General features: G+C 37.2%; 4 protein-coding genes across 11 annotated transcripts; 2 read left to right on the forward strand and 2 right to left on the reverse strand.

The window, feature by feature from the left end:
* Positions 1-29203: 29203 nt before the first annotated feature.
* LOC140973440 (tyrosine decarboxylase 2) lies at positions 29204-47404 on the reverse strand. Of its 4 annotated transcripts, XM_073436224.1 has the most exons (13): positions 47241-47401; positions 47011-47131; positions 46771-46843; positions 45967-46197; positions 45298-45461; positions 44863-45003; positions 44085-44144; positions 32804-32968; positions 32255-32311; positions 31265-31329; positions 30428-30551; positions 29818-29955; positions 29204-29522 (listed from the first exon to the last, which is right to left on the reverse strand). In XM_073436224.1, coding segments are annotated over exons 1-13 (1464 nt in total). In that variant the 5' UTR covers positions 47243-47401; the 3' UTR covers positions 29204-29399. The 4 variants fall into 4 exon arrangements, 3 of the variants coding, with proteins under 3 accessions (XP_073292325.1, XP_073292326.1, XP_073292328.1); XR_012174629.1 differs by lacking the exon at positions 30428-30551 and having other exon boundaries at positions 47241-47403; XM_073436225.1 differs by lacking the exon at positions 29818-29955 and having other exon boundaries at positions 47241-47404.
* On the forward strand, positions 34304-37681 carry LOC140973439 (uncharacterized). Of its 3 annotated transcripts, none has more exons than XM_073436223.1 (3): positions 34304-34316; positions 36450-36988; positions 37065-37679. In XM_073436223.1, exons 1-3 carry the CDS (start codon positions 34310-34312, stop codon positions 37647-37649), a joined length of 1131 nt encoding a protein of 376 aa, XP_073292324.1. In that variant the 5' UTR covers positions 34304-34309; the 3' UTR covers positions 37650-37679. The 3 variants fall into 3 exon arrangements, with proteins under 3 accessions (XP_073292324.1, XP_073292323.1, XP_073292322.1); XM_073436222.1 differs by lacking the exon at positions 34304-34316 and adding an exon at positions 35384-36344 and having other exon boundaries at positions 37065-37681; XM_073436221.1 differs by lacking the exon at positions 34304-34316 and having other exon boundaries at positions 35384-36988; positions 37065-37681.
* A 1215-nt stretch (positions 47405-48619) lies between the features above and the next one.
* LOC140973441 (uncharacterized) lies at positions 48620-53730 on the forward strand. The gene is made up of 8 exons (XM_073436228.1): positions 48620-49382; positions 49552-49764; positions 49855-50055; positions 52064-52171; positions 52337-52474; positions 52619-52870; positions 52965-53285; positions 53361-53730. The coding sequence occupies exons 1-8, from the start codon at positions 48723-48725 to the stop codon at positions 53523-53525; spliced, it is 2058 nt and encodes a 685-aa protein (XP_073292329.1). The 5' UTR covers positions 48620-48722; the 3' UTR covers positions 53526-53730.
* Positions 53640-59147, reverse strand: LOC140973442 (WD repeat-containing protein WDS homolog). 3 transcript variants are annotated; one of them, XM_073436229.1, is made up of 6 exons: positions 58991-59147; positions 58041-58809; positions 57336-57437; positions 54773-55408; positions 54523-54651; positions 53640-53798 (listed from the first exon to the last, which is right to left on the reverse strand). In XM_073436229.1, exons 2-6 carry the CDS (start codon positions 58686-58688, stop codon positions 53640-53642), a joined length of 1674 nt encoding a protein of 557 aa, XP_073292330.1. In that variant the 5' UTR covers positions 58689-58809; positions 58991-59147. The 3 variants fall into 3 exon arrangements, 2 of the variants coding, with proteins under 2 accessions (XP_073292330.1, XP_073292331.1); XR_012174630.1 differs by lacking the exon at positions 53640-53798 and having other exon boundaries at positions 54773-54917; positions 55006-55408; XM_073436230.1 differs by lacking the exon at positions 53640-53798 and having other exon boundaries at positions 54175-54651.
* Between the last annotated feature and the right edge of the window lie 12942 nt (positions 59148-72089).

The raw sequence follows: 72089 nt of genomic DNA on the forward strand, positions 1-72089 counted from the left end.
TTTAAGCTTAAATAATTATTTTAGAATAATCCCATATCATTAAAAATGATGATTTTGATGATAATATGTATTTTTACGATTTATGGTAAAGCTGTTCAAATTTTACTGTTTAAAATGCTATTTTTTGAAAGCTATGTTATTTTATGATTTTAAAATAAAAAAAATATTTTGAGGGATGTGAATTGACTATGACAAAAGATATGATATAATGATATATGATTTTTGTGGAGATGACGTGAGGGCCAAGGCCCAGAGGGAACCCATATTCGAGCCAAGGCCTCAGAAGGACCCCGTTTACGGGCCAAGGCCCCAGAGGGACCCGTCTATGGGAAAAGGCCCCAGAGGGATCCCGATCGTATTTTCATGGTGGAGCCTAGTGCCCACCCCCATTGACCATGTGGAGCTAAGACTGCAGTCGACCAAATGATAAAAGCTAGTCACTTTCAAGGATCAAACTTCTCCCAAAATGATTTATGATTGAAAGCTTATGATTAAACTTTCCTCTTGTTTTTTGGTGTGTGCCGTGTGTTTGATTGAGAGAAAAGAGTTGTGTGTTGTGAGGGAAGTGGGGCGTGTATTAATAATTAATGGGGAGGGTATATGGGCTTAATTATTTGATAATAAAACATGTAAACAAGCCTAGGCCCATTAACATGGTTAGTTAGGCTCAATAAGATCATTAGTGCTTTTAAAAATTATTTTATTTAGAAAAGCTCATGAAATTATTAGCCGAGTTGCCAAAATGTTCGTATTTTTGTAGAAAATCGAATACCGATAAAAATTACGTCTCGGCGTATAAAATCACTTCAGAACTCCTTATTTTCAAAAATAATAATAAGCATCCTCCTTAATTTAAATAATTAAAAACAATTATTTAATAAAAACATTTTCCATTTTTCAGCTCTCGGTCTCCGTTCCTCGATCGCAACTGAATAACCTTTAAAAATACATTTTAATACATTCAAGTAGAAAACTACTTAAAAATCATATAAACATATCAACATGATCAATTTAGCAATTAAAATCAATTAATTAACTATTTTTCATTTACCCTAGATTTGCATGCAATTGGATTACGTCGTCTTATTTTTGGAACTTACAAGAAGAATTTGAGAATTATTTGTTGAGAAATACTTCGAGATGTTTCATCAACATGTATTCACAAGTTTAGCCCAAAGAAAACAGAGAGCCATTATATGCAGTATGGGGGAGATTTAATAATTTAGCACCAACACTTAGGAATCATGATTTTTCTAACTATGTTCTTATTTGACTTTTCCTTAAAAGTTTGGATGCAGTTGCACAAAGATAATTATTTAATGGGGCACTGACAACTTGTAGTCCACTACTTAATCGACATGAAGATTGTGTGATATATTTGTTGGATGATATGTCCGACTTTGACTACCATCAATATTAGGATCCTTAGCTACAGAGTTGAATCTACAAATACCACCCAGAAATTAGCCATCCTAATTTTACAGACCAACCTTCGAGCATAAAAAAGATAAGGGAGATAGTATTGAATTAATCATAAGTTGACTGAATTATATGATAAAAAAGCGTGTGGCATTGAATGAGGTAGCTATTGAGCCTCAGTTTTAAGAAGATTTGGAAGAAATAACAAACGAAAATGAGCCACCAACAAATTTGACAGATGAACAAGCTCTTCAGATCATCGATTTGAGCTCATCGATAGGATTATCATATACACATCTATGTGATCCTTGTCTTTCTCTATCTGATCTTAATAGATTTTATTCTTCAAGAACCAACACTGATCTCATACCTATTATTTAAAGTCATGTTTTGTTGAGGAGACAAGTTTACGTTGTATATAACAAGCCAAACATGAGGGCACATGGAACCAAGACCCATATGTGGTGTCATGACACTTACTTTGGACGTCAGCAGCACTCTTTGATGAATGCTTCTGAGGGTCAAGCTAGCGACTAAAAATCAAGCGTTTTTGGGAGGCAACCCAAATTTTTTCTTGTTTTCTTTTATTTTAATTGTGTTTTATTTAATTTTTTTTTTTTGGGATTAGATATAATTGTTGTCATGCTCTATGCAGAAGATAATTTCGATTAGGACGTGGGCATGCCTTGAAAGAAAACACATTATGAAATTGAAACAAGGCCCATGCAGTGACCAACAGTGCAATCCACAGCACAACCCACCAACGCAGCACAAAAAACCCGGAAAGATACTATCTGCACATCATCTTCCACCACCCTCACATCGTGTTGTCACCATTGCAGAACTAGAAGACATTTTTTCTACGATGCTCAACATTTTCAGGGGAGTTACCTAATTTTCTTGCGTTTTTATTGTTTCAGTTGAACATTTTCTTTTAGACCCACAATGTCAGATATAGGTGTGAGAGAGGGTATATAGCTTGAATTCTAGTCTTGAATTTTTTTTTTTTGGGTTTTTAGGTTCATCTAATGTTTATTTGTTACCTCTCTCTTTTGAATCCTGAATGTTTCTACCACAAGTCTACAAAAAAAAACAACCAATTTTGCATTCTTACTACTGTAATTATGGGTAATTTCTCTTGATGATGGGTTGAAATGACAAGTGTATGTGGTTTAGCACACATACCATTTTTCCTTAGTGAGCTTTGAGCCTATGAGCTATCATTATATAATGCTCTGTTTCTTTGATTGTGTGTTGGTCCTGCATTGCTATTTTTTCTAGAACCTGCATTGTTATACATGTCTTTGTTAACATCTTGTGGTGGATTAGAGACATAAAAAAAAATAAGGGCATTAGGTACAAACTATTTTCTTTCGCATTAACAGTATCGTTCTTTGAGCCTACACGGATTCATAGACCCCTAGTGAGCCAAGTTCGAGCCTGAGCTTTTCCTTAGAAAATAGTCACATTACAAGCCATGATAAATCCCTTTTTTTTGGTTACTCCTCTTTTTTGAGCCTTGATTAAAAGTCTGCTATTCGTTTTGCTTAAAAAGTACTAGAAATTTTTTTTTTTAAAAAAAACCTCTCATTCATTTCGGCCGAATATACCAATACACTTATAATATTTTTGACACATTTTTAAAATAAAACAATCAACTTGTATTTGAAAATAAAAAAATAGTCAAAACATGAAATCGTCAAATATTTTACCAAACCTGAAAAGCAATAATTTGAAATATATAGACCATACTAAAACCTCTCAAAAACCCCTCAAAGCATAAATAAATAAATAGTCGTAAAATCTTTTAACATAAATAATAAACTTAAAATCATAAGTGCGGAAAAGTAGAAGCGCTGGTCATCGGGTCAGGTGCACCTTCAGTCCAGTCAGGTCAACCATCAAGACCCTCATTACCATTATTATCATAATCATCTGCATCTATCACACCTAGTGAGTCTAAAGACTCAACACATCATATTCTTGATAACGAATAATACGTATACAATCACATGCCACAGTGAAATATACTTATACTTAAAATATCGTTTTCATGAAGATGCATAAACTTTAAACATGAGAATTTTCGTAAACATTTTCATGATGCATAAGCGTAAACATTTTTATAAACTTTTCATAAACATTTTCATATCCTCATAAACATATTCGTATTCATATTATCATCAACGTATTCATATTTATATTATCATCAACATATATGTATTCTTTTTTTTTTCCTTTCGTTGAATTCAGATCCTTAATTGTGACTTTCGTATCCGTCTACGTATTGAGCGATGGATCTATCTACATGGAACCGCAGGGACATCAGCGACATTCTCACCCATCAACTGAGCCTTGGCCTTACGTATTAACATATCATCGTATTCGTATCAATGAAAATACGATCGTCGGGCTCCCACTGGGACCTTCGCCCTCATGATATCTCCAACATATCATCGTATTAGTCACAATTACTTCACTTCCTTCAACGTTTTGTATTCTCATCACTTAATAAAAATTAAACATGCATATAACGTTTTTCTTGTAAACCAAGCATGCAACATATATTTTAACGTTATCGTTTCATCGTAAAATTCCATAAGCATTTAAAATAACCATTTTTAACATATTAAATCGTAAAAATCCATAAATATTTTAAAACAAAAGTTTTAACATATAAAAATCCTTAAACATTTAAATTAGAATTTTAACACATTAAATTATAAACAGTTAAAATAACATTTCGACATATTAAATCATAAGCATTTAAATAAACGTTTTAACATATTAAAAATCCATAAACATTTTAAATAAATATTTTAACATCATAAAAATCCATAAACATTTAACATAAACATATTATCATATAAAACAGCATGCAGGACACTGCCATGATGTTTAGTAATTTTCGGGTGTAAAATTACCGTTTTACCTATAATTAAAATTTCACGTTTTTGACATTTTCTTAATTTCATTGATTCAAACATTTCTCAAATAATTATTTAAGCTTACATGAAATTTCTCGTATTTTTATTTAGCTTAAATCGAGGACTTTTAAATTAATCTTTAAATATGACATATTAATACGTTTTAATCCCGAATTAAACCAAACCTTAATATAAATTCCCAAATTAAAAACTTCGAATTTTAATAATTATTTGAGCTTAAATATAATTTTCTATAATTTTATTAAGCTTAAATTTAGGCGTTTCAATTAATTCTTTAATTAACGTTTCGTGCGGCGATTAAATCTCGGATAAATCTAAAACTCATTATTTTGATCCCAAATTTTAAATATAACATTTTTATTATTTATTCTACCCTTGTGAGCCATGAACCACACCGTTGGACACGTGGTTCTAATTTTAGCCTTTTAATTTTTGTTTTTGACACCTTATCGAATCACCCGAGCCATCTCCTTATTTGTTCGAGCCACGGTCAAGCCAGCTCGAGCCAAGCCCGAGCCAACCCACCTAAGCACCCTCCTGACCAAGCCCAGCCCATAAAACCAGACCCTAGCTCGCTCAATCACTCCTGGAGAGAAGACCCAAAACCTGCGCACATGCATGACTCACGCTTATAGACTCCTAGCTAGCAAGGGCTCTTCCAGCCGAGCCCACCTAACCCTAAAAATCCCTGGACCACGCCCAGACCCTACCTAGACTAGCCTAGGCCTTTGAACCCGCGCGCGAACCACCTGAAAGCAAGAGCAAGCTGCGCGCCTCTCCTTGGTTACCTCACGTTTTCTCGAGCCAGCGGCCAACCCAGACGCACCAGCCCCTAGCCCAGCCTATTCCCATCTCCCTTGGACCCTGATGGATGTACCCTGAGCCACCCAGGCCCAGCAGCGAGCTTCCTTGGCCTCTGCTGCACTCCACAAGCGCGCGAGGAGTCCTTGCTCTAAAGGACTCCTCCTAGGCTGCAACCAAGGAGTCCTAGCCATGCTAGGACTCTTCCTGACCCTGACCCACGTCCAGCAAGAGCCCTCCTCGAGACCTGGTCGAGCCCCATGACCCCATGCATAAAAATCAAACCCATGATGTATGTGCAAGCCAACAAACTCACGGCCCCTTCTTTTCTTGTCCCACGGTTTCAGCTTGTTCTTCTACGTGTGTGGCTTAGTTTCATGTGTTCTAAGACTCTATAATTTGTGTAAAACATGACCTTTTTTATCCTATAACATGGCAGCCCCTTCATGTGCATAAAAATCATGTTTTTGGTTCAAAACAACATGCTTTAAAATTCATGTTTGTCTAAAAACGAAAATAATTAAAGGTGCAACTTTTTTTTCATGCAATTCACAAATAAATTCATATTATGGTGTGATGATGAGTAAAGGAAGAATATGACATGTCTTTGCGTATTAAACGCACGATTTTACGTTGAAAAATCGAAGAACGACGGCACGAAGACGATGGCTTGATTTTCCCTTGAAACTTTCGAATTTTCTCTTGATGAATATTAGGTGTGTGCTGTGTAGAATTGTTGAAAGAATGAGTTTGAATTGTAAAGAGGCGTGGGCATGGGTTTACAATGAATTTAATGGGGTAATTAGCTCTTTAAATAATAAATAAAACACTAACCATGGCGTGTGCTGTGTAGAATTGTTGAAAGAATGAGTTTGAATTGTAAAGAGGCGTGGGCGTAGGTTTACAATGAATTTAATGGGGTAATTAGCTCTTTAAATAATAAATAAAACACTAACCATGTCTTAGGCCCATTAGCAAAGTTAATTAGCCCAAATAGTCCATTAGTGATTAATTAAAATATTTTTTTAATAAAGTTCGTGAGTTTATTAGCCGGGTTGCCAAAACGTTCGCGTTTTTGTTGAAAAACTAACACCGATAAAATTTACGTCCCGACGTATAAAATCACCTCGAAAACCCTTATTTTCAAAAATATGAAAAAGCATCAACCATATTAAAAACAATTATTTAATAAAAATACTTTCTATTTTTCAGCCCTCGGTCTCCGTTCCTCGATCGCAACTCGAATAATCTTTAAAAATACATTTTAATACAACCATGAAGAAAACTATATTTTAAACATATTCATATGCATCACATAATTAATTTATGCAATTAAAACAATTAATTGAAATACACAAGGAATTTAATAACTTGTGTGCATGTGGTTCGCATAGAATTTTATCTTTTCAGGCAAGGGCGTAGCCAGAATTTCAAAATATGGGGGCTAGAAAATTAAAAAAAAAATTAATCTAGAAATCAATACAACATTTTCCACATGACATAAAGATTAAGTGCAATCCACAATTTTCACAATATAATCATCAAACCTGGATAAATATTTTCCAAAAGTTCAAACATTAATCATATGAAAGAGTACACATAATAAAAAAATACAACTTACGCCAAAAGAGAGTAACTTAAATAAACACTACATTAGTTGCAACCTTCGATTTTTCACCTATAAATAAAAAACCTATAAACGTCATTTTATTTCACCTAAAAGAATACTTTTCATTTCAATTAAAAGATGATAAAAAATATTTCTATCTTTTGAGTAACCAAACATCAAAGGCACTAAATAGATAATTCATGACGATATGATTCCATAAAAGCATACAATTAAATTATTGCAAGTTTTTAATCTTGAACCCAGAACAGACCAAACTCAGATTCAAAAACACTAGAAACTACAAGAATATTGGGGAAAACACAAACCAATGAACCCCAAGGAGAATAGTGCTTAATTAAAGAGATACGCGGCATCAGAAAATTGGCTTAATTACATAGTTTATCTTGCAGCGTGGCATACAACCCTCGTGTTAAGATATCACAACATCAAACTGAATATGAAAGAAAAGACTTAAAGTAGTTGGTCTGACTTTGATAATCTAGTTTTTGGAAATCCTAGAGGTGGCCTTCATGTCGTGAGTTTGCATGCAAGGGTTGAAATATACTATTTCTTTTCAAATTCATGCCACTGCGATTCGGATTTGTAACTTTTTTCTTAGAAACTACAAGAATCTAAACTCGAAACCCATCAAGAATCAAGAAGGATTATGCTTAAAAAAGATTAATTAAATAATTAGAGATATACCTGACAAATACATTGGGAAAAAGAAAGAACAAGGGCATAAGTGGGGTGTGGCGCAGGAAAGAGGGTTGAGAATTGAGATGGGAATTCCAATTTCCAGGCGCTCTTGAAACTGTGAGAGATGAGCATTTTTTTTTTCAATCGTCTTTTTACTTTCTCTCTTTTTTTTCTTTTCATTTTTTTTTTGTAATGGATGGGCTTAAGGAAAAAATTGGACTACACTATGTCTATATAAAAAAAATTGATAATCTTTGCTGGGCCCGGCCCATACTATTGCTACGCCCCTGTTTTCAGGGCGTTACAATCTTCTCCCCTTAAATTGAATTTCGTCCTCGAAATTCTCTTGTCCTTGATAATCAAAAGTTTAGACTTAGTTCTAGCATCTCAATAATCCACGCTTCCGCTGCGCTACTCTGATAAAACTTAAGTTCTAGAATATCCTTACGTCTCCTTGATCCCAATTAAATTTTCCTTCTAAATCTTCATTTGTGAATCGCAACTTAAAACGTCCCATGGTGACCTAGTTCCATTTTCATAACCTCAAATTTCAATTTTTCTTACAATTCTCAATATTAAAAGATGGATGACCATACTTATCGTATATTACTTTCCTTATTTTATACCCAAAATATTCATCAACTTATTATATTTCAATAATAAAATCTCAAACGCATCCGCTAACACTTAGATTTTCAAGTCTAATATTGATTCATCCTTAAGAAACCCTTGATTAACATTCCTTATAACATTATAACTCATATATCCCAAAGTTCCAAATATTCTTAAAAGTCTAAATCATCGAAAATTCTTATCATTTAACCCATTCAATTCTCACTTATTGGTACACTAGTCCCCAAATTCCTTAATAATTGCAAAATTAATTATTAATTTCTTCAAAAATTATCCGATTGGTCCTTAATTTCGAAATTCTTACAATTGACCCATAAGTTTTTGGCATTCTTAATTCCCTTCTACGGGTTTTCCATAACATAAATTTCGATAATTTTAAACTTATTTTCCCAAAAATCAATTCTCATAACCAATCTTACCTTTCTTCAAAACTTAAAATCCCAATTTATACATTTTCTTACTTCCAAAGATTATCGCAGTTTTTGAATCATTATTACTTATGTGTAATTCCCAAAAATTAACTCAACTAGTAACCAATAATCATCAGTATATTCTTAGAAAATCTACGTGTCTCAAAAACGTTCATAATATTCTCGATTAACTTATGGCCCAAAAAGTAGAACGTCAATACTAAAACCCAAAAATCAACAAAGTTCAATTCCACCACAAAACCAACATGCGTCGAAGTCATGTAATTTTTATTTCATATCGTATCACGTATAAAAATTCTAAAACATATAAACCATATATCCTCATAGCGCTATTAAACATGTGACGTAAACATGTAATTCATGTACTTATGCAGGTAACATCGTAAAATCATATAGAGCATGTAAACTTACAAGTTTGAGGCTTGAAGACTGAGCTTCCCGCACTGATGGTTGCACAACCCTTTACAGAACCATTGCTCCGATACCAACTGAAAAGTCTGCTATTCGTCTTGCTTAAAAAGTACTAGAAATTTTTTTTTAAGAAAAACCTCTCATTGATTTCGGCTGCATATACCAATACACTTATAATATTTTTGACACATTTTTAAAATAAAACAACCAACTAATATTTGAAAATCAAAATAAATAGTGAAAACATGAAATCGTCAAACGTTTTACCAAACCTAAAAAGAAATAATTTGAAATGTATAGCCCATACTAAAACCTCTCAACAAAGTTTAAATAAATAAATAGTCGTAAAATCTTTTAACATAAATCATAAGTGCGGAAAAGTAGAAGCGCTAGTTCTCAGCGGCGATTAAATCTCGGATAAATCCAAAACTCATTATTTTGATCCCAAATTTTAAACATAACATTTTTATTATTTATTCTATCCTTGTGAGCCATGAACCACACCCTTGGACCCATGGTTCTAATTTTAGCCTTTTAATTTTTGTTTTTGACACCTTATCGAACCATCCGAGTCATCTCCTTATTTGTTTGAGCCACCTCAAGCCAAACCCCAGCCAACCCACCCAGACACCCTCTTGGCTAAGCCCAGCCCATAGAACCAGACCCTAGCTCGCTCAATCACTCCTGGACAGAAGACCCAAAAACTGCGCACATGCTTGACTCATGCCTATAGACTCCTAGCTAGCAAGGGCTCTTCCAGCCGAGCCACCACTGAGCCCACCTAACCTAACCATCCCTGGACCATGCCAAGACCCTACCCTGACCAGCCCATGCCCTTGAACCCGCGCGCGAACCACCTGAAAGCAAGATCAAGTTGCGCGCCTCTCCCAGGTTACCTCACGTTTTCTCGAGTCAACGGCCACCGCAGCCGAACCAGCCCCTGGCCCGACCTATTCCCATCTCCCTTGGACCCTGATGGACCTACCCTGAACTACCCAGGCCCAGCAGCGAGCCCCCTTGGCCGCTGCTGCACTCCACAAGCGCGCGAGGAGTCCTTGCTCTAAAGGAATCCTCTTAGGCTGCAACCAAGGAGTCCTAGCCATGCTAGGACTCTTCCTGACCCTGACCCACGTCCAACAAGAGCCCCCCTTGAGACCTGGTCGAGCTCCACGACCCCATGCAGAAAAACCGAACCCATGATGTATGTGCAAGCCAACAAACTCACGGCCCCTTCTTTTCTTGTCCCACGGTTCCAGCTTGTTCTTCTACGTGTGTGGCTTAGTTTCATGTGTTCTAGGAATCTATAATTCGTGTAAAACATGACCTTTTTTATCCAATAACATGGCAGCCCCTTCATGTGCATAAAAATCATGTTTTTGGTTCAAAACAACATGCTTTAAAATTCATGTTTGCCTAAAAACGAAAATAATTAAAGGTGCAACTTTTTTCATGCAATTCACAAATAAATTCATATTATGGTGTAATGATGAGTAAAGGAAGAATATGGCGTGCCTTTGCGTATTAAACGCACGATTTTACGTTGAAAAATCGAAGAACGATGACTTGATTTTCCCTTGAAACTTTCGAATTTTCTCTTGATGAATATTAGGTGTGTGCCGTGTAGAATTGTTGAAAGAAAGAGTTTGAATTGTAAAGAGGTGTGGGCGTGGGTTTACAATGAATTTAATGTGGTGATTAGCTCTTTAAATAATAAATAAAACACTAACCATGGCTTAGGCCCATTAACAAAGTTAATTAGACCCAAATAGCCCATTAGTACTTAATTAAAATATTTTGTTTAATAAATTTCGTGAGTTTATTAGCCGGGTTGTCAAAACGTTCGCGTTTTTGTTGAAAAACTAACACCGATAAAATTTACGTCCCGACGTATAAAATCACCTCGAAAACCCTTATTTTCAAAAATATGAAAAGCATCAACCATATTAAAAACAATTATTTAATAAAAACATTTTCTATTTTTCAGCCCTCGGTCTTCGTTCCTCGATCGCAACTCGAATAACATTTAAAAATACATTTTAATGCAACCATGAAAAAAAGTATATTTTAAACATGTTTATATGCACCACATATTTAATTTATGCAATTAAAACAATTAATTAAAATACACAAGGAATTTAATAACTTGCGTGTATGTGGTTCACGTGGACTTTTAAATTTTCGGGACGTTACACTTGAATTGGAGATTCATGTAAAATTTTAGCATTTAACATCACTTTGAGCTAAGAAAGTGCAAATTGTTGAGATTGAGTGATTCGAGCTAGAAGTCATTGTCTCAAAAACGTATTATGCATGAAAAAAAAAAGAAGAAAGTAAACAAAAAAAAATTGAGAAAAGAAAAAAATGGTATTATCGCATTATTTAATGTTATGATGAGATTGAAGAGGTTACTGTTACCTATATGCAATTGTTTTTGTGAAAAGTGTGTATAATTTTTTCAGTTCCATAAATGATGGAATGGTCCGGGCACCTTCGAAGGTGCTTCAAACATAATATTCTCTATGTGCTTCAATAGGTCGTGTTCTGCGTATGTATACACCGATGAATTAGATCGAGTTTGGTTTTAGACCAAGCCAAAAATACCCGACATAATTCTTCGTTAAGAAAGCCGACTAATTTGAAAACCTTTTAAATTGTGTTAACTGAATAACATTAATTAAGGAGGATCAGTTGAAGCTTGTATCAGTTCAGTTATGGAAAGAACTGAACTGATCAAATCAGTTTTAAAACAATAGTTAAATAGTTAGTAACACAAAATATATTTATGGATGTTCGGAGACTTCAACTGCTCCTACGTCACCCCTTCTACCACCACGGGTAGGATATACTAGAATACATTGATTTATACAAACCCTTGTACAAACACACTAAGCTTAGGACTTACACTACTGCCTAACTGAACTCCTAGGCTAGACTGATGGAAACACCTTCCAGCCAACACTTGTTTAACTTCTATGTGTCAAAGACTACATAAAGACTACATACACAAGTTTTACGTCTTTGTGAAAGACTCACTCAACTATTCAATAAGCTTAACTCTCTGTATATGTGAGTGATTGTGTGTGCATTTGTGTGAGAACTGATATGTGAAATCAGTTTTAAAACAATAGTTAAACAGTCAGGAACACAAGATATGTTTATGGATGTTCGGAGACTTCAACTGCTCCTACGTCACCCCTTCTACTACCACGTGTAGGATCTAATATAAGACTTTGATTTAAACAAACCATTGTACAAACCGACTCGGTTTAGGGCTTACATTACTGCCTAAGTGAACTCCTAGTCTAGACTTAAGGAAACATCTTCCAGGCAACACTTGTTTAACGTCTATGTGCCAAAGACTACATACACAAGTTTTACGTCTTTGTTCAAGACTCACTCAACAATTCAATAAGCTTAACTCTCTGTATATTTGAGTGATTGTGTGTGCATGTGTGTGAGAACTTATATATGAATTCACCACGAAAGTGTTCTCACACACTGAGAAAATAAATGCTCCTAAACTGAATTGATAACACTTTGAAGTGTTCTCTCAAATCTGGGCTGATTGCTTCTTGTAAGCCTTCTTCTTCTCTCTTGTTTTTCCACACACTTGTTTTTTTATGTTGATGATATTGGTCTGTTATTTATAGAAGCTATGTGACCGTACACCAAGACTCATCAAATATGTTCGTTACAAATTGAATTCGTTCCTCAAAATGTGTATGTACTTTCCGACAGTCATTCTGAAACGTTTAGCTTCAAGCTCTGCTGCAACATCTATTATTGTCCTTTGATTGGACGAAATCTTTTCTTAAATGCGCACAGCTGGTTCCATTGAATAAGCTTCTCGTGTTCTGCGAACTGATTGATTCCTAACTGATGTTCTGAACCGGTCAATTGAATTGATCTTGAACTGGTTTGGTGAAATCAGTTGGCTCGTCAGTTGAAGTAATTTCACTGCTTCAGTTGGACTGGTCACCTGGGCTCTTCATCAGTTGAGCTCTTCATCAGCTGGTCAGACTTCTAGAGATCTTCTGCTGAACTTCCTATCAGCTGGTCAATCAGTTGAACTGATTCAGTTTGAGCAATCAGTTGACATTTTCAGTTTGCGTCTTGATAGCTTTAGTTTTGACTTGATAACCGATCATTTCGAATCCTGATCAGTTCCAGTTTCTGCGCACTTAGGTAAATTCATTAGAAACAAAAACAAAAGTTTTGTTAACATCAAAATCAAGATTGCGAACATTAAATATTCCAACAATAAACTCATTGTTACCTTTTTCCTATCTTACCTCTAGCCATAAAACAACCTATTTACAGCCATTGTTTATGCATTTTAATCCATTCATTTGGTGGAAGATGTGATATATTTGCAAGCTTATGGTAAATATCTTCAGTGTTTTGACATGAGATTTTATTTGATACATATCCAGATACTTATGAGTGAAACAAGTTAATCTTGTGAGGAGTGTTTGGATCCCATGCATTTTAATTTTTATATATTTTGATGGATGCGATTGTTCATGATATTGGTATGTTAGATGCTCAACAATCAAATTGTTTCGATGCATTAAAATTTTTACGGACAAGCAAAAGAAGCAGAAAGAGGATAAAGAAGTGAGATAACGAATTGAACTCTTTTATGCTTGAGGACAAGTCACTACAAGAAAAATGATTTTCCGCAGCACGTCATCAACAGCGTGCATTAAAAGCACGCTGCGAATATTACTTTTAACGGCGTGCATCCATATTATTGCACTTGACAGTATTAACAGCGTGCATTAAAAGCACGCTGCGGATAGTAATATCCGCAGCGTGCAGTTATATGTGAGCTGTTAATAACTTATGCAATTTTCGCAGCACACAATAAAGGCACGCTGTTAATAATATTATTAACGACGTGCATGTTTATGTGCGCTGTTAATAGTAAATCATTTTTTAAAAAAAAATTTTTTTTTTTAACGGCGTGCATATATAAGCACGCCGTGGAAAATGGGTGCGCCATCATTTAGCGACGGTTTATTTAACCGTCGCCGATTTAAATTTAGCGACAGTAGTTTTATACCGTCGCTATTAGCGACGGTTTTAAATAAACCGTCGCCGATTTAAAACTAGCAACGGTTTAAAATAACCGTCGCCAAATTTAGCGACAATTAAGCATTAATCGTCGCTATATTTAGTGACGGTTTTCTTATACCCGTCGCAAATTTTTACATCGGCGACGGTTTATTATAACACCGTCGCTAGTAGCGACGGTTTAAATACAAACGTCGCTAATAGTCTATAAATATCCGCATTTCCTTCACATTTCTTCACAACACTCAGAATTTTTCTCACGATTTTAAGATTTTAGTTTCGATTTTAGGATAATAAGATTAACAGCGCGCACATGTACGCCGCGGATAATCTTGAACTTTAAACAGCTTTGAACTTTGCAGCGTGCAATGTGCGCTGCGGAAAACGAATTTGCGCGCTGCGAAAAGCCATTTTTGTTGTAGTGAGTGCTACTACTTAAATTATAATTCACCCAAGTGTAAGTATTCTGCAAGTAATATATTTCGTAAGTATGAGATCGATCCACAGAGAGGTTATTTTAAGTTTAAATTTATTAATTTATAAATTACTAAATGCATGAATGAAGTTTACAAATTATAAATTTTGTCAAGGCTCAAGGATTTATTCTTGGTTTATGTAATATTGTTTAACTAAAAGAATCACCATAATTAATGGTTCCAAGAAAAAGAAAATTAAAAATTTAAACACATACTTAATATAATATAGTTCCCACTATAACAAATACCGAATTAATCGATATTTTATATATGGTACCTATGATTATATATATAGCTGTATAAATATAAAATTGCATAAAATAAATGTTAAATTAAATCATTATATTTCATTTAGAACAATCGACAGAGCCACGCTATTGTCAAAATGAAATATATGATTTAATAAGTTAGTTGAGATAAAGTAAAAGTTATATGCGGGAAAGTAAAAGTTAGTTGCGGAAAGTAAAAGTTAGAATCGGAAAAGTAAAAGTTAGTTGCGAAAAGTAAAAATTAGTTGCAATAAAGTAAATGTTATATTGTTAGATGTTAATATTAAATCATTATAATAACAATAATAATAATTGATGAAATATTTATTGTATTAAAATTAAACAATAAATCTAGATAACCACTTCAATTGTATCAAACATTTGACGTAAATTGATAACAACAAATAATTCATTTTTATACCTACAATAAAAAGAAGTTAGCTAAATGGAAAAAAATATAGAAAGAATATATAAAAAATAAACAATCTTACTTCACCAAGAATTCATCCTCTTCACCTTGACATATTAGATTTAGCTTACCATGAGCTTACTTTTGATCAACACTAAAATCATCACTCATAGTTAGGAAAGAAAATATATTCGAACTTAAAACTTTTATACACACAAAATATACTTTACAATGGGATAGGATGCTCCTCAAGTTAACACAAGACATCTATTTATAGACCAAATGAGAGGAAATGCCAAAAATTTCATTATTACCATGTAGTTGTAATCGTAGTTTTTGTCTCCTCCAACTTCAACTTCATGTCCCTTCTTTGAATGCTATGATCCACGACTTTAATCTCCGAATTTGACTTTTCTCAAAACAACAAACATATGGCATTGTCTGTAGATGAATTTGGCCTTTCGGTTAACCTCATTTGGATAAATATTGAAATAGTTATGATTTTTTTTTACTATAAGCTGGTCATTGTAAAAGTAAATATGACATCCTTTTGATATTTGCACAATTTGATCATCTTAATAAATTTTTTAGGCATTCATGTCTTCTGCAAAGTTACAGATACATCTTCAAGGATTCCAAACATGTTTGAATCACCTCAATTTGAATTTCGTAGCTTGAGTTATCATTATTTTACCAACATGTACAAAATCTGAAAATTAAACATATTTAACAAGACATTTAAATATAAAAAAATAATACTAAAATATCATAATTTTAATGAAACTTAAATTTTAAAATACAGGTTTTAACATATAATAAATTATTAATTTTAAGTTTCATCACACCCCCCACACTATCTTATTACTAGTTCTTTAGTAATAAAATTTATCAGAAAATCACAAGTTAGATTCTTTATTTATTTTATATATTCAAATATACAAATGAATATATATATATATATATATATATTTTAAATTTATAAATTTTTTATAATAATATAGCCAAAAAGATAATTCACACCACCCACCATAACATGTATAATATCAAGAATATTATTGTAAAAGACTCAACTCTATATTCCTTCAAATCAAAATATTTAATGAATAGCTGATTTTCACTCATGAAGTTGGAATAAATATTAACTCTCATTGAAAAAGACTAATTATTAAAGCAGACAATTAAATAAACTAATATTGAAAACAAAATAGGAAAATTTACAAAGAATAAAATTCTTTTTTTTTCTTTTTTTCTTCTCTGCTACAAGTGAAAGTGAACTTATTGATTTATTGTAGAATGTTCCACAACATCATCAAGAAACGCTAACAGTTTATCATAATATTTATTAACATTTAACAAACCAATTGGCTTATTGTGGATATTTAATTGTGCCCAACAAACAGAATGAAATATTTATTCCACATTACCGAAACCTCCTAGCAAAGCAATGAAGGCATCTGAATGTTTAATCATTTGAGTAATTCGTTCATACACGTTGTCCACTTTCTTTTCTTCTCCTATTTTTGGTCCTGTAAGATTGGCTAAATTAATCGGAATAATGCCTAAGACTTCACTTCCACATGTATGCGCAACTTTTGCAACTTTTCCCATGAGACCAACTTCACCACCACCATATAATAAATGAATATTTTTTATCAAGTATTATCCCAAGCTTTTCTGTTACTTCTTCATAAATTGAATCTTTTCCTGCACTAGATCTTCAAAATACACAAATATTTTTTATTTTACTTATCGTGGATGTTGACATGTTGGGAAATATGTTTTCTGTAATTGTTAGATCTCAGCATATGAATTTATAAGCGTAACATGCTAAAAGTCAATATTTGAACAGAAAATTATTATTATTAAAAGAAAATAAAAATAACATAAATTAAAACACATATATACAACGTAGTTATGATTGTGGCTTACATCTTCCTCTGATTTTACGTTCAGTAACGGCTTCAACGCCTTCTATGAGTCGAGGATTTGCTTCCCATCCAACTTTCTTATAAATTGGCAAACAGGGTCTTTTAACGTCAGATTTCCGAGACGAAATTGNTATATATACTTATCTAAACAGATATGCGTAACTACAGTAGGATCTTTGTAAGGCTGATTCCATTGTCCATATTGATATTCTTCATGTTGAAATTGCCACCATATTTTAAGAAGTTCATTTTGCACGTACCCACTAGAATGCGTATCAAGTACCTCTAGAAAATTATCCAAAGGCTCTTTACTCAAACCATTCTTAATGAATAAAATTTTATCTTCTCTATTCATTGATGTCATTCCAACATTTTTGCATTTTCCCATACAATTCACCTTGCACATTTATGACATCTACCTATACGTTTAGCTCTTCGCGTTCTGGCATATGTGCTTTTACCGAATCTTGGCATATATATTATTATTATTTCACTTGCTTCCCCAACCAATCGAACTTTTGCTTCAATTATCAAACGGATATCATTCAGTATGCCATATGAATTTATCAACCTTAGTCGCTCACGTCTAGCTTTATAAATTTTTTTCAACGTATTATCAGGTAAACAAGCAAAATATTTACGAAGATTCACAATACAAGTATCCATATTATTATTATTATTATTTATATTTCAATTATTTTGGGGAAACTAAAGAAACCGACTTAAACAGTCACGGAGTACCGTTATCCGCCACTTAATCAGGAAATGAACTAGAATCTGCAAAAACAAAATGAAAATATCAAACAACTATTGTGGTCATATAAAGGCATAAACTCATCATTAAGAATTTCATTTCTATAAAAGTCTTAAGTCTTTGCCCATTAACTTTAAACACATCATTATTTTTAGGATTTTCAATATCAACAGCACCATGAGGATAAACAAATTTAACTATAAATGGTCCTGGCCATCTCGATCTTAGTTTTCCTGGAAATAAATGCAAACGAGAATTATAAAGTAAATTTTTTTGTCCAATTTCAAATGACTTTCTAATAATATTTTTATCATGAAAGGCTTTAGTCTTTTCTTTATAAATCTTTGAATTTCCATATGCATCATTTCTTAATTCTTCAAGTTCATTTAATTAATTTTCTTAAGTTAGATGCATCATCTAAATTAATATTAAATACTTTAATTGCCCAATAAGCTTTATGTTCAAGTTCAACCGGTAAATGACAATGCTTACCAAAAACTAACATATATGGTGACATCCCTAATGATGTTTTAAATGCAGTTCTATATGCCCATAATGCATCAGTTAATCTTAAAGACCAATCTTTTCGATTTGGATTAACTGTTTTTTCTAAAATTTGTTTTATTTCTCTGTTTGCAAGTTCAACTTGACCATTATTTTGAGGATGATATGGGGTAGAAACTTCATGTGTAATGTCATATTTTCTTAACAAAGAAGAAAATGATTTATTTATAAAATGACTTGCATCATCACTAATGATTGCTCTAGGCATTCCAAATTGGCTAAAAATATTTTTTTTAAAAAATTTTACAACAACTTTATGATCATTAGTTCTACATGCAATTGTTTCAATCCATTTTGAAACATAATTAACAGCGACTAAAATGTACGTAAATTCAAAAGATAATGGAAATGGACTCATAAATCTATCCCCCAACTATCAAATATTTCAATAATTATGATTGAATTTAAAGGAATCATGTTTCGTTTTGAAATTGATCTCATCTTATTACAGTTTTCACAAGATTTGCAAAATAAATTCGTATCTTTGAATAAAGACGGCCAATAAAATCCACATTGTAAGATTTTTATAGCTGTTTTATTGGATGAAAAATGACCTCCACATGCTTCAGGATGACAAAATTTAATGACATTACCTACTTCATTGTTGGGAATACATCGTCGAAAAATTTGGTCAGGACAATACTTATTTTTATCATGTGAATTCCAATGAGAAGGCATTTTATTTGTCACAAGAAAATTTACAATATTAACAAACCATGACATAATAGTAGCATAAAACAACTAATCATCTGGAAAATTTTCATTGATTGGTTTTTCATTATGAGATGATTCAGTCATTATTCTAGATAAATAATCGGCTACGACATTTTCTGTAGCGCCCTTACCCGAGCCACTACTAAACAAACTAATAAGCATGCAACATTAAAAATTAATACAATTAAACAGCGGAAACCATGTACTTAATCATCTTACAACCCAAACGAAAACAGAACAAATAACAGCAGTCTTAAACATTTATACAACCATATCGAAAACATAATTCTAAACGAGAAAACAATAAACCACATAAAACTTCCATTGGATCACTTGAACCGTCCAACCTAAGACCTATCCCGTGGAATGGGGTGCCCAAGATGAAAACAAGGACGTGAACGACAATCGCCCAATACGAGAATGTACGAGTATACAAACTGATATGATGCATGCGAAAATGCAATATGCTCGGAAATCAAGGATCAAGTCATGAATCTCATGTTCAGTCTAGAAACGCCTGAGTGTGTAGTCTCTAATCTGCTCTATGCATATTTTGGCTCCCACACTCATCATCAAGATCTGGACCTACAATGTCCAAGTCATCAGAGCAAGCGGGTCCTGTCAGACACTGTAGCTCTCGATGCCCCATCGTCCACAATACAGAATAGGGCTGAGCGGCTCCAACAAACGAGGTATATCTCAAAAGATATCATGCTCAACATGATATGTCATGCATAATATGTCAAAGCAGTAAAACATGTATCATGTAACAGGTAAATATGCAGCATATAAGTGTGTATACTACGCTTGGATATCTCAATCAGTACATCACGTACCTCACTAAAACAATCTGACAGAAAGCTCTGAACCTAGACAATACCAACAATATGAAATCACTATCAAATCAAATCCTGTATTACCAAACATGCTACAAAGTTCTTCCTAAAGGCTTTAGGATTATATTTGCATTTTTCGTCAGTCCGTTGATGATGTCTCGATCTCAGTTCACCGACCCCCCTCGAGTCGACACTAGCTCCGAAACTTCCCGACACCAAAGTGCCCTAGAAACTGGCTAGAAAACCTAAGGTATATGGCTAGAACTCTCTCTAAAGAACGCGGTGCAGGAAACAAAAGAAATCAACTTCCATTTATAGGCTATATTTGGACTATTTCAGAAAATCCGAATCAATCTTATCTATCACGTGTCGGAATCTCATTCGTCTAGTTTGATTTCTCGAGATAATGTAATCTGAAGTAGATCGAGTTATCCATTTAAAATTCGGTGCATCCCAACAGCTTGATCGCGAATTATCAATTACTTAATAATACTTAATTAACAACTCTTTAATTATCTCTTAATTTGTACTTCATTCAAAATAAAGATTCGGGTCATTACATCTTCCCCTCCTCACAAAGATTTTATCCTCGAAATCAAAACTTAAGTACAATACAACTGAATAAAATATAACTCATTATTACAAAGATACAACTCAAAACAAATATGGATACTCTGAGCGCATACGACTCTCTAACTCCCAAGTCGCCTCTGCAGTACCTCGGCATTGCCATTGCACTAGAACAAGTGGAATAGTCTTGTTTCTGAGCTTTTTCTCTTTCCTACCCATGATTAAAAGCGGCTGCTCGACATAAGTCAAGTCTTCTTCAAGTTGAACATCTGTTGGACCAATAACGTGCGATTCATCTGCTACATACCGTCATAGCAACGATACATGAAAGACATTATGAATGCTGGACAGATACGACGGCAAAGCCAATCGATATGCCAAATTTCCAACACATTCCAAGATCTCAAAAGGTCCGATGAATTTGGGTCTAATTTTCCTTCGAGTCCAAATAACATCACACTGCGGAATGGTGAAACTTTAAGGAAAACTCTTTCCCCTGACTGAAATTGTAGAGGTCTACTCTTGGTATTCGCGTAACTCGATTGACAATATTACGTATTTTTAATTCTCTTCTTAATCAATTCCACTTGTTCAATCGCTTGTTGCACTAATTCAGGTCCTTGCACTTGTCGTTCTCCTACTGCATCCCAAAACAATGGAGTGCGACAATGTCTACCATATAATGCTTCGAACGGAGCCATATCAATGCTGTTGTGGTAGCTATTGTTATATGCAAACTCCACAAGCGACAGATGATCATGCCATGCTGGTCCAAAATCCAAAGCACAAGCACGCAACATGTCCTCGAATGTTTGAATAGTCTTCTCAGACTGACAATCGGTCTCTAGATGATAGGCAGTATTCAGACTCAATGTCGTTCTCAATGCTTTTTGAAAACTTCCCCAGAACGTTGAGGTAAAGCGTGGATCTCTGTCACTTACTATACTTGTTGGCACACCATGATATTTAAGAATCTCTTGGATGTATAGTCTTGCCATGTGATTGAAACTATATTCCCGACTATACAGAATGAAATGTGTTGACTTAGTCAGTCGGTCTACAACAACCCAAATTTCATCACAATTCTTAGAAGACAACGGCAAGTGGGTAACAAAATCCATCGTCACATGCTCCTACTTCCACTCAGGGATATGAAGCTTTTGAAGTAATCCTCTTGGTCGTCGATGTTCAGCTTTCACTTGCTGACAAACCAAACACTTGGCTACAAACTGGTAAACACTTTTCTTCATACCTTTCTACCAAAACCTGGTCTTCAAATCATTATACATTTTCACGCTTCCAGGGTGGATACTCAGCTTACTCCTGTGGGCTTGAGATAAAATCTCGTCTCTTATTCAGAATCTTCTGGAACTACGATTCTTCTTGACAAACACAAGATTCCATCTGTTTGGAACGCAAATCCAGATGTGTTGTCTTTGTTAGCTAACCTTGCTAACTTTTCAACTTTTGGGTCAGAAAACTGAGCTTCTCTGATTTTGGCATACAACTTCGGTTCAGATAAAATAATCGTTACTCGAATGAGTTTCATTCCTTTATTATGACGGAAGTGAAATCTCATAGAACAACAATCTTGGATTACACTTGATATGAAACTTGTCTGAAGTGCAGATAATCTCACCTTGCGACTAAGAGCATCTGCTGTAAGATTCGCTGATCCTGGATGATACTTGATTTCGCAATCATAATCCTTTAACAAATCCATTTTCTTTGGCGCATATTCAACTCTGCTTGAGTGAAGATATACTTCAAACTCTTGTGATCTGTAAAAATCTCAAATCTCTCTCCGTAGAGATAATGTCGCCAAATCTTCAAAGAAACACAATCGATGCTAATTCCAGATCATGAACTGGATAATTCTCTTCACTCTTCTTCAACTGTTTGGATGAATATGCAATCACATGACCATTCTGGGTTAAAAAACACCCAAGTCCTTGAAGTAATACATCAGTGTACACAATGTACCCTCCTGATCCAGATGGAAGAGCTAAAACTGGTGCAGTTGTCAAACGTTGACGCAATTCATTGAAATTATTTTCACAATCATGTGTCCATTCGAACTGCACATTCTTACACATCAGATGTGTCAATGGTTTGGCAATCTGAGAAAATCCTTAGATGAATCTCCTGTAATATCCTGCCAAACCTAGAAAACTTCTTATCTCTTGAGCTGATTCCGGTCGTGCCCAACTCAACAGTGCTTCGATCTTGCTAGGATCCACTGATATCCCATCTTTGGATATAAAATGTCCCAAGAAGACAACTCTGTCGAGCCAAAACTCACACTTGTTCAACTTAGCATACAATTGGTGATTCCCTAAGGTTAGCAACACAACCCTTAAATGTTTTGCATGCTCTTCAAGACTACGAGAGTATACCAATATGTCATCAATAAAGACAATGACAAACTTGTCAAGATACTCCTGGAATACTCGCTTCATCAAATCCATAAATACTACATGAGCATTCGTCAAACCAAATAGGATCACTAGAAACTCGTAATGCCCATACCTTGTTTGAAATGCAGTCTTAGGGATATCACGTTGATGAACTCGAAGTTGATGATACCCAGACTGTAAATCGATCTTCGAGTACACTGAAGTCCCTTGCAGTTGATCAAACAAATCATCGATCCGTGGTAAAGAATATTTATTCTTGACTGTTACTCGGTTCAACTGTCGATAATCTATGCAAAATCGCATAGACCCATCCTTCATTTTAACGAACAACACTGGTGCTTCCCAAAGAGACACACTGGGTCTAATGTACCCCTTGTTAAGAAGATCTTGTAACTGTTGTTTCAACTTTTTCATCTCCGTTTGTGCCAATCTATAAGGCGCTCTGGAGATAGGTGCGGTTCCTGGTACCAACTCTAGCTCCGCTTCCACTTCCCTCTCCGGAGGAAATCCAGGAATTTCATCGGGGAAAATATCAGGAAATTCATCGACAACTGGAATGTTCTTCACGTCGATTACATCATGTGATACGTCAACAGCATAAATGAGGTATCCTTCTCCTCCTTTCGCTAAAGCCCGTTGTGCCCTTACAGCAGACACTACTGGCATTGGAGGTCGAGCTCCCTCACCGAAGAAGAACCAATTCTCGTCTCCTTCTGGATGAAACTGAACGAGATGTTGATAACAATCTACCATCGTTCTATAATTAGTCAATAGGTCGATTTTCATAATACAATCGAAATCTTCCATAGCTAGTATCATCAAATTGGCAGACAAGTATTTTTCCTCAAACTCTAACAAACAGTCTACTACAAGTCGCTTAGCTAAAACATCTTGTCCAATTGGTGTAGACACAGACATCAAAACATCTAATGACACGTAGGGTAGTTTATGCTTCTTAACAAACATTGATGCTATGAATGAATGTGATACCGCAGTGTCAATTAATACATATGCAGGAATACCACATAAAAGAAAATTACCTGCAATGACTCTCTCATTTTGCTCCTCGGCTTGTTCTTGGTTTAGGGCAAACACTTGCCCTTGAACTCGTAGACGTTGCTGAGATCCTTGTGATATTCCACCACGATGAGAACCTTGAGCAGGAAAACCTTTCTGTTGCACAGTGGCCTCAGACTGTTTTCCACTGTAATACCCTGCCATAGAACCTCCGCCTCCACTCTGGTTCTCCAAATTAGGACAATCCCTCTTCATGTGATTAAAACCACAACAATTGAAACAAGCACCTGTTAGTTTTCGACAATTCTCCGTTTGGTGATTGCCTCCGAGCAGTACTCATCCAAGCATTGAACATGGGATAGAGAAAGAATCTAATGTTAAGTCTATATATAATTTGCGGGGTCTACTCTAATGCTCCATGGTATATGTGAACGACGGTGAAACATATTTTTACTCAAAGCTACTGGACACTTTTAAAATTTATCATTGTATTATGCCCATGGCCTTAGAGGATTGTTTGATTTGTTTGGTTTCTACCAAGAAATCTTTTATCTTTGGCAACAATTCTGCAGCTGTCTCTGTTAAAATTTCTGAGCGAAGATGTTTGTCAGTTTTCCATAGATATGTGTCATGTTATAACCCAAACACAAATGCACAAGCATCTTCATTCATTTATCGTCCTCTTCATTTAGCCAAGGTTGCCATGTAAAGCACTTGTGCATTTGACGAATCTCGAGAAATATGTGCATGGTTTTCTTTTACCATGGCTATGGATGCAATCATGCTTTCTAAATGGCATGGAAGTTGAAATCTTCAAAAATTTGTCATCAGTTATTATTTCATTTCTTTGTAATGTTGTTTCTACAATTGGAAATATTTTATACAAGTATATTGAATTCTTGAGGCATTACACCTATATCACAGAAGGTGGCAAAGATCTATCTTTTGTAAATCTTTTCATTATTTGTGTTTTGGAGAAGTGCATAACGTTGGTTAGCTCTGAGTATGTGGCTTTCACATTACTTGAGAAGTTACACATATCTCTATACGTTTGCAACACAATCAAATATTTATTGTATCTTATCTGAGAAACTTGAGAGTTTAAGAAGCACAGTGAATGTCTTGGAACTAGATGAATGTCCATGTGAGTTGTGGCCACTGAAGACGTTGTTATGCTTTTCACATAATATGTTGCATCAACAATATTACAGAGTGGTTAAAATGTTGTGTAAGGTATTCAATCCAATTTTTATTTTATGGATACTCTTAGTAAAATTAAAAGAATTTTGAGAGACGAACATGATAGTGGCATCGTTGGATTGGCCATGGGATTTCATCTTCATTGATATATATAAGGCGAATTGAGATGCTGCAGAATTTTTCACTAACTTAGGTATCTCAAGAAACTTATGAAAGGTCCCGTTCTCGGTTTTGGTATTAGTATTTTTCTTGAAACAAGATAACTTATGGATTTATTTAACCTAAGGCCTGATATGTTTATTAATGGTGTGCAAAATGTTATTCATGGTAGAGAAAAGGAGGAAGAGATGATTGGTATTATTGAACTCGATTCAATGGAAGCTACTTCTTTGGCATTTTCTTTTTACATGGAAACAAATTCCTTTCTGTGTGTTATTTTAAGCAATTTTACAAAGCATCAGCTTTCACTTGTTTGAATCATCAGCTCTACAAAAGTTTCTTTTGGCTAAATTGACTGAGATGCCACCAGATCATTTTATATCGTCATTATAAAATATACTCTTTTGGATTAATAACACGCGCTCACACCATAAAGTCGAAACTTTTGATGGACTTGAGATGCAATATGAGATTTGATTCATACTTGTAGAACACTTGCTGAGACAGTTATTGGTTCAAATTTTAGACATTGTTACTCTTACTCATATTAGTAGGTGTCAGCCACTTCATTATTCTATCAAAGTGGCAGAAATTATCTTAAATCATCATGTCATGACAGAATACTGAATTTTCTTGCGTCTGATAAAGAGTTTTCCGAATCAATTTTAAGGGAAATTTGGAAATGCTTCTTGAATTAGCTTAACAAGGAATTCGGAAAATGGATCATCATGCCTTGAGTCTATTAAGTACATCTATCAGATATTTTTTAATATATGTCATGATCAAATATCTGAAAAAGTTCTAAATGTCAGTTAGAGAATTATAAGAGCTTTTAAATTTCTTAAAATAAAAAGTGTTTCTTGTGTTAAAAAAATGATTTTGATGGATGTATCATGTTGATTGACTTTAAGGCTCTTGTCTCTATGTTTTACCCCTTACACACTTTGATTTGCTTCATATCTCTATTTGAGCTGTTTGAATTGGTCAACAAGTTGTTTTCCAAAGTTGATTTTCGTGATACTTCCTGGCTTCTATTTGCAAAAGAAGATGATCTTTGTGTTGGTTTGCACTTAGCTAGTTGCGCTTTTGATTTTCTACTAGGCAATATGTTGCATCGATACTCAAAAATTAAAGACAATAGGTTTTTGGGTGCAATAGAGGAGATGCATCTTAATCTCTCTCTTTTGGAACAAATCTTTGTTCAAGTATTTGATATGCTCAGTATTTTTAATCTTGATGATGCTGATAAATGTTAGCTTAAAGCTATCAATGTTGTGAAAATGCAAAAAGGATGAATATAACCAAAGTTGAACTGTTGTTGATTTGAGCCCCTTACTGTAGGCAAAAAAATTGTATATCCTCTTTTTCTGATGAAGAATTATTGATTTTTTTGCCCACAGTTTTCCTCTATGTGAATTAGGTCAATTCCAAATTTGGGGGTCAACTCCTAAAGCCCTTTGATTGTTTAAGTTTTATGTATAACAAGATATTTTTGGATGGGTTTTCTAACTGACAGACTTTTGTCTTAGGTAATATTTTTGAGATGGGACTTGGTGAATCTATACCTTCCTCCTTCCAAGAGTTCTTAATTATTTTTTTGAACATTATTCTTGGAAAAACAATCCATGGACTTAGAGACCACCAGGCGACAAGTGGGGAGTCATGAATATTGAAATGAGGTTGAATCTGTTTGGTTATGTTTTCTCATATGCTAGTGTTGCATGTGATTATTTATTTGATTGTTATTGTGATGAGAGTAGATTGACTGCACTAGCACAGTCTTTAGACTATGTGAACATAGTGGTTGCTAGCTACTGCTTCTAGATTATAATCAATTTCAGAAGCCAGATAATGGAAAGGAAAAGGTTACTTTAGAAGTTTACTCTGCTATAGAGAAGTCACGAATCCGGTTCTTAAAGATATTGATCAATTCCTGGACAACTACTGATTACCATGAAAATATCAAGTTCCTGAATATTTGTTCCAGAGTGGCATGATCATCTATTCATGTTGAGTTCTCTTCCCTTCGTATAAAAACTTGTAAATTCATTTCTTCTTTATAAGTTTGAGTATCCAATAATAGTGAAGATGGTCCGAAGTGTTCTTACTTCCTTAACTCGGGGAAAATTTTCATCTAATTCCTTAATTCAGCTGTTGGTTGCTCATTCGCAATTTGCAAATTTGATTAATCCATCTTACAAATAACCTAGTTCAACTCAGTTAGGCCCAACAAACATATAAGCACAACAGCTCGGCACACAAAGCCCAACTATGCTTGGAAAATGAATAAGCTCAACCAGCTTGGCACACAAAGCCTAACTCTGCATGGAAAATACATAAGTAGTACCAACTCGACATACAAAGCCCAACTCGGCTTGGCAAATATATAAGCCCGACCAACTCGACACACAAAGTCCAACTCTAGTTGGCAAACAAATAAGCACGACCATCCCGACACACAAATCCCAAATTTTCTTGGCAAACAAATAAGCTCAACCAACTTGACACACAAAGCCCAACTGTGATTGGCACACATGAATAAGCCAGACCAACTCTGCACACAAAACCCAACTCTCATTGGCAAATACATAAGTTCGACCAGCTCAACACACAAAGTCCAACTCTGCTTGGCAAACAAATAAGCCTAACTAGGCCCCTCAATAAGTCAACTCTACTTGGAAAATACATAAATCCGACCAACTCGACACACAAAGCTCAACTCGGCTTGGAAAATGCATAAGCCCGACCATCTCGTCAGCTAATAAGCCCGACCTCGTGCTCAGAACCTAATAAGCCCAACCTCGCGGTCGGTTTGATTTTTTTCTATTGCTCTTTATTCGAGCTCGGAGTTCAATGGTTATTTTATATAGCTTTGTTTTCAGCATGATGTTTTATAATGCTATTTATTTAAGCTTAATCTTCAATGGTTGTTTCTACTGCTCTTTATTTGAGCTCGGTTTCAACATGTTATTCTCTATAACTCTTTATTTGACCTTGGCTTTCAACAGATCTTCATATATAGCTCTTTACTTGAGATTGGTTTTCAAATAGCTCGGATCATAATTATATCAAACAATATTTTTGTCTCGACTCTTAATCATATATGGTCTTCTCAGACACATATTATTATTTTGAATCTTAAGGATTTCTTACCATATTAAATTGTCTTGGACTTAGTATTCTACTCGGTCTTAAGTTGTTCTCGAAATCTTGACCGGTCCTCTTACTAGGGCAATATAGCCATTTTCGGATCAGCGTGAAAGATCATTTGATTATCAACTCATTATCAGACGATTATATTGGCCATATAATTTGACCCACCTCAAAAGCTCACTTCACAACAAACGCTCAAAAGACATTATTGTCGTCAACTAAAATATTGTCTTTACATACTCTAAAATATAATTTCACTCATCAAACGTTCCTCCATCATTTCTAGCGTTGTTATTTTTTTCTCGGGAGTACTATTGACGATATGATAAAAATCCTATCAAATTTCTAATTATATTTTATAGATATTACAAAATATTATGTTGATAAGCATTAATCTAGTTATCATATATTACAAAATTTCATATTCATTGGAATTCTTCGCCAATGAATAAAGGGCTCATAACCCTTTTTAAGTTATGCGATTATCTATACCTTTCTTATGCAATTATTTTTATTTTCTCTCAAATTCTATGCTGACTTGAGTCTCATAGTGTCTTTGTCTTAGGAGAAGTCATCTCATCATTTTTCTTTGATACACACTTATATTTTGGGGTGGGGTGGTCCGGTTTGGTTTCATTGAAGAAATTGAATCGTGATTATCGGTTCGATATATTTTATTGGGTGTGAATTTTTTATCGCAACATATAGCATACTAGAGAAATGCGTATGATAACAATAACATAGTCCAATTTACTTGTTAGAGAAGAGTACAAAGGCTTTTATTGTAACAATCAAAATAGCATCAAGATATATAAATAGAACAAACAATAAAGGATTCCCAATCAACAGGACATAGCATTCCCTAAACTCATCAACGATGAATAGATCTCAGAAAACAACCTTCTTCTACAAACGTTTCAGTAGAGCATAAGCCTTTTCTTGTAACATCTCCCAAGCAGCAAAGACGTGCCTCTCTTCGGTCAACGGAGCTCCCACTGCAAACCGGAGTATGTACTTGTTCGACAGGACCTAAACACGGGAACATAAAAGTTGAGATTAATTCTCACTCTGAGGACAAGGTAACAAAATCACTTGCCTTTCATTTGTGACTGGGGTGGGGTTTGTTTTATACCACTCGCTTTTTATGTATGAATTAGAGACTGGAGATATATAGCCAAAATCAGTATCCCACATGTACACATGCATGTGGTGTGTGACGGGGATTGTGTAGGTTTGAACTTGTGCACTGTTCCAATGTACTCATGTAAAGTGACCCACCAATAATATTAATGCTTAATACAGTTATCATAATAGCATTGAATACCGTGTGAGAGATGAATAATTTTCCAGTTGAGTTAACTGCATCTAGTAGCTCACGGTTCAATTTGTTTCCCAGCTCTTCATTGTTATGTGGAGGAACCAAGCGAAAGCATACTAGAGAAAAAAGTCGAGTGGCTGAAATCTGCATATTTGTGTAGCACATAATCAATATTGCTTGGGTTTTCCACATCTAAACCAAACTAAATTCAAGTTGTTAGTTTCCAGATTATATATGATGTGAAGAAAAGGTTTTAAGCCACTCAAAACTGCAGAAAGATTCCTTCATAAACCAAAGATGCCTAGAAGATTGCTCTATCCGATGCCCCTATTAGGCTTCTGGGAACAGTTTAACTTTTCATTGAGGGTAAGAAGTTTGCTTGGAAGAATATAGAAAGTCGTGTATCTATTGGCTCTCATTATTCATCAGTATGCAGCAGTTGCGGAGTCAAAAACCTTTCCAAGGGGGTAAATAATTAAAATACTACCAAGTTTGGAACGACTGACATATATTTTTACTGTACTGTCCCCCTCTCTATCCGCTACCGGTATTCTCAGCGCTGATATCAACAAGGACCTCTGGACATAAAAAATAAATCCCCTTGCAGTATCATTACCTCAAATCTTGCGTCGTTTTTAACAAGATCTTCAAACTTCCTAGCCAGTTCAATACGATTTCTTATATAAACTTGCAAGTTTTCCAACCCATAAAGTCTGAACACCATCCATAGCTTCAGAGATCTGTGACAAATATTTAATATTAGGTACATGGCGACCATAGATTTGCGCCAAAGCATTAGAGGAGGACCACAAAACAACTGCTTATACAGCAGCATAGTGTCATTTCTTATGTAATGGATGTGATGAATCTGAACAAGCAACATACGATTAAGATTTCAGGCCTACATAAAGGATGAAATCATGAATTATAACACATGATCATAACAGAATCATGTAACATCGTTCATCAACTATTGAAAAAACTTAATTATGCCTTTTCTGCGGCTTATTAATATTAATACTTCATATTCTTTTTAATAGGAAAATTTCTTAGACTTGGTTTACCCTTACATGGAATTAACATAAGTGAGAATAAGCATTCCTGCCTCTTGTGACAGAAAAAATCACATACTTACACAGGAGCTTATTGGGCAGAGGGCTTGTTTCAGTTATTTGACTATTGATTGGAATTCTTGCTCTACTTGTACGGACAATTTACATCTAGTATTAGTTCAACTGTTAAACTGACATCAAAATGAGGTCTTTTGTGTCTTCAAATGACCTCTCTATGTTTTCCGGAGTAGGACTTTTAACGAGCAAAACCCTCAACAATAAATATATATCGATATACCAACGATTCAAATGTTCTTCACCTATGAATTATGAAAACTAAATAATTTGTTTAGATCATCTTAGGCAATTGACAGTAGTTAAAATGAATTTGCAACAAATACCTGAATCTGCGTCCCAAAGGAATTTGCCAATCTTTGTAATCCACGACCATGTTTTCTTGAGAAGCCTGAAAATCAGTCAGATAAATTACAATGCATACTTGACAAGAATCAATGCAACATGATACATCACAAAGTGTGAGATAATAGCTCTCAACATGTAAAAATCACTCTCCCAAGCAAAATTAATTGAAACAAATTACATTAAATGCATATTTAAGATGCACCCACATAATCCTAATGAAGTAACAAATGAGAACAACATCTTACACTATTACAAAGGAATCCAATTTCTTTCGAACTTCTAGCAAATTTCCACCATCATCCAGAAAATAAACATGAAGAAACACGATATATTGCGGTTCAAACTAACACTTGAACAAGGGAGGATGTCCATCCAGATGATGAATTTCTGTTCTATGCTTTACAGCATGAACATTAATTTTCTGTATAAAAAAAAGGTAAAGACAACAGTAAACGAAAAATTGAGGTTATGTTTCGTTTTGACTTTTGTTTAAAGTGTTTCTGGAGTTTTGTTTTGAGAAAATGGGTTTTTGAAAACTGCATTGAAGAATGAAGTGTAATTTGGATATGTTTTTAGAAAATTCAAAATTTACTTTAGCGGTCATTTTTTTTACTAGCATATAAAAATTTTAAAATATATTGTATTGTGTTAATTTACATATTAGGAAGGGTGAAAATTTTGAATTAAATCAATGATCAACGTTGGCAGATGTGAAAATAATTTTTTTTTCCTGTTTTTACGTATTAGAACACGTTTCTTTGAAAAACAAAGCTAAACATACCCTGAACTTTCCAAATAGTTTTTACCTCTTAGGAATCTGACAGCCAGGCCATTCCAGGTATTGCTATATCAACAATTCACCTTAACAAGGCTACCAAATGTTGAAGAGCATAACAAAGACATTCATATTGCAACAGAATATCACTACAAATTACAAAAATATAATGGCAGTATGTTAAAGTACTCACTTTGTTCTCTAGGTACTCTGCCTTTGTTGAGAGTGAGTGGATGAGTGCATTTCTTTCCTGTTAACATTTAATTAGTCATAATGCAGTTCAGTCCCAGCAATAGAAGAGAATTGATAGCTCATGAAGCACTAAACTTCAGGTATTCGCGACCGAGTATTGATGGTTTTGCAATGATAAAGAGTTTATTTAAAGAATCGGTTGATTCCGAAGCAGCGTGTATGTAAATATCAGAACACTAGCACTCTGTTGCATAACAAATATATTTGATATGAAAAATAATGAGCTAGTTTAGAATGTTTTAGCATCATAGACTAATAAAAATCCGGGACAATAAAGAAAAGGATATAACTGATCAGCACCTCCTAAGAAATTTCATAGAGGAGAAATTAGCATATATGTAGATACCGATATCGGTTAATATAATTTATGTCTCCGTAGTTGCTTTCCACACCTCGTCTCAAACCAAAAAATGGAATTATTTTTCATGCCACAGTGTGAGAAATGGCTGGAATTACAAATAATTCAAGAATAATAAATTGGAAAGTATACCTTCACCCAAAGAGCCGAGCAATCAAAATTGGTCAAAAAAAACTTGTGCGCATTCATGTTAAAAGAGTCAGCTTCCTCAACTCCATCTAAGTAGGGACGAAACTCTGGGCAGATACAAGCACTTCCAGCATAAGCAGCATCCACGTGAAACCATAGCCCATTACTCTGTATGTTGTCATGCATGCAATAGAAGTGCTTTTATCCTTTTTGTAATGATAAGATTTAAGATGACCCATCTTTATGAGTAATAATGAAATCTATCAGAACGGGACAGATTCTTACCATGTAGTAAGAGTTTTTGTAACTTTTTCTAGTCGACCACTTTCAGACTTTTAACTCAAGCAATTTGCTATCTAAACTAACCTCACCAACAAAATGAACTAAATCAAAGTGAAGCCTGCTTGACTTAGTACACCAAATTCTGTCTCCACGGGTGATGCCTTTTCCGTTTCTCAATGATATAGATTGATATTAAAACTATGGGTGCTTTAACAGGTTGAATAATACCACAAACTTGAGAAATTATTAACAGATAGGAATACTGAAGAATTTAGTGGAGGGGCTATCTCTGAACTTGAGAGACATGCTAGAGTGATTAAAACAAGATTTAATATTTCAAAAGGAATGGATCCCAGTATTTTGAAAATCAGCATTTTAATCTCAAGCCGGGAATTTTACAAAGGGTTACTTGCTAGATTACTGTTGAGTTCGATAAAAACATGGGAATTAGTAGATCGTTAGGGGAGAAGTTTATGAGCATATGAGACCTCTTGCTTCAAAGTGTTCCAAAAAATTGAGCCTGTATGAATAACAGCCTCTCTCATGATGCTGCCACTTGAACGGATAACATAACTGATGCTGCACGAAATTCGGGAGATCAATCAGTCAGGGTGAACACGTTATTATGAGAAAATATCCGCTATTTTTGCGTCTACACCAGTAAATCTCGGGGTCGCCACCTATGTCACGAAATGATGTTAGAGGTGTCGGGAGATACCCGGAGAAAAATCCTCCAACACTTAAGTTAGCAAACACCTCTAGATATGTACTCACAAAAGCTAGAGACTTTTGGAGCATAAAATGAGATAATGTCCATCCCCCATAAAATAGAGAGATAGCTCCTATTTATAGACTTCCATGATGGGTCAAAGGCTTGAATATCATGGGCTCTCTATTGAGCCTATTTTCCTTAAATAATGGCCCATACCAATCTTTACAACCTTAATCAATTTTTAATTATGTCAAACTAATATTCATAAAAAAATTTCTAGACTAATACCCATCATAAGCCCCCCACTCTCGAACACTTACACTTTACTGAAGGTGATCGAGAGCATTAATTTAACCGAAGAAAAAGTTTTCTCCCATGCCCCAAATAAAATAAAATATAATAAATTAACAGCAAATTCGTTTTATTCTTCATTTTAATTCTGCCACTAGGTGAAACCCTACCTCCCTACACAAGGGTCCCACACGTCTCATTCCTCTCCATACTTCCCCGCCGCCATGTCAGGTATTACCTTTTGCTCTGTTTTCTTTCTTTATGAGTCATTATTCTTGCTTTTCTTTTATTTTTTGAATGTGTGCTTCATGAAACAATCGTCTCTCTTCTCCCTTCTATTTGGTTTACTTTTGTAATTTTGTGAGCCACCATGAAACTCTTCGACCACGACGCCTTGTTCTGACCTTGGTGGAGAAATGACTGAAAGCTCCGGCGATACCATCCTCTTCATGGTGCTCTTCTCTTCTGCAAACCGATCGGAATCATAAGTGCCTTGTGACCTGTAAATCGCTCAAGTTTTCCAAAAATGGTGGCTTGCTTTGCACACTTCCTTGTTTTCTGTTGGTGTTCACATAAAGGAAATAGCTGCTATTTGAGGAATGACACTTGTGCGATGGTTCTTGGTTGGGCTGGGGATGTCTTTGCTGTTTGATTTTGGAGAAACTGCTATTTTCTTGGTTTAGTTTGGTTCAGGGATGCCACATTCTGATGTGCTCCCCGTGTTTATGGTTCAACCGAGGATTTATTTGAATTTTTTATTCTCCTTAACATATTTGTTCACATTTTTTAAATGAATTTTTCTAAAATTAATATTTTTCCTCCTCCCTGCTATTCACTTGCTTGTGCTTGAAAATAGTATTTTTGGTTTTAATGGGACCTTTCGGCATGGTAAATGTGAGGGTGCAGCTTGGGTTTGGGCTGGGGTGACTTGTTCCAAGAGTTGGGTTGGGTAGTTTTGTGCAATGGGATTGGGTTGGGGTGGTTTGGGCCAGGGATTGGGTTGGGATTATTTGTGGAATGGATTTGGGTTGGGGTGATTTGGGCTAGGGATTGGGTTGGGTTGATTTGTGGAATGGATTTGGGTTGGGGTGATTTGGGCTAGGGATTGTTTGTGGGATGGATTTGGGTTGGGGTTATTTGGGCTAGGGATTGGGCTGGGTTGATTTGTGGAATGGATTTGGGTTGGGTTGAATTGGGCTAGGGATTGTTTGTGGAATGGATTTGGGTTGGGGTGATTTGGGCTAAGGATTGGGCTGGGTTGATTTGTGTTGGGGTAATGAATAATATTTGCAAAATAATATGGGTTGTGTGCCTGACGCTACTTCTCTCGGGGTAGCTGATAAATTTTAAAACTTCTTGCAGGGTGTGCGCTTCGTGGTAAGGAGTACTCCTTATTAATGTCTAGTCGCATACACAAATCTCCCCTTTCGAGTGATTTCAGCTGGGACGAGGCTTCAGATACTTACTCCTACCACTCTGACACTCCGTCCCTCTTGAGCGATTTGGGTTCTTTGGGTGATCTGACCCTTCTTGGTGACTTGGGTTCTTTGGGTGATGATGATTTAATAGATGAACTTGAAAGTTGTTCCACTTCCATCCCCCAAGTGTCTTTACCTCGCCTTCATGGTCCCTCGTTTGGCGATAATCCTGAACGAGAAGTTATTCCTGGGGACCTAGATCGGAGCCTTCTGACTCCTCGGGATGTGGAGTGCTTGAGTGGTAAACTGGAAATTTCATCTGACTATACGTTTAAGGCTCCTGGACTGGGGGATTCTTATCACAACCCACCCGCAGAGTATTTCACCGTGACCCTAGCCCATTTTAATAGTGGTTTTTCTATCCCTCCTCATTCCTTACTAGTCGAGGTGACTCGTACCTTAGGTGTAAGCTTCAGTCAATTGTCCCCAAACTCAATTACTTATTTTCTGGGATTCTGTCATCGAGCAAACGAGTTTCAAATTCAGGCTACTACTTCTCTGTTCCATTCTCTTTTCTCAGTGCGATGCCTTAGGCCTGACTACTCCGTTTATTTTCAACCTCGTGCTGGTTGCAAGTTTATGGTCAGACTACGCTCGACTCGAGGGAATTGGCGGTCCCATTTTCTTTTTGTAAAGGATAGTGGGTGGGACATACCTTCAACTTGGAGCTCTAGTTGTAGTATTGTGAAAATGAGAATGATTCATCGACACTTGCAAGTTCAGTGTCAAACCATGGGGTTTTTTGATGATTTATTTGATCCTAAGAGTTTGTTGGCCCGCGGTATCCTTTTTCTTGCTCTAATTGTCTTCTTGCAAATCGTTGATGTTCGCTTTACGTTTGATTTATGGACTTTTGATGCCTCATTGCCCCCTACTTTTCTTGTAGGGTTGCGCTTGAACTTGGCCATCCTTCAAGCTCGCGAAGACACTATGAGGAGGCCTCCTTCTACCGGAGAGAAGAAAAGAGTTGATGACCGGCGCTACACTCCCGCTCCTCGATCTTCTATTCCTACCTCGGGGTCGCACCCCCAGTCTGGTCGTGGAGGAGGGTCTAGTTCTCAAGGCCGCCAGGGGCCTCATCCTATGTCGACTGACAGCCATGCTCCCGGAGCTGGTGTCGATCAAAGAAAGGACCAGTGTACTAGAGGACACGACGATGGCAAGAGGAAGGGTGAAGTGGCCACCCCGCCAAACTTTAAGAAAGGTCGCGGAGATCCGGTAAAGTCTTCTCGAGTCCCTCGGAAGAACTCTCTATTCTTGGAAGGAGTTAATGCTAAAGAGAGAGTGGGGTCCTTTTGGGATATAGACGATCCTGATATGGGATGGAGAAAGGGGAGGGAGATGCTATGTGACTATGACATTGCCCATCTGGTACCTCAAACACCTGCTGCTCTATCCCACTCTCTGGCCTTGATAGGTTGCCAGGTGCTTTCCTCGTCCCTCAGTGCCTTGTCTGCAGGGATTGTTTATGTGATGTAACCAATTGTTTCTTGCTTCTCAGGTTGTGTCTCTGGCCTGTGATTACCAGGCTCGAGAGGAGAGAGGTCGAGCTGAGGAGGCTCGATTTCGTCGAGAGCTTTCCCATTTAAAGGAAGAAAATGAACGCCTTAGATCAGAGAACATGAAGTTCCAAGATGATCTTTCTTGCTTGACAAAGAAATGTGAAGAAAAGACCAGAGATGACGAGGAACTGCGTAAAGAGCTTGGTTCCCTCTATGATAAGCACCATACCGAGGTGAAGACTGGCGGGATGTTCTTGGCTTCTAAGACGGGGAAGTCTTTTGTGACCGGTGTTGAGGAGAAAGCACTAGCAGCCTTTCGTGCTTCTCCGGCCTATGCTGATGAGGTTTATAGTCACGCTTTTGGTCTCCATGATGAGGTGGTGCGAGACTGTCGTCGCCAGCTCCGTTTGACAGGCTTGGTTCCTGAGGAGGTGGTTATGAAGATTTCACCTCATGTGCCAGAGTTGGATGACACCGCTCAAATTGACCCTCTGCCAGAGTTTCCCCCAGCGGGGGACGCTGACTGCGAGGTCATTGGTGCGCTGCACTTGCTCCCGGCTGACGAAGCTATCGAGGATGGATGATTTTTGCCTTTTCGTGAGCTAGGTTATTTCTTTTTTTTTTTATGAGTAGTACGAGTTGTTGCTTTGCCACTAGACTTGGCTGACCTTTATTCTGAGATCTCTTTTTCGCGCAACTATTTTATTCAGTCGTGGTTTATTTTGATTACTATGTCATCTGGACATTATTTTATGTTCTCTATCGATCGTACTTTATGCTTGTTGCTTAGTTGAATATGAATTTAGGCATAATTAAGCCTTTATGGTCTCGACGGGAAGTCCTTACCCTAGCGATGAGGTGTAGGTATCCCGGGACTCTATTTTGGTGACCCCTTACAATGTCTGAGCACTTTCCCACTGGGCTGGCCAAGCCTCTTATGCTTGGGTGGCTCTCTGTGACATCTTGGGTCTTGTGATGACTTTTGCATGTATTACATTTTTTTTTACATGGGTCTTTAATTAAATAAAACGATAAGATGATAAATGCAAGGAAAAACTTTTAAATTTATTGATAAAGGTAACTGCGGAAACAACATCTTGCCACTGATGGTTCTTTAAGTAAAAACAAATAGAAACACGCAATCTATACGTAGAATTTCTTTAAGTTCGCAATGTTCCATGTTCTTGGTAAGTTCTTCCCTTCTGGTTGCTGAAGACGATATGCTCCTCCTTTGATTATCTCGATCACTTTGTACGGGCCTTCCCATTTCGGATCAAGTTTACCTACTGGTCGCAAGATTTCTGTCCTCCTCAAGACTAAGTCCCCTACTTGAAATGATCAATGCTTAACCTTGTTATTGTATGCTCTGGCCATTTGCGCTCTACATCTTTCTGCACGGAGTGATGCCTCTTCCCTAAGCTCGTCCACGAGATCCAAAGATAACCTCATTGCTTTTTCATTATCCGCTAGAGTATAATTCTGGACTCTCATGGAAGGTTCTCCTATTTCTGCGGGAGCCACTGCCTCTGCCCCATAAACCAAGTTGAAGGGTGATTCTCCGGTAGAGGTGCGTGACGTAGTCCTATAAGCCCAGAGGGCACTCGGCAGTTCATCCACCCATTTGCCTTTGGCTGCACCTAATAGGGTTTTGAGGTGCTGCAAGATAGTACGATTTGTCACTTCAGTTTGTCCATTTGCTTGGGGGTTTCCTACGGAAGTGAAGAATTGCTTGATGGAAAACCCCTTACACCACTTTCTTAACTTAAAACCTGAGAATTGTGCTCCATTATCCGAGACGAAGGCTTGTGGTATTCCAAACCTACAGATTATATTCTTCCACGCAAAGTTTATTATGTCTCTTTCAGCTATCTTAGCTAAAGGTTCAACTTCTACCCACTTCGTGAAGTAATCGACGGCAACGAGAAGGAACTTTCTCTGCCCAGAAGCTATTGGAAATGGTCCCACGATATCCATTCCCCATTGCACGAAAGGCAAGGGGCTCTCCAAGGGTTGTAAGAGCGTAGCTGGCTGATGATTGATATTTGCGTGTTCTTGGCATGCATGACAATGTCTTACCAACTTTTCTGCGTCACGCCTCATTGTAGGCCAGAAATATCCTTGTCACAGAGCTTTTCCGGCCAATGCCCTTCCTCCTAAATGATTCCCACAAACTCCTTCGTGAATCTCTCGAAGTACGTAATTAGCATTACTGGGAGCAAGACACTTCAAGTACGGTAAGGAGTAGCATCTCTTGTACAACTCATTATCTATTATTGTAAATCGAGCAGCTCTTATCCGAAGCTTTCGGGCTGTAGAGGGATCTTGTGGCAGGCGTCCTTGCATCAAGAAACTGATGATTTAATCTTTCCAGCTTGGTTCACCCTCTTCAGCGCACAGAATGTCAAGAGTTGGTCCCTCCGCATCTTCCTTAGTAATTGCTAGAAAGGTGACCCTTCTACTGTCAATATTTGCCATAAAACTCGCCATCTTGGCTAGCCTATCTGCTACTTCATTCTGGGCCCTGGGTACCTGCTTTACCTTATAGTTTTCTAGACGTGAGAGCAACTCATTAACCCGGAGCACATATTTGGCCATCTTCTCCTCCTTAGCCACGTAAGTCCCTTGAAGTTGGTTAACAACAAGCTGGGAGTCACTGTGCGCTATCAACCTTCTCGCTCCTGCGGCTAAAGCTAGCTTTAATCTTGCTATAATAGCCTCGTATTCTTCTTCGTTATTTGTTGTCGAAAATTGAAGCCTTATGGAATACTGAAACTTGTCATCCTGAGGATTTTCTAATAATATCCCAGCTCCACTTCCTGATGCGGTGGAAGATCCATCAACAAAAAGTGTCCAAGCGGGGCTGGAACATTCTGCCCCCATTATCTCCATTTCCACTATGAAATCTACCAGAACCTGGGCCTTGACTGCTGGGCGCGGTTGGTACTCCAAGCTGTACTAGCTCAACTCCACCGCCCATTTGACCATCCTACCGGATGCCTCAGGGCTGGAGAGTACCTTCTTCAAGGGATGGTTGGTCAACACAACTACCTGATGTGATTGGAGGTAAGGACGTAGTTTCCTTCATGCAGTGACTAGCGCCAGGGCCAGTTTTTCGATATTGGTGTATCGAAGTTCTGCTCCCTGCAATGTTTTGCTCACATAATATACTGGCTTATGCTCGCGCCCTTCCTCTAATGTTAGCACTGCACTGACTGCTTCGGCTGAGACTGCTAGATAAAGAAACAACGTATCTCCTCCACATGGTTTTACAAGTAAGGGTGGTGTGGTCAAGTACTTTTTCAAGCTGTTGAAGGCTTGCTGACACTCGTCTGTCCATTTGAATCTACTTCTTTGTCTAAGCACTTTGAAGAATGGTAGGCCTTTATCTACCGACCGAGAGATGAATCGATTAAGAGCGGCGATCCGTCCTGTTAACTCTTGTATCCCTTTCAATGTCTTCGGAGGGGACATGTTCAAAACTGCATTGATCTTCTCGGGATTAGCTTCTATCCCTCTAACTGAGACCATATAACCTAGGAATTTCCCCCCTCCGACCCCAAATGTGCACTTTTCGGGGTTTAACTTCATTTTATACTTTCTCAGAATGCCAAAGCATTCTTTGAGATCTTCGGTGTGGGTCGAAGCCCGTATGCTCTTGACAAGCATGTCGTCTATATACACTTCCATCTTGCGCCCGATTGTTTTTTCAAACATCTTGTTTACCAACCGTTGGTAAGTTGCCCCTGCGTTCTTTAATCCGAACGGCATCACCTCGAAGCAGTAAATCCCTCGATCTATTACAAAGCTTGTTTTTTCCTGATCTTCAAGTGCTAGCCGAATCTGATTGTAGCCTTGATATGCATCCAAGAAGCTGAGCATTTCGCATCCGGCGGTGGAGTCGACCAATGAATCAATCCTTGGCAACGGGAAAGGATCCTTAGGGCATGCTTTATTCAGATCAGTGAAATCTATGCACAAACGCCACTTGTTGCCCAGCTTCGGAACGAGCACGACATTTGACAACCACTCCGGGTACATGACTGGGCGGATATACTTGGCTGTTAATAGCTTCTCTACTTCTTCACTGATATGTTTGCTCTTCTCCAGACTGAACGTTCTTTTCTTTTGCTTAACTGGTTTTATCTTTGGATCTGCGTTGAGATTGTGAAGCGCATAATCCTGGGGTATTCCGAGCAATGCTTCATCCTTCCAGGCAAACACATCTGCGTTACTTCTCAGAAGAGCTGTCATGGCTTCTTCTAAATCAGATGGTAAACCCGTTCCAACCTTGACCTTGCTCCCGGAATTTCCTGGTATCACTTCTATACTCTTTAGTATTTCTGCGGCTTTAAGTCTCTCGTCTCTTCCTAATTCGCTTTCAACAACATGAACCTCGCTGTTGTCCGGATGATGCTCCAACTTCTTCTTACTTCTGTGTGATGAGTCCTTTGGGGCAACCAGCCTCTTTCGGTGACTTGTTGTCCCCTGTAAGGTGATGGCATGACATTCTCTTGCCAATCGGCTATCACCAGTGGCCTCCCCTATTCCTTCGGGTGTGGGGAACTTAAGTTTCATGTGATACGTAGAGCCTATCGCCTGAAACAAATTTAAGCTAGGTCGTCCCAAAATAATGTTGTATGCTGACGGAGACTTCACTACGAGAAACCTTACCATCTTTGTGGCCCTTAGTGGGTAAGACCCCAAGGAAAGGGGAAGGGTAACCTCTCCCAATGCCTCAACTACCTCCCGCAAATCCAACCAGAGGGGTGTTTACCGGGGCTAATAGGGCATTGTCAATTCCTAGTTTTACAAAGGCGCTATAAAAAATGATGTCTGCAGAACTTCCTGAATCCACTAGTATCTTTTTCACCCAGAAATTGGAAATGGTGGCGGAGATGACTAGGGCGTCATTGTGTTCACTGCGAGGGAACTCCAGGTCACTGTCACCGAACACCATATCTTCATTTGACTGGACTATCTTAAGCACGGTGTGTGACTAATCGCAGATGGAAGTTCTTGCAATGCTGCGCGAATCAAGGTTTTTCTCGCCCTGTTTGAATCCCCACATGCCGGGCCTCCAGAAATTACTGCGATGATTCCTCCCGTAGCAGGTTCTCCTCTATCCTTTCGGGTAGTTTCCCTTGGTCTTCGTGTCCTTTCAGAGGGTTGGGCTTGCGCTGGAACTCCGGGCGCTTATTGTCCTGCTGATTTCGTGACTTATCCACGAAATTGCTCAAGTATCCTCGCTTGATGAGTTTCTCTATTTCTGCTCGCAGGATAAAACTGTCTTCTGTGGCGTGACCTTTGTTCTTGTGAAAATGACAGTATTTGTCAGATTGCTGTCTTTTCGAGTTCTCTTTCATAGGGCGAGGAGGTTGCAAAAGACCTTGCTTCTCGGCTACCACTAATATGTCCGTCAAGCGTGAGTTCAGCGGGATATGCTGGAGACAAGGGCTTTGAGTTACTCGTCTTTCTTCTTTCTTGATTCCGAATTTTTCATCATCTCTCTTTCTTTTCATAAGATAACGAGGTTCTACAGCCTCTTCGATGCGAATGTACTTTTCTGCTCTTTCAAGTAATTCTTCCAAAGTATTCGGCGGTTTTCCCGCTATTGACTCTTTGAATCTCCGATGACGGAGGTTCTGCTGCATGATTCCTGCCAGTAAATCGTGATTGACATGCGGGACCTCATGAACGGCCTGAGTGAATCGCTGTACGAACTCTCTCAGGCTCTCTCCCTCTCTTTGGACTATGGTGAACAAATAAGATGCTGTTTTGGGATACTTTCTATTAATGGAGAATTGTTGAAGAAAACGTCTGGTGAGTTCCTCCAGGCTGCCTACTGTCCCCGGGGGTAGCTTGTTGAACCCAGTGAGGGCCTGTCCTGATAGGGTAGTTCGAAAGATTTTACAGTAAACAACGTCGCTGATGTCATAAAGGTCCGCCTTTGCATAAAATTTGTCGAGGTGATCTTGTGGATCCCCTTCTCCTTTATACTCAGGTAGGTTTGCTATCTTTAATCCAACCGGCAGCATTTCCGCTAGTATGGCTGTGGTGAAAGGGCTACGTCGTGAAGGTAAAATTGCCAATGCACCCTCATCTCCTTTCTTGGCGTGGAGTTCTTGACGGGAAGGAGGTGCATGGCTATGAGCCTCGTCATCTTGAAGTGCAGTCCCCTTCTTTAGGTTTGTCGGTGGCACGTCGTTGGTCCCGACTACCTCTTTTTCTCGCACGATTCTCTCTGAATGATGTGAATGGGCTCCTTCGCCGTGCGCTCCCCTGTTCTCTCTGTCCTGCTGCCGATTCGCGAGGTATTGCGCCACGGCTTCGGCTGCAGCCCGAGATGCTGCTTACTCCATCAATGCCTTCAGAACCTCGGACGTGATCAGGAACTCCTCATGCTGCGGGCGAGCTGGAGGAGGGCGTCCATGCTCCTCTTGGGCATCATGAGTCGTACGCGACCGTGTTTGCATTCTCAGTGATCAGGTGGCAGGGTTCCCACAGACGGCGCCAAACTGATGCTGCACGAAATTCGGGAGATCAATCAGTCAGGGTGAACACGTTATTATGAGAAAATATCCGCTATTTTTGCGTCTACACCAGTAAATCTCGGGGTCGCCACCTATGTCACGAAATGATGTTAGAGGTGTCGGGAGATACCCGGAGAAAAATCCTCCAACACTTAAGTTAGCAAACACCTCTAGATATGTACTCACAAAAGCTAGAGACTTTTGGAGCATAAAATGAGATAATGTACATCCCCCATAAAATAGAGAGATAGCTCCTATTTATAGATTTCCATGATGGGTCAAAGGCTTGAATATCATAGACTCTCTATTGAGCCTATTTTCCTTAAATAATGGCCCATACCAATCTTTACAACCTTAATCAATTTTTAATTAGGTCAAACTAATATTCATAAAAAATTTTCTAGACTAATACCCATCAATAACTACCGGAATATATGTTTTCCAGGAGCATAAAAAAGTAAATATGTCTCAGTACTGTGCAAAACTCACCTTTGCAATCTTCCCCAATGCAAGCAGAGGATCTACAGCTGCTGATGATGTAGTACCAATCTGCCAATGAAAAGATAAGATGTTTCTTTCGCAATAAACTCTTAGTATTCTTTAAAAAAAATTGAGTGTGGCATTCATTTTCATAGATGGTGATCAAGAATAACCTTTTCGTTCTAGACTAGATAGTTGTTTCTTGAGTAATTAAGCAAACTATATGTCAAAGCTCTCGTGAAGTCGACTTACTAATTATCAACTTTACATGATGCTGAACAGGTACACACCTAAACCTTACAAAACTCACACAAGAATTTCTTTGATATCAAAACTTACAATTATGAGAAAACTTTACACTTCTCGTATAACCAACATCAGTCAACTGTCATGAGTTCAAATACCTTAAAATCACTTAGCAGAAGCAACACCACAGCCGATCATAAGTGAGGAGATAACATAACAGGCTGTGATCTTTGAATACAGGAATTAGATCTGCCCCAAAATTGTGAAGAATAAAGCGCATACCACTTAAAAAAACTGTAGTAGCCAATACTTTAAGAGACAGTGCTTTAAGACATTTCACTTCGTATTTTACACAACAAAATCACAAATTAGAGTTTAAGGATTTGCTTTAGTTAAATTATAAATAGTCATAACAGAGTCCTCACTCAATGCAAAAACTACTGCTCTAAAATAAATTGAAGAACAAGTTGAGCAAGTGGAGAAAACAGTAAATATATAACATAAGAAGTTCCCATCTTATTTTTTTTCTTAGTTTCCTTACAGTAGCACACAAGAATAAGGGAATTAAACCCAAGGCTATGTCCTGTGAAATTGTTTTGGTTAACAATTCAGGAGAAAGAGCATATTCGGTGGAAGAATCTGTTTCCAGAATCCGGATATTTCGAGGCAAAATTCCTCCAATCTGTCAGAGAAAGAAAACAAAAGAATTGGCATCAATAAGAGTTAAATAAGCAGAGTTTACACAATGAGTTGATAAACAAAACGCTTTAAGCGAAGATTTTCCAGTTATATGTATTTCCAAAATATTAATGCATCGCTAACTCGTTTTGCAAGTACTAGCATTGAAAACCATCAAACATTGTTAACATGCAAACTACTGTCTATTATCCAACTTATTAAGATTACCATGGAATATAGACTAGTATAATCACATGTACTAGAAGACGTTTTAACTTATATTAAAAATTCAATTCACCTTGCAGGCTTTCTGCATAGAAGCATGAGTTTGATCAGAGATATACACCACAAGCTTTCTGATGGCATCTTCCCCAACCTTTCTCAAAATTTTATCTCGAGCCGCCAAAAGCACAACCAAAACTGATTCACTCGCAGTGCCCTGTATCACTCCACCACCGTGTCCTAGAACTCGACTCCCAATCATAAACAACTTTGCGAATGCAAAAAATAAGCAGATAAAAATTCTTTATATGTAAAAAGATAATTCATGTTGTTAGAAAAGGTTTCGATACTACTTTAATAAATAAATAAAAAAACAAGATGAGGATTTCAGAACCAAGCTTTAAAAATAAAAGGATGATGTTTAGAAAATCATTTTTCCATAAAAGAACCAAAATATGTTTTTACATAAGTCCAACTTCACTTGCTGGTTTGTTTGGCGTTTTCCTATATTAAAAAAAAAAAAAACCAAAGCAATCATTTTACAAAGTTTTGTTTAATCAAATTCTTCTCCTCGCAAACAGATCGAGCATATTTGGTTGTACAAAATTGTAGTTCAACTAATTTTGTTGAAAGGTAGGACTTTTCCATGAGATAACTTTCCTTGCTTTCTTTTAGGAGGAAAAAAGCTTCTCTAAGCAATCACATTCAAAAATGTCCTTGAAGCATGAGTAAGTGATATGAATACCTGTTGAAAGGAAAGCATCAGGTAGCTTAAGTGCTTTGCCAAGCCAATCCATAACTATTGTTTCGAGTTCTGTTGCGGCAGGAGAAGTTATCCAGCTAAATCCCACCACGTTTACACCAGCACTGAGCATTTCCCCCAAAAATCCTGCAATGCTGCTATTTGATGGAAAGTATGCAAAGTATTCTGGGCTTTGCCAATGGGTGACCCCTGGTATGATTTTGTCTCGGATATCTGCATTGAAAATGAAACACAAGATCGTGGGCATTAACCTGCATACATACACAACATTAAATTTTTCAATTTCCTGTGATCATTCTCTCGTACATCTTGAAAAGATCATAGACTTGAGTTTAACTTCACCCATAGCTCAAATGATGAGTCCATATATACAGCTCACAAAAACTAAATTCAGTCGACGTGAGAAATGTAACACAAAACCCTCATGCGCTCGTGCATAACTCCACCCCTAAAGATAGCTCAAGTAAGGAGAATGTTCCAAGTCTATATATACAACTTTCAAAAACATAATTCCTCGGATATGGGACACCTAACATCTCTAACAAGGATAGAAATAAAATTGAGTTTTAGCCAATTTGGCGTTCAGTAATCCAGGTCCGGGCATTTTTGAGGAAGTCCTACAAGATTCAAGCTTGCATTTAGCTAAATAATACTCTGCTCCCATTTGTTCATAAATGTTATGTTTTCTTTGCCTTTTTCTATTACGTTCAACTGTAGGATCCACGTAAAACCCTTTTCCGGCTACATATTGTGTGTATAAAAATAGATTTTTTTTTACTTTTTTACCATCCAGAACATCTTGAAATGAGTCGGGACGAGCCGGTGCAGAATCTGGAATAAGCTCCCGCAGATAACCAGGCTACATCAAGAAAATAAGTTAATTAACTGACCATATTTTGGTTCAAAAATTTGTATGTATCACAGCTGTTTGAAATTAAATGGCCTGGCCTTGTTGCTTCATTTACTTTATGCAAACAAAGACAGAGAAGTCCACTGAAGGAAGAAAGAGTGAAGGTATGGTTCTACCTGAACTTGGCTAAGGACAGGGAATGTTTCAATATCCTTGTAATAATCTGCAATGAAATCCACCATCTTGTGTGCATACTCCCTCAGCTGTTCTGAATCCATCGTCTTCATGTCACCTTCCCTGATACAGTAAACAAAAACCCACGTTAACAACTTCAAACACATAGTAATCACATTCAAGAACGCACACACCCACGACGGGACAAAAAAGTCCTCAAGAATCGCCATACATGTTTGATAATTTGAGAAAGCGGCAAGAACAATGTACGAAAGTGGTCGATTTCTGAGTTTCCTACGGCAACAAGCAATAGACCATTTCATGATTTTATCGTTTGGGTTTAGTCATACTTATATGGAAAATTGAGTGGTGTAGGCAGGCGAGTGAGTGGTGTAGGCAGGCTATCCTTTGTTACGGCTATATTAAACATGTTTAGCTGTTAAAACATACTTGTAAAACAAGTAAATTTTTTGAATTTCGAAAGTCTATTTTATTAATAAATATGTTTTTTTAAAGTTGATAAGTATATTTTGTGAGACGGTCTCACGAATCTTTAGCTGTGACACGGGTCAACACTACCGATATTCACAATAAAAAATAATAATCTTAGTATAAAAAGTAATATTTTTTAATGGATGACCCAAATAAGATATCATTCTCACAAAATACGACCCGTGAGACCGTCTCACACAAGTTTTTGTCTTTTGTAAAATTGAATTGCTGCAACGAAGTCGTACAGAGATAAGATGTGTGTTTTATGGACATTGATCGATTTCAAATCCTTCGAGGAAATTGAAAGTGAAATTTGTCCAATACCAATGCCAATTGTGCGGGCACATATTGTTCATTGTCTGATGTTTTGTCAAAAATGATACGTCCATATTGAATTTGGTAGTGTCGTGTGCGTACACTCGCCAATAAAATATATGTTTGATTATATTTTTTAATAATTTTAATAAATGTTAATTGATTGATTTTTGGTGATTGATTTTACTGTTGAGATTTTTTAGGATGATCTTCTACGGGTAGAGGTCTGCCAACCCTCGTCACAAAAATATATGTTGCGTTATATTTTTTTTAAAGGTTAATAATTTTAATAAATGTTAATTGATGTTTGGTGATTGATTTTTCTGTTAGATATTTTTTAAAATAGTCTTCTAAAAGTAGAGGTCTGCCAACCCCGCCAGTATGGGAAGGGTCTTCTTTTTTAAAATTTTTTTATATAAATTATAAGGGTTTATTTTAAAAATAAAATATTAAGACATTTAAATAGAATAAGATGCTCGAGTTTAAATATGCATTTGATATAATATGATTTTTATTATCATAATTAAAATTGATTGTAATGAACTGAAACTAATGTTAATANTATTATATGTGTGTGTGTGTGTGTATATATATATATACACATACGAGGAGCTCAGTGTAGTCACTACGGGGCAATCTTCAGACAACGTCCGTGTATTAGATGTACAAGATGAAACCTCTGTATATATTATTATTACCGGGAAAAGTGATTGCATGGGCTGTACGTTGGGCCGGCCCTGTACTATCTGCCCGCTATATTGCGTGGGCTGATCCATGGATCAAAGCCTATAAATTTGTTTTAAATCAAATCTGCCAGCAGCATTCGGCTTCGAAAGGAAGCAGGGAGAAGTAACTCTGCACAAAAATTCGCCGTTCATGAAATCTATGTGATTGATAAGCGTGGGAAATGGAAGATGAGGCGGAGATATACGATGGAATTCGAGCTCAGTTCCCGTTGTCTTTCGGTAAACAATCCAAATCCCAAACCCCACTCGAACTCATTCATAACGCCACCCGCCGGAGCACCGTCTCAGCTGCATCCGACGCTGCCGACTCCGAACTCGGGATGAAACCATCTACGTCGAATTCTGATGGCAAAAACAATGCTTTCCCTTCTCTGTCGAGCTCCTCTAAAGCCTGGCTAGAGTCCGTTAGAAAGCCTAACCCTAAAGTTAAGATTGGGGGAAATTTGGATGGGGGTAGAAATCAGGGTAGACTGATAGGGCCACCACGGCCACTACTGGATGAATCTGGACCCGTGATTGGCCATCATAATCCACCTCAGGGAAGTTATGCGGATGATGGGCCAGAGATTGGACCACCCAGGCCACCGCCTGGTGGTTCTGTGGAAGATGGTGACGACGATGATGGTGCGGAAATTGGCCCACCTAGGCCACCACAGGATGGTGATGCGGGTGATGATGATGAGCCGATGGTTGGGCCGCCTAGGCCGCCACCTTCAGGACAGATAGAGTCGGATTCAGATGATGATGTGGATGAAGAAGACATGGATGATGTGTTCCGGATTCCCATGAGCAACGAGATTGTGTTGAAGGGTCATACCAAGGTAATGTTGTATGTTCAATTTGTCGTTTGCTGTTCTTATGGAATTTTCCCCCAAGCATAAAATTTGACTGATTTATGATTGCTACGAGATATTTTATTTAATCCACATGCATATTCTTTTATATAAATAGTTTGGGGTGTTGTGACTTATTGGTAAAATACATTTGCAGGTAGTTTCAGCTCTTGCTGTGGATCACTCTGGATCTAGAGTACTATCCGGAAGCTATGACTATACGGTACGAATGTATGATTTTCAAGGAATGAATGCTCGGCTGCAGTCATTCAGACAGCTTGAACCATTTGAAGGTCACCAAATTCGTGGTCTGAGTTGGAGTCCTACATCAGATCGATTTTTGTGTGTGACTGGCTCAGCTCAGGCCAAGGTGCTTCTACGACTACAATTCGAGTTCTATTTATTCGTCTGGGCAAGTGTTTTAAGGACTGACTGATTACCTTTTAATGATGTATTTCAGATATATGACCGTGATGGACTTACTTTGGGTGAGTTTGTCAAGGGTGACATGTATATAAGGGACCTTAAGAATACTAAAGGCCACATATCTGGATTGACTTGCGGAGAATGGCACCCTAAGACAAAGGAGACGATTTTAACATCATCTGAAGATGGTTCCATAAGAATATGGGATGTAAATGACTTCAAAAGTCAAAAGCAGGTCAGTTTCTATTTTCTTGGTGCTCTTTATACAAGAACATGCTTTATTAATAGTATAGATCCGTGCTAGGAAAATCGATGGGTTGTCCCAGGCTTGAATAGGATATGCTGACAAACATCCTATGGAATTAAACATGCAAGACATCATCCAGCATAGAAATATTTGGTGCCAAGTGCTGACCAATACAGTTATATATAAGTATTAGGTGTCTCTTCTGAAGATACAACATTATGTCTTATCCAGCTAGTGAAGTTTTACCGTTGTTTTTTTAGGTAACACTAGTAGTGAAGTATCAAACATGGTTTTATGTACCAACTATCCAGAATTTCTCTCACTGATACCCTGGCTCTTATGGATGGAGGGTTAGATTGAAAAAGATGGAGAAGTAAGGCTGAATATAAGTTGAATTTTATCATTCAACATGAAAAAGTGGGAAAGAGATTATATTGTTTTGCGTTTTTTTGCATGTAGCTGTAGTGGTACTAATTCCATATGATTGGACACTTTGTTGGTGTAACCATGAATCTTTTTTTTATACATATAAGAAACTATATTATATTTATTAATTAGAAGTAAATAGTAAGGATAAATGATCCACATAGAAACAAAGAGAAAAGACAAAAACCCTGCTCAAATCAACAACTTATATATCTCTAATTCCTCAATAAATTTGAAATCGAAAAGTTCTTAAACTCTCCTAATTTTAATCTAGTCCCAACACTCTTCAACTGACGCTTCTAAACTATCAAAAATCTGTTTATTTCGTTCCAACCATACTAATCAACAAATAAAATAAACTAATATTGTCCAAAAAACTCCACCCCTCTCGCAATGTTCGCGTCCAAGATCTGTAGCAAATAGCTCGTGCAAAGATCTTGGAGCTACCCAAACCAAATTCATCTCTTCCAAAGTTCTAAACCAAAGACAGCTCGAGAAAGAACGAAGAATTAGCTAAGCAGACAATACTGATTCTCCACCACTTTCAGGCACAACATGAACCAATTCGGACACAGAGCACACGAAGGCCACCTCTTTTGCATAATCTCACAATTTGACAGTTTACCCAGCACCGCGGTCCACAAGAAGACTTGAACCTTTGGTGGGATCGGAGCTTTCCAAATGAAGGTGACTGAAGGATTCCCGTCCCAAATTTTAATATCGTCAATCCCTCAACCAATCTGACCGTCTCTAAAGATCCTAGCAAAGAGCTCAACTCATTCACTTCTTCGTCCCTTAGATCCCTCCACTGATGCAAGACCCGAAATATAGAAGAGGAGGAAGAACCATCCAACTAGATAAAATGAGAAATTGGCTTATTATGAACGGATGATAACTGAAATAGAATAGGATAAAGATCTTTGAAAGAAGAATTTCCCATCCACATATTCTCCCAATACCTGACCTTATCGTCCCCTCCAGCCACTGTCCTCACAAACGAGTGAAAAGCCGGATAAGTTCTCGAACTAAACTCCAAGGGCTTCTAAATGTACCAAATCTTGCTAAACCTGCGTCCCAACCATTATCCTATAACCCGTATTTGCTCACAATAACCTTCTTCCATGACAATTCCTCCTCGACTGAGCACATCCATCATAATTTCCCGAGATAGACCCTATTCCTCTTACATATCTTTCCAATAACCAAACCCCCTTTTTCTTTCTGTTTACAGACTAAATCTCACGCGAGCAAATGACAATGTGAATCTCCATCCCATAGAAAATCCCTCGTAGTCCTTTCCATAGTCTCCGATATACATAAATCTCATCTTATGTATCCTCACGTACAACCGTAAGCTTGTTTTATAAGATTGGATGGCGTCGCTTTTAAAGGAGAAACATGGCAACTGAATATTGGTCACTAATTGTTTGATACCTTTTAACCTTTTACATATGGATTACTATTTTAATTGGGTGTCATCTTTTATTCATCTTTTCATTATTTAAACGTTGTTGAGTAAGATCTGGACTTCTGTTGTGCATTTAAGCTGGTTATCTCATACTCTTAATAGGTTATCAAGCCCAAACTTTCTAGGCCTGGGCGAGTTCCTGTTACCACCTGTACCTGGAATCGTGAAGGAAAAATACTTGCAGGTGGTGTAGGAGATGGTTCTATACAGGTATTTTGAACTGTCTTCCTTTTTCTCCTGTGAGTCGTAACGTTGGATTACAATTGACATATGGTAGTTTATTTTCAAGCAAAAGCTATGATTTATCAAATATGAAGCCTTTAGGGTTATATTATTCGCCTTTCAAATGTATTTTGTTTTATCAACATCTTACAGATATGGAATATTAAAGCTGGGTGGGGAAGCAGGCCCGATATCTACGTTGGAAGTGGCCACACGGATGACATCACTGGGCTTAAGTTTTCCAGTGATGATTTGATTCTGTTGTCGAGAAGCTTTGATGGTTCACTCAAGGTGTTTTTGCTATCTATTTTTAAAACCTTTCCATTGTTCCTTACTTATAGCTAGGGATCAGGAAGAAGCTATCTCAATTGTGGCTTGGCCGCCATTTCACCTGATTATGCTACTTAAATGTTCAATCTTGCCATGATGTACTAGGTCTGGGATTTGCGTAAAATGAAGGAGGCCCTTCAGGTGTTTGATGGTCTTCCAAATCATTATGCTCAGACAAATATAGCATTCAGCCCTGACGAACAACTTGTGTTGACTGGCACATCAGTTGAAAAAGGTAGCACAACAGGGGGCCTGCTATGTTTCTATGACAGAAGAAAATTGGAACTTGCTGGCAGAGTTGGAATATCGCCTACATTTAGTGTTGTTCAATGTGCTTGGCATCCAAGATTGAACCAGGTAGCTTCACTTGGCCCGTAAGTCACTTACAGTTGTCCGAGACTTACTCCATCTAGTAGTACTCAGTATAGACATTTTGCTCACAACTTTGTAGATATTGGCCACAGCTGGCCACAAGCACGAAGGAGGAACTCATATACTATACGATCCAAACATAAGTGAGAGAGGAGCACTTGTATGTGTTGCACGTGCTCCAAGGAAGCATTCTGTCGACGATTTTCATGCCGAGCCTGTTATTCATAATCCTCATGCGCTGCCATTGTTTAGAGATAACCCTAGCCGTAAACGACAGCGTGAAAAGATGTTGAAGGACCCACTTAAGTCTCACAAACCCGAACTACCCATAACAGGGCCAGGTCATGGAGGAAGAGTCGGATCTACCAAAGGAAGTTTGCTTACCCAATACCTTTTAAAGGTAAAATTCTTCTTACCCTGTTCTTCAACACTCGAAGCCCATGTTAAATAACTTGAAAAACTATTTCTGTTTCAGCAAGGTGGCCTGATAAAGGAAACATGGATGGAAGAAGATCCCAGAGAAGCTATCCTAAAGTATGCTGATGTTGCTGCAAAAGATCCAAAATTTATTGCCCCAGCATACGCACAGACACAGCCTGAAACAGTCTTTGCCAAGTCAGATTCAGATGATGAGAAATAAATGGCTTGTATCTTTAAAGGTCTAGCCAAAGAGATGTGTAAGGCCAATGTTTACATGATTCTAGTCTTGTATGGAAACGGCCATCCATTCTGTTGACTTGGGCAATACGTTGCTTCAATTGCTTCTAGAACTCTTGCGGAAGAGGTTGTTCCTGTCTAGATATTGACATGAATAGCATGAATGTTGTCCGATCTTATTGCCATCATTTGCATCTCTACACAGCAAACTCTGTGACGCATATGTGCATTCATATAGCCTATTGCTGCGGACAACCTTCACCGAGGAGCCATGCCTTGATATATCATTGCATGTTTTCCAATTCCAGGATAAGACAAACCATGAAATTTATTTTTTAAATTATTAAAGAGTGACCCATTCACTTTCTAAAACATTATTTTAATGCATATAAAAATAAATATTTATCAATATATATTTGGTTTATATTTTTTTCAAATAAGTTTCCATACCGATTACACCGTCTCTGACAATCATTCAAAATTAATAGCCAGTCGATCGTTGGTCATTAATTATGTCCCCAAATATTAGCCTAAATATAACAAGAGCATTCATATGCTCGAATATTTACTTTTAAAAATTAATCTTTAAAACTTTTTAACTACATAAACATTTGTCACTGTCACTGTCACTAAGTAATTTCCAATCATTAAAATTTGTGAGTACACATCCTCTTATTACTCCTGGAAAACAATGGAATTCACTATCATAATATGTTATTCCATTAACAATATTAAAAAAGAACCAGGCACTATCGAGCTTTGAACAATAACTTCTATAAATTTAATTAAGTAAAAAATCCAAATAAGCAGAAGAGGAAAACAAGCCACCGACGTGCATGCCAAAATTTAGAAGGGAACACAAGCAAGCTAGATATGTACAAGGGAAAGCTGTAGATGCAAGTGGCTGTCCTCTGTTATTCAGATATCTATAGCTACCATATGTTCATCTACTTTGAACAACTTGGTCCCCATATACGTACCGTGTGATCATCACTAGCAGAAGCCAAAACTTGGGGCCGTCTAGGGTTCCAGCTTATGCAATTTACAGTCATCAAGTGCCCAGATAATACTTCGATTGGATTAGAATTTCTACGATTCCATATGTAGACCTGATATTAAACAACAAATCAAGGTTCTCATCACCAGACAGTGACAGAATTCTGATCGAAAAAATAGATCAGGCCTATAGAGTCTCGATTAATTAAGGTATTATGTAAAGATGAGAGATACCTTAGAATCTTCGCTACCACTGGCGATAAACGTGCCATTCAACCCGCCAAAGCAGGATCGTATCACGTATTTCTGTTGCCTGTGGCCATTGTATTGCAATGGTTTCAACCATTTCCCAGCTACGTCCCACATATGAATCTCTTGGCTGTTAAGGTTGACAATTAGGAATTTACTATCTCCTGATACAGAAAGGGAGGTAATAGAGTGCTGCTCAGAAATGACATGCTCGGCACCTGTTGCCACATTTAATATTCTTATCTCCTTGTCTGAAAAAATGCTGATGAGATTTTCTCCATCTGGTGTCACAGCAAGATCCAAAACTTTTGGCATACGAATCCCTCTCCACGCCTTAATCTCATTACCATTACAGTCCCACATGTAAATGCCTTTCTTAGGATCCGAGCTTCCACAGACAAAACGCTTAGAATCAGGAAACCAAGCACAAGAACTGACAATGAAACCATCATCACCAAACGTGTGCTTGCAAGTGCCTGTTTCCACATCCCAGAGTTTAAGGACTTCCATGTTTCCACAAGTGAGCAGCATGGTGTCATCTGGACTCCAGGCTACAAAAGAAACAGGGTTTTGATGGCTCCGTAAAGTGTGTTTTAGGGTTACTTTGTTATCATCCTGCACCTGGAAAAAATTTATTTAAGGGAATTATGGAACATCGAACTCTCTGAACCAGAAAAATAAATTAACTGATTATAAAATTTGAAACTCGATTGGTTAAAACCCTGAACAAATAAATTAGGTTTTAGAAGGATCCAAATGCAGCATATATTTGTCAGAAAAATTAATTGCAAGAGATTAACAGCAGGCAGGTAAATCAGTTAAAAATATTCAATCAAGTTCACCGATCTCAAAACTCTAGCGACATTTACAGGTTTGCAGTTTCGCTTAAACTGGATTCGTGCCTGTTGCATAATACAACATATCTTTTGGGGGAATAAGCATGGTAATCCTCTCGAAGAAGACATTTCTAAAATCAAACATGGACTGGAATAGCTATTAAAACATGCTTCTACATCCATTAATATTTCAGGAGCTACTGAACTAAACATGTATGCCAGCCTCACCTGATTTGGTAGTTGGAGTCACTCATGCAATTAAGGGATTAAGTGTCCAACTTCACCAGGAAGCATGCATTACAAGGTTTAACTTCCTGAACAAGGGAAAGAAGTGTGCAAGATGGAGTAACAGTCAGTTCCCCAAACTCCCAGAATCAGAGAACATATAATTAAATATAAAAAAAAAACTGACATTATCACCAGTCTGGCTGTTTTTTTCTAAGCAAAAACCAGTGGCTAGTTGGTGGGGACTATTAAATAACTTTAAAAACTTTTGGGGCGCAGGACCAGATGAGGAGAAAAATTATCTTAAGACACGGAGAAGAGGCACGTCCTTGTATTTCATCCTAATACTCTCTGGAATAGGAAGCATACATTGTCAAAGTTGCTCACACCAAGATAAGAGGTATTCCATGTTTCTGAACGTTAATCTTTGTGGTATACAAAGGATACTATAAACAGCACGAACCACAGCTATTACAATAATGAAACCTTATTTTAGTTCAATTAACATAATGGATAACGAGCTTACTTCTTCTCGGCCACATACTAATGCACATATTAATGCATAGATTTTCTTGAGTAAAGGTTATAGAATTAGTCACTCAAAAACAGAATATTTAGCTTGTAATTTTGGTCCTGAATCTAGACGAATGAATAGCCCAATTGAGATTGAAGGTCAAGAAATCTCAGATTGTGAAGCTTTTTGCTACTTAAGATCTATTATCCAAAAGACTGAGAACATTAAAGAAGATATAGACCATATGATTAAAGCAAGGTGGATGAAATGAAAGATGACATCAGGAGTCCTGTGCAATAGAAGGATGTCTGAGATATTGAAAGGAAAATATTATAAGACTATTAATTGACCAGCTATGCTTTATGTCTCGTAGTGTTGCACCATTACAAAACTACATATGCATAAGATTGTGGTAGCAGAGATGCATCTGTTAAGAGGGATGTATAGCAAAATGCACAAAGATATAAATAGGAATGAAAGGATTATGAGCTATTTAAGTGTAACCCTCCATATAGGATAAGATTAGGGAGAAATATCTAATATGGTTTGGTCATGTGAAGAAGAGGCCAAACACGACCTCAATCCGAGATATCTTAGATTGTCAAGTTAATGGAAGGAGTAGGAGGGATAAGCCATTGAAAACTTGGATAAAGGGGGTTAAAGAGGATATCTTAGATCTTGGTTTAAGAGACGGCATGTGAGAAACTCTCTTAGTTTGGAAAACAAATATCCATGAAATAGACCCTGCGACTAGAGGGAATGTGCTATGATGATGACGATGATGATGATGATGAACCTAGTTCCAAAATAAATAAACGGCTTTGAGGCAAAATCTTCGCAGATTCACAAAGACAAGATCCATATATTACATTCAAAAATTTTGCATTTGTCCTAGTTATACTCAGTACAAATAACAAAAGAGCCAGGAAACATTCAAACTAAACATATTGTGAAGTCGAAAAAAGAACTTTACCTTCCAAATGATGGCTGTGCAGTCACTTGATGATGAGGCCAAGTATTCCCCATTGTTGGAAAACTGGACAAACCAAACTTCATTCTGATGATCAGTCAGTATCTGCATCGAGATAACACATTGTGCGCGGATGTTCAACAATTTGAAGACAGAAAAAAAGCTCAAAACCACTACAAATATGAATAACATATTTTTTATATGTTTGCCCTCAGGTCTCATGTATGCAAACAACATATGACGCTGAAAAATGAAGTGATGAATAATAGTTGAAATTTCCTTTCCCAACTCATGCTTCAAAGTTGATATGAATCAAACCATTGGCATTTTATATATCTGAACAAATGCACTTACTCAGCGCAATAAATTGGGAAAAAGAATGATTTTTTACATGAAAAGTACAGTTGAAACACCTCAAATAATTTGATTGTTTAATGCCAGAGATAAAGGATCTCACAGAAGCTAAGTTTTAGTTGGGTTCAAATTTAAAATGGATTTTTTGGTTATATACTTGATAAGAATTCGGCCATTACTGTTATTGTGCACAAGGAGAAGATATAGAGGAGATATCATCACAGTTCAGTGGCTACATAGACACTGAAAACACTATAGAAATCAAAAGTCGTAGGCACATTATCATCATAATAAGTTGGAGTTTCCTATCCATGACGACAAAAACAGATGAAAGCTGAAAGCCTGCTAATTGACCTGGATGGTCTCTGTTGGAAACTGATCTCGAACACAACAGTGATCTCTATACAACGATGTCATGTTAGAGGAACTGTGGTATATACAACCATCAATCTGTGCACATATGGCCATTTCAATCAAATGCTCCAGTCTTCTCTCGGGTAATGTAATAGGTTGGGGTAGCACACTCTGCAGCTGTGCAAGTAAACTTTTTCGCAACTCATGAACTACATCACAGTCAATGCAACCCAAACCGAACTCATTCAATGAGAGCAGTTCATAGGAAAGCTTGTGAACCTTTTCTTTGCCAATTTTCAACATTGGTATCTGTTTCCACAGTACATCCAAAGCAGAAGAAATATCTCCACCCTTTAAACTCTCCAATAAACGCTGCTCAAGAACAAAAAACATGGCTGAAGCTTTTGTTTCATCAGTCAACCCATCAATTTTAGCAAGACTCTCAAGGCAACCATCCCAGTCCCCATTTAGAACGTGTGATTCGATTAATTCAAGTTCTGGGGATTTGCATGAAATACAAGATTCAAGCTCCAAACAAGCAGCAGTTTTTTTGTAGCCCAACGAATATAAGCATTGAGCTATAATTCTTACAAACTCATTCTTCTTAATCATTCCCTTTGGGCCGATCATGATTCCAGTATTCTCCATTATCCAAAAACATCCAGTAACTCCAATAATAATCCAGCCAACTGCAGTATAAACTAGCCACCCTTAAGTAATTTCTAACCAGTCTCAGCCCTTCATAGCCATTAAAATACAGTGGATATGTCTGCAAAAGATTTTCTTCAACAGATTAATCACAATAACTAACATAGATCAATAAGAGGTAGATATACAAAATTAGGAGTTGCAGAGACATAGGAAAATAGAATAGCCAGAACAGGTAATAATAAATAACATTTGAAAAAAAAAGTACATAAAAAAGCTGAAAATGGCGTTAAAAAATTCACCTATTTTCGCGATGATTATGATAGTGTATCTTCCAGGCGAATGAGAATTTAGGGTACGATTGGAACTCGCAGGGAGAGAAAATTTAGAGAGGAGGGAGTCTGACGTCACCAAACCTGGAATCGTTAAAAAAAACGAGTTCGAAGTTTTGAACTTAAATTTTTTTTTCCAAATGGATCTTAAATTGGTTTTTTTTTTCCACAACGTGATTTTAATATTTTTGGAATATAACAGTGTAATTTGTAGCAAGGATATTTAGAAATCCAATCAAACTGTTAAAATCAAACTAAATGACATGGTTTAGGCTAATTTTCAATAAATCAAAGTTTGCATTGGTTTTAAAATGAGAAAAACCGAAAAAATTAGTATGAATAAATCATATCAAATCGATCTAACTCGGTTACATAAATATAAAAAAAAACGTGTAGTAAACTTTGTTAATCTAGTGTGAATTTTCTTAGATTTAGTAACGTTTTTGTAATTTTGTTTTGAGGATTTAGATGTTAATTTTGGTTTCCTTTCAGATGTCAAGAGATGGAAGCAGTCACGGAAGTTTGGAACATGGCCGTTATGACGACGATGAGGCTGACCGAGAACATCGTCGTAGAGATCGTGATGGAAAGCATCATCAAGATCGTGATGAAAGGAGACGTAGGAACTGTGTGAACATTATGGATTTCATGAAGATTGGACCTCCACTGTTGACCGGAGATGTGAATGCTGATGTTGCTGAAGCTTGGTTCGATATCATGGAGCAATGTTATCGAGTGCTGCACTATGACGAGTATGAGAAGATGGAGGTAGCTGATTTCATGATCCAAGGAAAAGCTCGGAAATGGTGAAAACCTGTTTGTGTCATTCTAGTTCAGCAGCATGGGTGGATTCGTTGGGAACATTAACGACGGCTTTCATCAATCATCACTTTCTGCCAGCTCTTCGTCAGGCGAAGGAGATGGAACTGTTGACCATTAAGCAAGGAGATTCGAGCATGAGGATTACCAAAAGCGTTTTACGGATCTGTTGTCGTACGCTCCTCACTTCAGTGAGAATTCTGCAGCAAAATATTCTCACTTTTTGAATGGTTTGAACCAGGAGATTTTTGATCGGGTTTCTGTCTGTTACGATCCTACTTCGTAAGAAGGATTAGTGAATCGTTATTGAAACGTCCACTGCTCGTTTTTTTAAAACTTGCTAGAAAAAAAAATTTTCTTCTTATCTTGATAATTCGAAATATACATATATATACTTTAAAATACCTTGACACCATTTTGAAAATAAAACAACCAACTAACATTTAAAAATCCAAAGGAAAATAGTTTGATTCATAAAATCATTAAACGTTTTACCAAACTTAAAAACATTATTTGAAAAGTATAGCACATACTATCAACATTTCCAAAGCCACTCATAAACATAAATAAATAGTCGTAAAAATCTCTTTAACATAAACATAAAATCACTAGTGCGAAAAACTAGTGCTAGTCCTCGGGTTATGTGCAAATTCAGTCCAGTCAGATCAACCATCAAGACGTCTATTATCATTATTATCATAATCACCTGTAAGTAATACATATACAGATCACATACAACAGTGAAAAATACTTGTACGTAAAATGACATTTTCGTGAAGATGCATAAACTTTAAACATAACATTTTCATAATGATGCATCAACTTTACACAAAAATATTTTCATAAACTTTTTCATAAACATTTTTTTAAACATTTTCATAAAGATGCATAAACTTAAAACATGAACATTTTCGTACACATTTTCATAAACTTTTTCATAAGCATAAACATATTCATATTCATCATAAACATATTCATATCAACATATTCATATTCATATTCCTATTCGTTTTCGTTGAATTCAGATCGTTAATTGTGACTCGTATTCGTATTCGACGATGAATTCATCTGCATGTAACCACAATACTGGGCGACGGGGACATCAGCGACACTCTCACCTGTCAACTGAGCATTGACCTACGTATTAACATATCATGTCATTGGAAATATGATCGTCATGCTCCCTCTGGGGCTTTCTCCCGTAAACGGACTCCCTCTGGGGCCTTTTCCCTCACAACATCTCCAATCGTATTAGTCACAATTACTTCACTTCCTTCCATGTTTCATATTTTCATCACTTAATAAAAATTAGACATGCATATAACGTTTTTTTCTTTCAAACCAAGCATGCAACATATCTTTTAACATTATCGTTTAACCATAAAAATCCATAAACATTTAAAATAAACTTTTTAACATATAAAAATCCATAAACATTTAAAATAATCATATTAGCATATAAAACATCATTCAAGACACTGTCATGACTTTTACTAATTTTCAGGTGTAAAATTATGATTTTACCCTTAAACGTAAAATTTCACTTTTTGACATTTTCTTAATTCCGTCGATTCTAGACCATCCCAAATAATTATTTAAGCTTACATTAATTTTCTCATATTTTTATTTGGCTTAAATCAATGGTTTTTAAATTAATCTTTAAATATAATGTATTAATGCGTTTTAATCCCGAATTAAACCAAACTTTAATATAAAATTCTCAAATTAAAAACTTAGACTTTTAATAATTATTTGGCACTTGTGAACCGTGACTCGACCCCCGTGAGCCTTGTTTCGAATTATGTGTTCATAGAAAACCCTAACTTGACCTCTATGTGTTAACCTCGAGCCATCTCCATTTTTTATCGAGCCATGCTCGGACCATCTCGAGCCGAACCCTGCACAGCCCCTTTAGAAACCCTCCTGGACCCTTAAAACCTTAGGACCCAGCCCCAAGCTCGAAACCGAAGCCCCAGCAATAGATGCAAGCCATGGCCGAGAAACCCACCTAGACTAGGACTCTTGTTTTCTTGCTTAGCCACTTAACCAACGAGCCAGCCCTTGAACCAGCCCCTCAGGCACCCTCTTAGGACCCTAAGGACTTGACCTAGCCCATCCCAAAGCCCACTGGCCGAGCCCCTTCTTCCCTGGGCAAGCTGCAACCTGCGCGATCCCCTTGAAGCTTCTCGGGAAGAGTCCTAGCACGACCCTAGCCCAGCTCTGGTCCCAGCTGTGCCAAGACATGCTAAGCTTTAGCCAAAAACCGAGGCTTGTGATCACCAAAATAGCAAGATGGTTCCAGCTTGTGTTCGGTTCATGTTTCAGCATGTTGTGTGGTTCTAGGACACCTTAAATTCGTGTAAAACAATCTCATATCGCTTCCTAATCATTGCAGCCTCTTAGGAACATGTTAAACATAATTTTTGGATCAAAACACATGTTTTAAAAATCATATATGATGCATATCCAAAAATATAATAAGGAGCAACTTGTTTTCAAGTAATTTCATAAATAAATACATATTATTGTGTGATGATGGGTAAAGGAAAGAATATGGTGTGTCTTTGCGCTTTTAACTCACGATTAATCGTTGACGATTGAAGAACGACGACGAGGAGCCTTGGGAGAATTTCCTTGAGAAAAGCCGATGCTAATCTCTTGTTGTTCACGTGTGTGCCATGTAATTTGAGAGAAGAAAGAGTTTGAGTGGGGAAGGGGAGTGGGCGTGTGATATTGTGGGTTATGGGGTGGGGTTTTGGCCTTAAATATTAATTAAAAACACTAACAAAAGTTTAGGTCGTTTAGGAAAGTTAATTAGGCCCAAATAGCCCATTAGTGTAAAATATTTTGTTTAATAAAGTTTGTGAATTTATTAGCCGGGTTGCCAAAACGTTCTTATTTTTGTTGAAAAACCAACACCGATAAAAATTACGTCCCGGAATATAAAATCACCTCAAAACTTCTTATTTTCAAAAATAAGAAAAATCATCAATCATATTTTAAATAATCAAAAACAATTATTTAATAAAAAAATTTTCTATTTTTCAGTCATCGGTCTCCGTTCCTCGATCGCAACTCGAATAACCTTTGAAAATACATTTTAATGCAACCATGTAGAAAAGTTTATTTTAAACATGTCAACATGCACAACATAATTAATTTATGCCATTAAAACAATTAGTTGAAATGCACAAGGAATTTAATAACTTGTATGCATGTGGTTCGCGTGGACCTTCAAAATTTCGGGGCGTTACAGTTGTCGTCAAGCAGATATCAGTATTGCTAGGAAGGCTATGCAAGCTAGCAAAAGTTCTAGTTTGTTGGGACCGAGGGGTCAGTCTTTCAAGAAGTATGTATCTTCTTCTTCTTTTGGTTCTGGAGGGGTGCACAGCTTTAGTAGGAAAAAGTTGCAACGTGGCAACTGCGAGGCAATTACCAGACGGAGAATTGTCGAAGAGTAATAGGTGCTTGTTTCAATTATGGTGGTTTTCGTCACATGAAGAGGATCGCCTTAATTTGGAGAATCAGAGTGGAGGCGGAGGCTCTATGGCAGGGTCTTACAGTGAAAAACAGTCTGAGGCCACTGTGAAACAGAAAAGTTTTCCTACTCAAGGTTCTCGTTGTGGTGGAATATCACAAGGATCTCAGCAATGCCCACGAGTTCAGGGGCAATGTTTGCCCTAAACCAAGAACAAGCTGAGGAGCAAAACGAGAGAGTCATTGTAGGTAATTTTCTTTTATGTGGTATTCCTGCATATGTATTAATTGACACTGGGCCATCGCATTCATTCATAGCATCAATGTTTGTTAAGAAGCATAGACTACCCTACATGTCATTAGATGTTTTGATGTCGGTGTATACACCGATGGGACAAGAGGTTTTAGCTAAGCGACTTGTAATAGACTGCTTGTTAAAGTTTGAGGGAAAATACTTGTCTGTCAATTTGATGATATTGGCTATGGAAGATTTTATTGTATTATGAGAATCGACCTATTGACTAAGTATAGAACGACGGTAGATTGTTATCAACGTCTCGTTCAGTTTCGTCCTGAAAGAGACGAGAATTCGTTATTCTTCGGTGAGAGAGCTCGACCTCCGATGCCAGTAGTTTCTGCTATAAAGGCACAGCAGGCTTTAGCGAAAGGAGGAGAAGGATACCTCATTCATGTTGTTGACGTATCAAAGGATGTAATCTACGTGAAGGACATTCCAGTTGTCGATGAATTTCCTGATGTTTTCCCCGATGATATTCCTGGATTTTCTCTGGAAAGGGAAGTGGAAGCGGAGATAGAGTTGGTATCAGGAACCGCACCTATCTCCAGAGCACCTTATAGATTGGCACCAATGGAGATGAAAGAATTGAAACAACAGTTACAAGATTTTCTTGACAAGAGGTACATTAGACCAAGTGTGTCTCCTTGGGGAGCACCCGTGTTGTTCGTTAAAAATAAGGATGAGTCTATGCAACTTTGCATAGATTATGGACAGTTGAACCAAGTGACAATCAAGAATAAATATCCGTGACAACTGATCGATGATTTGTTTGATCAACTGCAACGGACTTCAGTGTACTCGAAGATCGATTTACGATCTGGGTATCATCAACTTCGAGTTCATCAACGTGATATCCCTAAGACTGCATTTCGAACAAGGTATGAGCATTACGAGTTTCTAGTGATGCCGTTTGGTTTGACGAATTCTCCATCAGTATTTATGGATTTGATGAACCGAATATTCAAAGAGTAAAGGATCGGTTTTGGCACTTGCGAATGTGCTTCAAACACAGTATTCTCCATCAGCTTCAATAGCTCGTGTTCTAAGAATGTTTACACCGATGAATTAAATCGAGTTTGATTAATAATCAAGTGAAAAACACTTGAAGTAATCCTTCGTCAAGAAAAATTGATCGGTTCTATATATTGTGCAACTGAATAATTGAAAATTAAGAGAATCAGTTGTTGGCATATATCAGTTCAGTTATGATTGTATGTGATTGTTATGAAAGTTGTATTATCATAGAATATTGAGGACTCAGCTCAGCAGCTTGAATCCCATAATTTCTTAATTGTTGTTGAATCCAAAGTAGTTGTGCACAACAACTCCAATGTCTACATACTTAGGTTCAGCCGTTGATGTCACAGTAGATGTTTGCATCTTGCTGAACAAAGAGTAAAATCGTATTTATTTATTGTATTTAATTATTTTAACATTCAAATTCTCAAGTGCTACTAAAGCTCTAGCCACCATAACCTAAACAATCCAAAAATTAATTTAACATTCAAAATCTCAAGTGCATAAAACCTGTAACGCCCCAGATTCGACGACTGTCCTCACTGTACCAAGACGAGTCTTTCCAGCGTGCTTATGTCCTCACTCACACGCACCCTGGGAAACTTCCCAGGAGGTCACCCATCCCAAAATTACCCCAAGTCAAGCACGCTTAACTTTGGAGTTCTTATGTAATGAGCTACCGAAAAGAAGATGCACCTTCGTGATATGAGTAGTACAAATCAAATCTTTTAAGCCCTCTTCAACTGTACAGTCCATTACATTGAACAGTCTCGGAATCCCTCTCATTCCCGTGTGGGATCGGTTCATTCATGTTCCCTCCACCTAGAAGCCTGCCAGGAGCCGCTCATTGTCCGTGCAACTGATGGCACCGGCGATCACCCCCCGCCCTCTTCGGCCCCGGGCCTCACATGCCCACCAGCTTCCGCTTGGTTCGTCCCCGAACCACACCGTACTAAGAGAGGTCGGCTCTGATACCAACTGTAACGCCCCAGATTCGACGACTGTCCTCACTGTACCAAGACGAGTCTTTCCAGCGTGCTTATGTCCTCACTCACACGCACCCTGGGAAACTTCCCAGGAGGTCACCCATCCCAAAATTGCCCCAAGTCAAGCACGCTTAACTTTGGAGTTCTTATGTGATGAGCTACCGAAAAGAAGATGCACCTTCGTGATATGAGTAGTACAAATCAAATCTTTTAAGCCCTCTTCAACTGTACAGTCCATTACATTGAACAGTCTCGGAATCCCTCTCATTCCCGTGTGGGATCGGTTCATTCATGTTCCCTCCACCTAGAAGCCTGCCAGGAGCCGCTCATTGTCCGTGCAACTGATGGCACCGGCGATCACCCCCCGCCCTCTTCGGCCCCGGGCCTCACAAAACCCCTAAATCGTCGATCAACAAAAATCCTACGTCAACCATTAACATGATCAAAACTAAACTTCAAAATAAAACATAAAAATCTCTAAATAAATCATTCTCAAAATCTTTGTTTCAAAACTTTAAATACTAATATGTGCGGAAAATAAATGTCCCTCGGGAGTGTACTGCCGGACTCAATCCACTAAAGCGTCAGCGCCTCCCTCAAAATCATCCTCGCTTGCAACCATCCAAACCTAGTGAGTCTAATGACTCAACACGTTCTGACCATGAGTAAAAAATAATACATATACATGTACATACATTAAAAAGCATACTTAATTCAAAATCAATGTTAGACGTCCCTGAGACTAGTTTTTGTTTGCTAACATTGACAATTGATTTGAAACTCAAATGATTGAGCCGTTTATGCTATAATCAGTTTTTATTAACACACTAGACAACCAAACATGTAGAAGCATTCAAATTATCATCATTCGAGATAATTTTATAAGTGTTTTGTTCTCTTATTCTGGTTAGTGTAATATCAAAATTTGCAGATTTAATTGTGCAAATGTGTGTGTGAAATTCGATTGAATAACAATTGTCACAAAGTAGGCTTATGTTAATCAAGTTATAGCAATGGGTCGGGTTAAAACCTGGCCTGTGTTAAAACCCGTCCTATTTGAGACGGGTTAAAACCTGGTCAAACATGTTTCGGGGCGGGGAAACGGGTCCAATGGCGAGTCTGTATAGGTCTCAGGTTTGGGTGAACCTGCTCGGAGCCCGCCCCGTATATATATGTTTATTATATAAGCATAATACATATATATGTACACCGTATATATATTATATATACATATATGATATATGCATATTGTATATATATTTTTTATTTAATATATATGTATGTATGTATGTATATATATTTATATATATTATTATTAATAATTTATTTAAGTTTTTTTAATTAAATGTATAATGAGTCCACGGTTCCAATACTGTTGGACCTGTCAGGTTTTGAGGCGGGACAGGGCGGGTCTAAAATGAGGTGGGGCGGGTTTGAGTTCAGATTCGGGTTGGGTTGGGGTCCTACTTTTCCTTGGAGGGGAGGGTACTAGGTTTGGTCAAACCCGCTCTGAACCCGTCCCATTTTCATCCCTAATTTTAAACTAATAAACATCTTTAATAATGATTTTGTTATGGATAATCTCACTCTTATTCACAACCTTACCTTTGGAGTTGTCACCGTAGGTGATTCTTGGACCTTTGTGGTTAATGACTTCAGATAATAACTTGATGTTACCAGTCATGTGTCTGTAACATCCACTGTCCAAAAATTAGGTAGATTCTTTGAGAATATTCTTCTTTAATACAGGCAATCATTGAAATAAGATTTTGGTACCCAAATCTAGTTGGGTCCTAAACAGATTAACCCTTTCAAGACTCGCAATTGAATTAACCTAACCGGCTTACTACTGTGTGTATCCAAAAGAATGCGAGCTTGTGCATAAACCGATGATGTTGTGTGATGTGTTCTTTTTATCATAGAATGTTGTTTAGGCCTTCATCCTTCCTATTATGTATATATCTCTTTCGAACAGGTCTACAATTGTGGTAACAGCTTGACTTCTCCTTCACAAAGTAATGTTCGGTTGGACTTGGTTTTCTGGGAGACCAGTTCGAGTCATTGTGACTGGCTTGACTTTTTTTATCTTTTTAACCATGCTTGGTTAAACACAGAACTCTCCGGTTTATTATAACCTAAACCATGGTTCTTGTCCCTCTTTTCAAAATTTACATTCCGTTTAGGTTCAAAATTTTGGCTGATCATGTTCATATATATTGCTAGATCGGACAAAATTTATCATCTTAGAATTGCCTTTGTCTAGACACGATTGAGTATTTGTCTCAAAAGAACTACACTTATTGTTGTTAAACCATAGCCCACTATATCAACGGCTGATTTTTGCAACTCGTGAATTTTCTCAATGGAGGCAGAAGGCTTGTTCCAAGCATTGACTAGAAGTGCCAATCGTTTGTTTTCATTTCAATTTGTTTGGAACACTCTTCGCATGTCATCATTTTTAGACTCTAGTAGACGATTTTTACTTTTAGATTGTCAACTTTCTTTTGCTGCAACGGCTAAAGTTTGTAGACTTATCTATTAGCTTTTTATTTTACTACCTTGGCTTTATCAAATGATTGTGGGAGTCTTTTAAACTCATCTATCATATCATACAGTGTCGTGACAAGATCATCTCGTATAAATTCATCTGAGTCAAAGTCAAATACATGTCACCAGCAGTTTCTGGCTCGACTACTGTAGTCTCCGACTCGATATCATCCATTTGACATTGGATCTCGCTGGTAGATGTCTCTGAACTTGATCATTTTGAGTCTGAATCAGCCTATTTGTTCTTTGTTTCCTCAGTAACAAGTACTCTTTGATCTATCTTTTTCTTGAAAGATCTCTTGTCGTCTTTGGATCTACTCTTGTTGAATGACTTCTTATCATCTTTCTTTGGCCTGTTGCAATCTAAAATGAAATGGCCTTGCTTTCGCAGTTAAAGAAAGCTTGATTATCATCAGCTTGGTCTTTTTTACGATAAGAGTCGAAATTTAACTGATTTCTCATAAATTTTCCAATTTTTTTAACAAATAAAGACATAGCCTCATTGTTTATCTGATCAACAGATTTTCTGCTAAAAGCTTCTTCATTAACAGTTGGAATTGAGGTTATGGTGGCTAGAGCTTTAGTTGGTTGTGAAGTGGATGGCTCATCTTCTTTCTTGATCCACAACTAAAATTCATAGGTTTTAAGATGAGCAAACAAGTCGTGCAGCTCTAGTTTGTTGAGATCCTTGGAATCCCTCATAGCAATCGTCTTTACATCTCATTCTCTGAGCAGTTCTTTCATAACCTTCAAGGCAATTTTGCGGTTAGAGTATTCTTTACCAAGAGAATTCAGTTCAGTAATGAATCATTTTGGCATGATTGAACTTTTGGATTGCAACGGTCAGCTTTTTTTCTTTGGTTTGAGCGTTGCCTTCACAAAGTTGGGACAGCTTCTCCCAGATTTCTTTGGTTGTTGTACAAGTCTTTATTTTGTTGAACATGGTCGTATACATAATGTCTTTGGCCATATTTTCGAGGTTTGACTTATTTTTATCCTCAGTCGTCCATTCAGACCGATGCTTCTCGATGATCTAGGGAGCACCATCGAATATTGCAACTACTCTATTGGATTTTAGTATCTTCATTGGATCATTAGTGATGACATACCACACGTCATCATTTGAACTGCTAAATTTGCATGCATTCGAATTTTCCAATAATCACAATCTTCTTTAGAAAACATTGAAATCTTGTTAAAAATGTAATTTTAAAATATAGTTATCAGAGTTAAAAAAAACCCGCTCCCATACCACTTGTTTGGATTGTATTAGAGTTTAGAAGGGGCTAATAATGTAAAGGCCAAGAAATCCTTACTTGAAAGTTTGCGGAAAAATTAAAATTTTTTTTTTTTAAAACTAAATGAAATATTCCGTTCATAAAATAAACTGTTAAATAATGTATCATGTTTAAAAATAGCAGCGGAAGAAATTAATGTTGTAAAAATAACTGTAAAAATTTTATCCAACGGTAGATAAAAATGTTTGAGCGATGACAATAATAAATGCTGAAAAGTGAGGTCCTCGGGTCCCACTACTGCCGACTCGAGCTGGCTTACTGATCCCCGCCCTCGGTCCCGGCATCAACAGTACCTACAACAATCAAGTCTAGTGAGTCTAAAGACTCAGCATGCATATATCGTAAATAACAAGTAAATAAATAATAAAGTCGCATGCAAGTGAAAGTATCCTGTAATGAGGTGTAACGTAAAATATCATTTCAATGGTAATTATAGTACGTGCATAACTGAACTGAAAATATCATAGTGAAAATGTTTGCTCCTTGGAGCCCTGTAATGAAATAACTTGTAATAATTTTCTGGTGAGATTATGGTCTACGCAAGTGGTCCCTGAACTGAGCTGAACTGAACTGACCGGTAACTGGCGACCGGACTTAATAATGTATGTCTGATCAGACTACTGCCACAGTATACTGGGTGAAACAACTGAACTGACCGGTAACTGGCGACCGGACTTAAGCATGATAGTAAAGTGACCACAAGCAATATCGCATAAATCTCAAAATGAATATTTGCACGTAATATAATTAACTAACATAATTAAATATGAACAATTTCGATCTTCTTGCAATAAAACCATGTACTTGCGATATTTAAAAATACCTATATGGCTTGATTGAAGAGTGAAAGAAGATATAAACATGCCTTGGTTTGTTTTGACAGAAAACAAACGAAATACGACGCGGCGCGGCGGAGACGGAGTGCTCTTCACGTTCTTACTTTTTCTCTCTTAATTCCTTTATACCAAGCATGCATCATAATTATTATAATAGCGTAAAAATCGTAAACGTGATGCATGAACATTTAAAAATATCATGATTTGTGCTCAGGGCGCTGCTAGGACTAAAATCTCACCCCGGATGCAAAATGACCATTTTGCCCCTGGAAGTCCAAAAATTATCGTTTCAACCCTGGACCTCTAAAATGGACCCGAAGCTTACCAAACTCCTTAAAATATCCCAAAATATTTTTAAAGGCATTCCTAGGTGTAAACTCGAGCCAAAATCACCGCTTATCTAATTCGTTTTAAAATCGGATCGGGGTTCCTGTTTTAATCCGAATCGATCCAATTTTTACCCAAATCTTCTACAACTTTTACCATATCATAAAAACACTTAATAGGTCCTAAAACAATGTCATTAGGCTCCCCAAACCCACGGCTAAAATTCCAGAACATGCCAACATTTTCGGTCCTATATTAACTCACCACCTCATGCACACATTCCTCCCAAAAACTCACGCCTCAAGCTGAACTCCTCGTACCAATCACGAACCAACTTACTAGGGACCAAGATCAATCCCCAATGAACCTACCAGACCCACGCCACAAGCCCCATGCAAGCCTCTAACCGCTAGAAACCGAGAACCCCCAAAGTTGCTCTCACCGCGGCTAACCCATCACCCCTAGCTCTATTGCTTGTTCCCTCCTTTCCAGCATGGCTCGGGCCATTCCAGACCCTGAATCAGACCGACCAGGGTCTGGTCCAAGGCTGGAGAAGGCCCTCGCGCTACTGGTGTAGAGAAACGATGGACCGAACCCTTACGCCAAAGGCTCCCGATCTGCACAGCCCCTCTCGATCACAGCCAAACCCGATCAGCTACACACTCCAGAGCCTACACCTCACACTCCTGATCTGCACGGGCCCTTGACCACTTAATACAGCAGCCCCCCTCGCAATACAAGACAGAAACGTGAGGTGAAAGCTAAAATGAGCAAAGTTTCGTGCCAAAATAATTCGAATGTGCATGCTACAAACAGAGCGAAACTTTTGCATACAAACACACATATTACAGCCTATTATTGGAGTGCATGATGAGAAAATGAATATACAAACGTGCCTTGATGGTCGTTTTTTGGAAGAACGATTGAGGAACCAGCCGAAGGGGAAAGATTTTTGCTTGAAATGAAAAGAAATGGTGTCACCCACAAGTTGCAGCAGCAATTCACGAGAGGGATTGTGAGTGGGGGAGGTGGGCGGCTGCTGAAACTAAGTAGGTTTAGTGGGGAGTTAAGGGAAGTAATTAGGTATAAATTATGAGGTTTAGGATTAATTAAATGATTGAATAATAGGTAATGGACCTAAATTTGATTATTAAAAGTTTAAAATTTAATTAAGCATAATACACTTAAAAATAGGTCCATTAAATCTAATCATGCTCCCGAAAAATATTTCGTGTTAAAAAGGTTTTGAAAATAATAGCCAAATCATTAAAAAGTCCACCGATTCGATAAAATTCACGTACCGTTAAAAATTAAAAATTCTGCGGATAAAAATACCCAAAAATTCTCATTTTTGAAAAATACACTTAAAAAACGCTTCAACTTAATTTATAAAACTAAATCGTGGAATAAAATAGTTTTTCTGAAAATTCTCCGGTCTCCGATCCTCGTTCGAACGCGAAATGT

The sequence above is a fragment of the Primulina huaijiensis genome, chromosome 3, assembly GCF_012295235.1.
Source record: "Primulina huaijiensis isolate GDHJ02 chromosome 3, ASM1229523v2, whole genome shotgun sequence".
NCBI classification, from domain to species: Eukaryota; Viridiplantae; Streptophyta; class Magnoliopsida; order Lamiales; family Gesneriaceae; genus Primulina; species Primulina huaijiensis.

Bases quoted from the DNA above. Each gene is read 5' to 3' on its own strand.
- LOC140973439 (XM_073436221.1), top strand. From the start codon at position 35,483: ATGTCTAGTCGCATACACAAATCTCCCCTTTCGAGTGATTTCAGCTGG. The intron at 36,989-37,064 runs GTGCTTTCCTCG...CTTGCTTCTCAG, and splicing joins TGGCCTTGATAGGTTGCCAG to GTTGTGTCTCTGGCCTGTGA.
- LOC140973440 (XM_073436224.1), bottom strand. The intron at 46,198-46,770 runs GTAAAAAAGTAA...TTTTCAATGCAG, and splicing joins ATTTCAAGATGTTCTGGATG to ATATCCGAGACAAAATCATA. The intron at 29,523-29,817 runs GTATTCAATGCT...TCCCGTGTTTAG, and splicing joins AATTATTCATCTCTCACACG to GTCCTGTCGAACAAGTACAT.
- LOC140973441 (XM_073436228.1), top strand. From the start codon at position 48,723: ATGGAAGATGAGGCGGAGATATACGATGGAATTCGAGCTCAGTTCCCG. The intron at 50,056-52,063 runs GTCAGTTTCTAT...TACTCTTAATAG, and splicing joins ACTTCAAAAGTCAAAAGCAG to GTTATCAAGCCCAAACTTTC. The intron at 53,286-53,360 runs GTAAAATTCTTC...TTTCTGTTTCAG, and splicing joins TTACCCAATACCTTTTAAAG to CAAGGTGGCCTGATAAAGGA.
- LOC140973442 (XM_073436229.1), bottom strand. From the start codon at position 58,688: ATGGAGAATACTGGAATCATGATCGGCCCAAAGGGAATGATTAAGAAG. The intron at 57,438-58,040 runs GTCAATTAGCAG...ATCTCGATGCAG, and splicing joins TTCCAACAGAGACCATCCAG to ATACTGACTGATCATCAGAA. The intron at 53,799-54,522 runs GTACGTATATGG...TCCTCGGTGAAG, and splicing joins CTGCTAGTGATGATCACACG to GTTGTCCGCAGCAATAGGCT.